Below are 72,089 nucleotides of genomic sequence, written 5' to 3' on the forward strand. Positions count from 1 at the left end.
GAACTGCTGAGGTCATTCCATTGGCTGTGTATTCTTAAATTAACACAGTAGGGCTCTTGCCTCTTCAGCATCTGCTCAGGGCTTTTCAGGAGCAGCCTAATGGCAGAGAAAGAAGAGTGATCATTGATACCAGAGGCCCTGGAGCTAGCAGTAAGGTTTTTTTTCTCCATTGCAGCAGGTATTATTCTTAGCACTTAAAGCCTTTAGAAACATTTGAAGACTCTTTGCCCTTCCCTGCTTCTAACCTCTGTTTATAAAAATGGTAATGGAAAGCAGTTAAATGGTAAAAAAAAAAAAAAAAAAAAAAAGAAGTTGTTTCAGGAATTCTCCCTCTCTCCAAAAAAAACCATGGAGAAATACCTATCTGAGACCTGGAAGATGTAAAACCCGTGGAGATCTAAATCAGGGTTTTGTTCACCTGGAGATCAAGGTAGACAGATGGACTTTCTTCCTCCTCTTTTAATGTGCAGTTATTAGGTACAGAGTGTTTTTCTTTAAATTGTGGCTTTTCAGGGGCAGGGATGTATTTAGGAACTCCAGATGTTCAAAGCACTAGGAGATGACTACCAAAATGTTATTTCAATTCACTTTCCATCTTTTTTTTTTTTTCTTGGGATATTTTAGGGTAGAATTTAGACACTTAGCCATACATGCTTGCTGCTGTTCTTGTCAGCTGATGCCAGCCTGCCTGGCCTCTGGCTTCTACACCAAAACACCATTCACTGTGAGTTCTGTTTCATCTGTACAGCCCAACTTTGTCAAGTGTAAGTGGTGGATCCTGGGTGCCTGGTAGGCAACCTTTGCCACAAAAAATTCCCTGTGAAGAAGCCATGTCTGGGCTGCCACAGCAAGCAGATGTGCCGCTGCAGGGTGGGACTTCAGTTTGTTTAAATGTAATGGAAACAGTTTAAGGGAGAATGAAATGTAGCTCTCCTTCCAATGCTTTCTTCAATATAGATTTATCAATGTGCTGAAGGCAAAGCTGCTGGTTTCACGATGTGACTGTGTTCAGCAGTCTTAAAGGACTCAGCTCTGAAATTGTGAACCTCAACATCCCACCTTCCTAGGGAGGTTTCTTTGAGGCCACCCTTGGCTTCTGTGCCAATTTTTAGCTCTTCTCCTCTGACCTTATTTCTTTCTGCTTTCATAAAAATCAAAACCTTAGGTTTTAAATCTTATTTCTGCTTTGATTTGTTTAGAATGTTGTCATGCAAGCATTGTCATCATTCTTTTTCCTGCCCTGTAGAAGACTGTGCATGGAACATGGACCTTGTTCTGACCTGGAATACCTGCACTTTAAATCTATTGCAAACTTTTTATGGTATACTAACTAGACCCTAACTAAGACAGCTTTTGCTAATATGGCTTCATTGGGTCCAGACTCTGCCTTCTATACCAGGAAATTTTCACAGACAAAAATCCTTTTAGAGCTGAGACCAAAGGTAGTCCAGGCTGAATGCTTTTGCTTTCTGGTTTAACAAATACACCACATACATAAACAAAAAACTCTCTTATGGTAGTATAGCTAAATGAAATTACTTTATTTGTGGGGAAATACTGTTAGGTCTTTCAGTTGTTTTGGAAGCTGGGCTTCCTTTCTATTCCTTCCTGGGCTTCCTTTCTACTCTCTCATCCATAATGTTTCTCTTGTCACTAGTTTCCCAGAGTAGTCTGAGACTGGAGTTTCCAGGTAGTTGTTTTAGCTGCTCTTCACCTCAAAATACTAACATTTCTAGCTATAATAAGAGGATTCACCACTCCAGTTTGATTTCTGGGCAGCAAGATGTTCATGGGGCAGGGTACTGGGAGGTAAATGGCACATCCTGGAAGTCTGGTGATGAACCTCCACTTTGTGCATCAGTTGTACTCAAGACTGCAAAATTTTCAAGCACAATTCAGTGTTACCTCTACTGCTCACCCATTCTGTGTGGAGATTCTGTTCTTTGGAGGAAGAGATTGCTGTGGTGCTGGGGCCAGGGTGCAGTCTGACTATCTCTGTCCACAGGTTCAGCAGGTTGTTCTGATGTGCTCATCTGCCATGGAGTGAGTCATGGCATCATTTTGATTGGAAAAGATCCATTGAGATCATTGAATCCAACCATTATGTACCTCTGGCAGGTTCTCTGACACGTCTGTAGCTATGGCGTAAAGTGTCAGCTGAGGTGGCCTTAAATTCTGTGCCAGGGGATGCTTGAAGGCAAGTGCTTAAAAGTCCAAACCAGACCAACTAAATAAAACTCCTAACCCATAAAGTCAGTTGATTTCCCTGAATTCCCACCAGTGAAGGGGAATCTGGGGTTACTTTAAGGGTGGCTATAACAGTGTCTATTTTCCACTGGCAGGTGTGGATCAAACAGTGAACAGGAGATTTCTGATAAATATCCTGTACCATGACATGATTGATTTCAGCTGTCACCTATGATCAAATGCCTCTTGGGAGGTTTTATGTAACAGATGCTTCAGTCTTAGATGTATGAAAGCCCTTTCTTTAAGGGCTATGGTGTGACTTATTTCTTTTAAATTACCAAAGTTACGTCAGATGCATTGTACATAATTTTCTCACTAAAAATGCAAAAAAATTTAGATGTTTGTAAGAAAACTTCACTTTCTGGTTACACACTTCTTTCAGTCACAGAAAAGTATCAGGAAATAGAAGTTTAAACTTGTAACTGTGGGGTACCCAATGTCCAAGTGAAGTCACCTGGGGCAATTGATACTTCTAAAAAATTCCTCTGCTGTCCATAGATGACAGATGGCATCTGTTGATATGTGGCATGACCATTACACAGAATATCAGCATGGTGAGGGTTGGAATGGACCTCTGGAGATCTAGTCCAACCTTCCCTGATAGACAGGATCGCCTGGAGCAGCAATGTTCAGGCAGGTTTGAAATCTCTCTAGAGAAGGAGGCTCCACGACTTCTCTGGGTAGCCTGCTCCAGGGCTCCAGCACCCTCACAGCAAGTTCTCTCTTATGTTTAGATGGAACCTGAAGGATTCCAGTTTGTACCTTCTCTCCCTTCTCCTTTCACTTGGCACCTCTGAAAAGAGCCTGTCCCCATCCTCTATGCCTTCAGCCTTTAGTTATTGATCAGCATTGAAAAGATCCCCTCTCAGGCTGCTTTTCTCCAGGCTAAACAGCCCCAGGGCTCTCAGTTGTTGTTAAACTACTTTCCAGGCTGAGTTTCATGGTAAGTGCTGGGTGCTCAGTTGTTTAAAACACTTCCACATCACAAAATGTGAATTCAATGTTAAGAATTAGATATCCTACTAATATTTACAAACGAATTAAGGTAGGTTTTAATTTGCTGTTAAAAAGCTTAGTAGGAAAGTAACAGAATTGGGAGGGTGTGCATGTTGCAGCCTCACAGCTGGTGGGGCAGCTCTGGAGATGTGGAGAAACCTGAACCATGCTGCACCACCAGGAAATTCCATGGCTGAATTGGAAGCTGGTACCCAGGAACTTTGGGGTTGGGAAATTAATTTCACATGACTCTGAAAATTGCCTCCTAGATAAATAGTCTGGGTATTCCAACATGAACATGTAATTTAAACACTGTGGGGCATTCAGAGAATTAGAAGCCAAAAAAAAATGGGGTGGGGGTGGAGGGGGGGTGGGGAAAAAAGTAATTTGAAGCTGTGATTTAATGAAGAAAATCAAGGGCCAAAGTGTTAACAGGAAAATTCATGGAGTTATCAAGTCCAAGGGTGTCAATGGAATAATTAAAAGCACACAGTATGAAATGGCTCTGGCTGCTGTGACAGACATGAGTTGTCCGACATACTCTGTGGTACTTTTATATGATAACATCAACATTAGGGTTTGGACTGAGCCAGGACTCACAAGAACTGTGCCCTGGGCCTTCTTTTATTATTTTAGCTAAAGCACTTCATTAGTGAGGCCACTCATTATTGATGACCTGTGAAGGAAAGCAGTCTTTAACTTTCTGCTGCTGTTGTGTCCTAATCAGAGGAGAGAAGCCTTGAAGAAAGGAGATGAAGGTGGTAAAATGTGATGAACTGGAAAAGTGACATGCAGGTAGCTCATGGGGAGGTCTTGCTATCACTGGTCTGTGCTGCTTCATTGGAGAAAGTGACTTTGTTCATTTTTCTTGAGACTTTTCCTTCCCCGAGGCTGGGTTAGCAGCACTGCATATCCCAACTCTACATGAAGTTGATGGCTATTCTTCTTCTTCTTGTTGTTTTCATCACCATATCAAATATTGTCTCATTATAAGCTTGTGAACTCCTTGAAATGGGACCTCAGGTGAGAAGGCTTTTTGCCCTCAATTGCATCTCAATTCTTATGAATATTCTTTGCAGAGGGAGTCAGGACCAATGTGAGGACCATTGCCGGAGTGTGGCAGCTGAGAACGGGTGGAATAGGATAGCTTGGCACTGTTGGTTGGATCTGGGAGATGTTGAGTAGCTCCCAGTAAAGCCCAGCTCTGTGATCCTTGCAACTGCTGTACAAAGAAAGTTATCCCATGTGCTAGGACAAATTGCTTGCTTGATAGATGCTTACTCTCAGCAAAACTTAATTTCTACTTTAACTATGAATTCTAATAAAGCAAATGAATTTGTATTCAAATTTAGAGGTGTTAAGGGAAAAAAAAATGCTTGGAAACATCTGGAAAAGCCTTTCTTCTGAGAGCAAAGTAGAATGCATAGCTTTAACCTTTGCTGTAAATCATCTAACCCTTCTGGAGTTTGAACTTTTATCAATTTCTGAAAATGAGCTTCCAGTCTGTTCTGTATTGATCATCTACCCCCTGTCAATAATAGCTGTTGTGAAGGTGAGCCCTGCTTGAAATTCACGTTAATGGGATTCATGGGAGAAGAAGTCAGGGAATGTGTGTGTGTGTGTGTATGGACAGATAGAGATTTATTTCAAATTCTCAAATTAAAATCTTTAAAGAATAGTAGGTTGAGCCTTATTTATGGTGCTACTGCTCTATGGGCTTTTGATCTTCTAGATATGTTACTTAAAAGTAATTCAAGTTTTTCCTGTAAATCAAGATATCCAACAGAATTATTTCTTGTATCGTATTCATAATTCTTATGTGCATCCTAGAAGGAAAATGACAAAGTCACTGTGAGACTGGTTTATATCCCTTAAAGTAAAATGTAAATCTACCACAGCTTTTCAAGCCCTGCCACAGGGTCTGAAACACCAAGACTGAACTAGTAGGTTTTAAGGAAAAGTGTTTATTTTTTCACCTAAGCCCGGAAAAAAAAATAATCTGGAATTTTCATTGTTGAAAATTAAATACTTGGATTATTTCCCAAACAATTATTTTTCAACCAAAACAAGAAAAAGCTCAGGAAGACAATATCCACAGAATTTCTTTCCTTAATTTCTTCACAGCTTTTAAGGGAAGATGATCTTTGACTAACACTTACAGCAGCTCCCATTAGGAATGTTGCATTTATTCTTATTCTGATCTCCTTTCTTTGCCACCTCAAATACTGACTAATAAAGCAGTTATGAAGCTGTAAATGTAAACTTCACAGAAGGACTCCCTCAGATGAGGGGATAGAATTCAGTAAAGGTGAATCAAACCTCCTCTGCTCAAGGGGGCTGCCACCCTGCATGGAGGCTCTGGTGAGTGCAGGACAAGTGCTAGATGTGTGATATGGGAGGTGTGGTGTTTGATGTGCCTCTGCCACAGAGTGCATAGACAGCAAGACAAATTCTGGTCTGTTTGTGCTGTAGATTATTTTTCTGAACTGAAAGAGAATTGTGCAGTTACATTTTCCTCCTCTGTTTTCTGAAAAGTATGGGTTTTTTTCACTTTTAATTTATATCTCAGTTTATCTTAAAGAGAAGCTATCTCTTTTAGTTATCATTATTTTAATGGAGAGACAAGAGTGCCAGCCACAGAATCTCAACTTTGTGGGGGTTAGAAGGGAACTCTGGGGATCATCTAGTCCTACCTCCCTGCTAAAGGAGGGTCACCCAGAATATTTTGCTCAGTATTATGTTCAGGCAGGTTTGGAATCTCTCCAGAGAAGGGGACTCTACAACCCTTCTGGGCAGCTTGCTCCAGGGCTTCAGTAGCAAAGTTTTTCCTTGTGTTTAGGTGGAACCTCTTGGGTTCTGGTTTGTGTCTGTTGCCCTTTGTCCTGTTACTGGCCACCACTGAAAAGAATCTGGTCCTATCCTCTTGCCCCCTACCCTGTAGCTATTGACCACCATTTAGAAAATTCCCTCTCAGGCTGCTCTTCTCCAGGCTCAACAGCCCCAGGTGTCTCAGCCTTTCCCCTCATAGAGATGCTCCAGGCTCCCCAGTGTCTTTGTAGCCTCTGATGGACAATGTCTCTCTTGGACTGGAAAGCCCAGAACAGAACACAGTCCCCTTTCTGTGCCCAAGAAACCCCATGACAGTGGTGGGTTAGGACAGTGGGGTGCAATGCTTGGTGACATGTACAAGGGTTTGATATAAACTTGTGGTAAGGAATGTGTGGGTGAGCGAGTCAGGGATTGTCCTGAAGTGACAGGAGTTTAAATTCTCCCACGGGAGTGCTGAGCTGATGGCAAAAACCTATGTGAACAGTTAGAGCAGTGGGATTCTATGGCTACAACCATGTGTACACTTGCTATGTTACATATCTTTTCTATGTTATGTATAATGCATGATCTGTTTGCATCTGTAGACATGCCTGCAAATTTGGACTCTACCTTCATATCTGGCTGCTTGTGGATACATATTAATCGATCTGCATTACACTAACAAAACAGACATTATCACCTAGTGGGGCTGAGCCCGAGTCAGCTTTCAAATAATCTGTGAAAGGAGTTAATTAATTGTGAATCGTTTCTCCTGGAAGTCCAAGGTGGAAAGCCCTGTGGTAGCAAACGTCACCCCTGCAAATCAATGTTTCATTAGCATGTCTATGGGAGATGTCTGTTCTGTTTTGCACATAAAATGAAACGAAAGCTTTCATCTCCCTCTCTGCCTCACTCTGCCTTTGAGAAGGGAGTAAGTGGCTTTGTTCATTAACTCCAAACTTTCACTGGTGTACATCCCCTTGTGCTGTTCTTTTTCCCTGTAACTCTAAAGCTCTCAATCAGTTAAAAAGGAGAGAAGCTCCAATAAGTACAACTGCCAAGTAAATGTTTATTTTCATAGTGCATTTATTAAGGTCTGAAATAGAGGGGAGTACTGCTGCAAGGTCTGGAATGTGCTATTTGAGTCCATGAACTTCTGCATCAATGCTTTTGCAGGTAACCCAGACTGCTTGCAACACTCCTTCGTTATCAAGCGGACTACTCAAGGCACAATTATTTGCATCTTTTAGTCTGAAGCCTAAATTTTGACAGTGCTATTTCCTGCACTTTACAAGTTCAGTTGATAATTTTGGGGAGGAGGGCAGGTGGTGGCAGCATTTGTACAGGTCTGGGAATGCATCTAATGAAAAGAAACTTGAAGTATGTCAGATATGTTCCAAACATGAAGAAGACATTGCAAGAAGGGAGCTGTGGTCTGTTACTACTCAGCACCAGCTTCTTTTGAAGCTCTTCCAGGTACAATTTATAACATGCTTGTATCTCCTTAGTTGCTGGGATTTTAACAGTCTGACTCCAACCCCACATAGATTTTGGACACAATGGAACCATAGCAGTCAATAGCATTATTTATAATTATCGTACTGAACAGTTCCACAGTGGCTAGGCTTACAGTCTTAAGACCACATCAGATTTTCCTTAACCACACAAATATTCTGTTTGGACTCCTTTTTGCTTGGTTATGTAGGGGCCAGTCAAGGTGTATCACCAGGCATTTGCCTGCTTTTAAGGTACTACATATGACATTAGTTAGTCCACCATCACTTAAGTAAACAGATTATGATTCTGCCTAACTTGGTATAGTTCTTAGCAGCCATGCTAGAAAAGAAACATTTCTTCTGATCTGGTTTTTTTTTTTTTTTTTTTTTTTTTTTTTTTTTTTTTTTTTTTTTTTTTTTTGTGTGTGTGTGTGTTTTTTGGTTTGGTTTGGTTTTCCCCGTTATTGTTGAGTGCTCCAGCTCGTTAACCAGTAATCATTCTGGGGCCATTAGCTAGATATTGATATTGTATGCACTGTTGCCAGTTGTCATGACTTTATATTTAGTTTTACTTGTGTATTCTCTTTAAAAACCAGTTCCTGGGTTCATGTTATTAATGAGATTCTTAGCTGTGCCTTAAATAAATTCCTAGCCTGCAGGCTCTCAGATGTAGAAATGTAACTCAGAAGCACTCTGGAAGATTAAAAAGTAGAAAGCAAAGAGAAGGAGTCCCAAATCTCATATTTTTCAGGGCATAACTCTATTATTCTTGAATCCATTGGTTTGGCAATATTTTTCTTCTAACTAAACAAACATTGAGTACCTGGGTTTGTATCTTGCATCTGTGCTCTTTGTGCATGTGTTCACTGCGCTGATAAAGGAGGACAAGAGTGCTGAGGAAGGCTAAGAAAGCACTTCTCTTCCCCCTCTCTTCCTGTATTTTGCTTTTGGGAAATAACAAAAAAAAAAAAAAACAAAAACCAAACCCCTCATCCATAGCCAGAAATTTGGCCAATATGCAGATTTTTCATAGCAAGTTTTCTGGTATCATGTGTTTCCATCTACAACTGTAAAAAAAAAAAAAACTTTATTCTTGAAGTGCTTAACTATTTCACCCTTTCCTTACAAGTTCCATTTTAAATTCTCTCAGCTGGGCCCAGGTCAGCCTTAAAGGGAGCACAGAAAGGTGTTTCTCAGGAATGCAGAGGCACATTTGAAAGCAGCTGGTTGAAATGACTTAGCTTTTTAAAGAGTGAGGAACTTTAGACCAGTTCATGTTAGTCTGGCTTGGAATTTTTGCAGCAATGAACAGAGAAATGATTGTGTTACAGTGCCCTCTTCTCCTCTTTAGGCTACATCCATTAAGAGATTGAAGACCAAAAATTAAATCTGATGCCTACCTAGTATTAAATTGAGTAATAAGGATCTCAATTCTCTTGGTGGTTTTTGTCTGCTAATTACATACAGCATTGTCAGAGCCTCCATTCTTGGTTGACTCTTTTCACTGGTTTTGCATCAGCATAAGCACTGTTTTGAAGAGTTGCTCCTGATCTTGCATGAATGAGTTTGGCTTCTTGGACTTCATGAAGAAAAACTGCAAGCTGATCATGTTTGTGATCCAGGAGCAATTCTTCCTGAGGGTTTTCCAGGCTGGGGAATTATAATAGATTTCTTCACGTCTCCAAAAGGCACCAGAGACTTGATGAGATAGAGAATTGAAGATCTTTGCCCAGACTGCTAATCAAAATCTCAGCACCAGGCTCTGCCCTGCCTAACCACAGGAAGGACAGATGCTTATTGACCGAAGTGGTGCCTCAGCTTGATCGTAACAACCTAAGTTCAGAAACAAGTCCTATAATTAGCCATGACTGTATTATTGGATGTGTCCCTGTGTAATTAACAAAGCAGACATTTTTCTGTATGTGGCTGCGCTTCTATGTTTGTGAGAAGTCCCCACCGTTCTCATCAGCATATTAAGGTTAATTAAAATTAATTCTGTTTGTATCGACTGCCTTCTCACATCTGCGGAGTTTGTGCAAATCAAGTGTATGGCCAGGGCCCTCTTCCCTATAAAATCCATAATGTTCTCTTTCAGAGCTGGGGGAAAGAGCAATCAAAATTGCAGGCTGTTTGAAATTTAAATCAGAGCAGTGCTGGTCAATAGTATCAAGGTTACAGTGCCCTGGAAGATTTTGATTGGGTGCTGCCAGGTGCATGCTGGGTGACAATGACATTAAAGGTCAGCTGAATGGAGTTTTAGGATTTTGATTTTGGTTAATGCTGGCATTCCTGGCTGAAAACAAAAAGTCATGGAAAGCTGTGATCTCCTTTCATACAGCAGAACTGTGCAGGTTTGGGGGTGATGTTCAGCCTGTGCAGTGGGTGAGCACAAGGGTCGTGTTTGCACTCTTAGTGTAAGGATTCCCTGGCTCACGTAAGAGCTTCCTTACAGTGAGCCCTGAACAAATACAGAGCAAGACACAAGTGGTTGTGCTGAAGAGGTTGCAGCTTAGTGAATGGGACTGATCTGCTGTGTGAGAAGAGAAGCATAGGGACAGGAATATGGAGTGACCGAGTGAGGGTCATGGTGCAGGCTATGAGCACAGCAGTGGCTCTTCTGAGAGCTGAGAGTGAACACAATATTCCTAACACACCACCACAGCTCTCTGCCTGCACTCCTTTAAGTGTCTTCCTAGCTCTTGTATTTCTACCAGGTTCTTAAATGGGTTACAAGCTAAGCAGACTGAGCTTTGTTAGAACAAAACAGTGAGAACTTTCCCAAAACTTTACCTGCAGTACCCAGCAGTACCAAAGTGTTTGTTCATACCTGTTGCTTGGACAAGACCAAGCAACCAAGGCAATAAAAAGATGCTTTAAACCAGCAGATATTCAGATCAAAAAATTGGAATTGGATTAAGACAGAATAAAAGAAGGACAAAATAAATCCCCTCTCTTTTTCCTCTCATGTGGGTAGATCTCTTTCAGATTTGTTCTAATTTCAGCAGTTCATTGGCTTGCTGTATGACAAGCTCACACATTCCTCTTTAATTACTAGGAAAGTTAATTCTATCCATCCCCATTTGAGGACCCCATTGTGCATCTCCTCCTGCTCCTCTCAGCTTTGTCACTGTTTTTGCTCACGTGAAGGCTGCTGCTTGCTGGCAGATCTCATTCTCTCCATCCAGCCCTCCCTGAACTGCAGGCTCTGGGCATGCTCAGTTGCTAATGGGACTGAAGTAACCTCCATGCTGGTGGAAGGGTTTCTTCTTGCCTGCATGGGACAAGTTGTTTACTGGCTGCCCAGCTGTGTCAGAAGAACATCTCATAGAGCCAGCTGTAACCAAACAAAGCTGATGCTGTCACATCTGCCATTTGTTTGTCCATTTTTAAACCTCATGATCACCACATTGAGAGGATATGGACTGATTGTAGTTCTTGCAGCTATTGGTACAGATTATTTGCAGGCTCAGGGGTATACTTCTAGATGGCCTTGCTCTTGATTTACATTCCCTTGGTTTATTCCCCAGGGAAAGAAATCTCTACAGGGTGTAAATCAGTTTTCACACACCCCCCTTCTTTTTATTTTTTATTTTTTTTTTACAGAGTCTCTGGCTCGTAATTCTTTCAAATGTAAATCTGAACATAATTCTGCAGCAAGAATGGAGACTGTAGCTAATCATGTGGCTTCAGGCTTTATGTCTCTGTAAAGATTTAGGCCATTTCTGTAGCAATATATAGAGCATCTTCCAAAGAATAAAATAGTAATGTCCTATATCATCCAATTGCTTCTCCAAAAGCCCTTGTAAAGGTGAACATATCGTTGACTTGTTTATGTAACAGTCCTATCATCTAAAAAGTGGGAAAGTGAAATCTGGGGAGAATTTTTTCCCATTAAAGCTGGCTTTTTGTCTGCTATCTTGACACATGTACTTGATGCTGATGGTATTTTTCCATTCCTGTCTACTCCCAGTAAGACTGAACGATACAATTCTGTCTCTCTCTCTTGGCTCTGATAATGTTTTGGTACTAACATAACATAATGCCATACAATTAGAAATTCTATGTTAGCTGTTAGTCATAGCCCAGTGAGTTTACATTAGACAAAAGAAATTAAATGGGAACCAGAGGAGACCTAGTAAGAGCAGTTTATGGTTGGTTTTTTTTTTTTTTTTTTTCTATTCAGTGATATCACATTTCTATTGATGAGTATCGTGTATGCCTCTGTGGGGGAAGCTAACTGTGCTACAGGCAACAGAATTCCTGGGCATTTCTTCACATTCAAATCATGCAGAGTTGGATAATGCAAAGTTAGGAGAATTTCTCCTCTGCCTGCAACTGATGGGTTGCTTTGAGATTTTTTTTTTTTTAATGCACTCTCTGAAAGGAAATAGAATTATTTTTAGTCTTGATTTTCTGTAACTCTAAATGATGCTTTTTGTATGATGTTGTTTGAGGGAGAGGGGATTCAGACCATGCTGAAGCATTTGACTCGTTGTCCCAGTTAGAAGCCTCTCTTTAACAGGCTTTACTCAGTCTGACCAGTGGTGTTGCTGGTCTGGCACCTGGTGGTGATGGGTACTTTTTACCTCAGTCTGAGGGAACCTGTCTACTGGAAAGGTTCCCTCTGTCTCATTAGGGACTGTCTTGGGTCCTCACAGCACCAGCTAGGGATGTTTACAGCTCTTCAGGTACCTTTCTGAGTCCTACATTTCAATATTTGCTTCCAAATTCCTACTTCATCTCTCTTGATGCTCTGGGGTGAAAATACTTGTAATCTGCAGAGCTGCTCATGCTGCTGTTTTGCTTCATGATTCAGTAACAGCTCCAGGTTACAGTTATTGATGCTTTCTTGGCAGCATCCTCAGTATTCCAAGCTTGGTCTTTCCTAGGGCTCAGTTAATGCAGCCTCTTTTGCTAGGGGAAATGCTGCCTCGAGGATTTCAGGGTTTGAAACCCTGAAAAAGGATTTCCAGCATGTCTTCTGGTTCTTCTACCTCTCTACTCTGCCCTCCTGAGACCACACCTGGAATACTGTGTCCAATTTTGGGCTCCCCAGTTCAAGAGAGACAGAGGACTGGTGGAGAGAATCCAATGGAGAGTCACAAGAATGATTAGGGGACTTGCGCATCTCCCCTATGAGGAGAGACTGAGAGCCCTGGGGCTGTTTAGTTTGGAGAAGAGAAGACTGAGAGGGGATCTGATCAATGTCTATAAATATCTGAGGGGTGGGTGTCAGGAGGAGGGGGCCAGGCTCTTTTGGGTGGTTCACAGTGATAGGACAAGGAACAATGAGTTCAAACTAGCACATAGAAGATTTTACCTCAACATGAGGAGAAACTTTTTTACAGTGAGGGTGACAGAGCACTGGAGCAGGCTGCCCAGGGGGGTTGTGGAGTCTCCTTCTCTGGAGACTTTCAAAACCCACCTGGATGCACTTCTGAGTGGACGATCCTAAATGATCCTGCTCTGGTAGAGGGATTGGATCTGATGATCTTTTGAGGTCCCTTCTAACCTGTGATATACTGTGATACTGTGAGATTCTTCATTCTGATGGAAGGAAAGGGAGAGTGCAGTAAATAGGACTAAAAGGAGTGAGACATTTTCCTTAAGAGATGACCTAAGAACTTCTTGTGAAGACAAAAATCAGTGGGAGTTCAGAGCTAAGGAATTGCAGCTCTGCTCTGTGGGCTTCAGCTGGCTGTGTATTCATGAACCAACAGGTGATCCCTATGACATCCCGTGAAAAGGTCTGACATGGTAGAAGGTTTCAGAAGCAAATGTTTGATTCCAGCAAGGAATTTAGACCAAAGAGAATGGATCCTCTTGGCCGTACTGGTTCTTGTTGTTCTGAAGTTTCTGGTATTAGATTCATAAACACTTGTTCTCTGTGTCTCAGTCCTCTGAGCTTATAACCCCCAATGAGCAAACACTTTCTACAGGACAGTGAGGACCAATTAGCCACGAAGCAGAATCACAGAGCAGCCATTCGGCAACATCAGACACTACAGTGGTATTACAGAGATGGAGCTCTGAAAACCACTGTCAGAGTATCAAATGTTACTTGTAATAATTTTAATGGGGTGCTAGGCTGCTATTTTTAGGTGTGTGGAACTCCTCTCTTTAAATGCTAGCTTAGTTTTTTCATCATCCTCCTCTACTCTGCTGTGGTGAGGTCTCACCTGGAGTACTGTGTCCAGTCCTGGGCTCCCCAGTTGAAAGACAGGGAACTGCTTGAGAGGGTACAGCAAAGGGCTTTGAAGATTATTAGGGGACTAGAGCATCCTTCTTATGAACAAAGGCAGAGGGACTTGGGACATTTTGGCCTAGAAAAGAGAAGACAGAGTGCATCTTCTCCAAGCTGATCAATAACCAAAGGGTGGGAGCAAAAGGATGGGGTCAGACACTTGCAGTGGTGTCATTTTTAGGACTGTACAGATGAGCCTTTTATCAAAAGGTATGGGTTTATCTCAGCTTGAATGCTTTAATTTGAGAGCTAAGACTGCTGCAGACATGTTCAGTTGTTTCACTGGCTCTGTAAAAGGAAGGCACAGCTACAGCTGAAGGTATGGAAAAGCAGAGGTACAACAAGGCAGACAGATCATAAACAAATGGCTCCCCCCAATGGGAGCTCCATCAGTGCATAGAGTGGCTTCCACCTTCTGATACTGCATGGTGAATGGATTGAGCCCCTTAATTTCTGAACTTCAGACTGCATCAAGGAGTGATTCCAGGTTTGGTTTTGTCTGTGGGTAAAGGTTCAGATTTGTTGTTTTCATTCAGAAATGTGTTGTGGTCATTTTTCAGACTAAAAATTTCCTGTTAAATCTGAGCTCAAACTTGACTCCTGACCTGAAGGAAATCCTTTGGGATCCACCATAACTTTCTAGCTTTTGTTCTCCACTTGTGACAAATCTTCCTTACTTTTTGCATAGATTTCAGTTTGCTAGGGTAGGAACAGGCTGTGCTTTTTCTGAACAGCACATGCTTAGAATGCCAAAAGCCATGTGAATTCTTCTCCTGTGGAGGGACATTTATCTGCAGCATTTCTCCTCTTCTTGATCCAGGAATCTCTCCATGCTCAATGTCCATAGCATTTTGCACCTGTGTCTTGTATAAACTTACAGGCATAACAGCACCAGCCTGTACTGGAATCACTCACGTTTGCTTTGATATAGCAGCAGGTATTACTTTAGAGAGATCTCAGGATTTTAGAGGATACTAAGAGAGGCTCTAAACCTTGAAACTTACCTTGTCTCTGCACCATAATCCTGTCAGAGTTCAGGTGTAATTCTTAGGTACCTTGAACTGGGAATGGGGGTTCTTGTAGCATTCAGAATCTCATTGCTGCACTGTTGTTCGTACACGAGTTCTTGTTCTACTAGATGAAAAAGTTGTGACAAAGTGGTTAAAATGTACCTTCACTGTCCTGTTTTCTTTTAAGTTTAAATCTTGATCTGGACTTCAGCTAAAGACCAGGTCAATGTGATTTTGTGATTAATGTTCAGATGACCCCAGTCCTGGTGGCTTAGAAGTACCACTCTTTATTCAAGCTACAGGGGCTGTTGTTGCAGGTGAGGCTGATGTCCTCTTGCTGTTGCTAGCCAATACATCATCTTTAGTAGTCTTATAGAAACACAGAATTATACAATGGTTTGGGTTGGAAGGGACCTCCAAAGGTCATCTAGTCCAACCCCACTGCAGTCAGCAAGGACATCCTCAACTAGACCAGGTTGCTCATAGCACTGTCAAGCCTGACCTTGAATATCTCCAAGGATGGGGCCTCAGATACCTCCCTGGGTAGCTAGTTCCAGTGTTCCACTACCCTCACTGAAAAAAAAAACTTCATCCTAACATCCAATCTAAATTTCTTCTTCTGAAGAAATTTCTGAAGAAACCATTGTCCCTCATCCTATCACTGCAGGCCTTTGTAAACAGTCCCTCTGCAGCCTTCTTGTAGCCCCCTTGAGGTTCTGGAAGGCTGCTATTAGGTCTCCTAGGAGTCTTCTACAGGCTGAACAACCCCAGCTCCCCCAGCCTGTCCTTGTAAGAGAGGTGTTCCAGCCCCCTGATAATTTTTATGGCCCTTCTCTGGACCCACTGCTCCATGCCTTTCTTGTGTAGAGGGCACCAGAGCTGGAAGCAGTACTCTGGGTGAGGTCTTACCAGAGCAGAGTACAGTGGCAGAATCAAAAGATTTGCACCAGCTTTTGCAAGAGTAGTAGGACATAATCCAGTGATCTGGCTAAGTTGTGATTAGGGCACATGTTCTGTCTCTTCAAGTTCTTTATGAAATATCACATCAGGATTTTTTTTTTCCTTGTTGCTTTGTTTTGTAAAATCCTAGAATCATTTATGTTGGAAAAGACCTTTAAGATCATCGAATCCAGCCACAGTTGTTTGAAGTTCTCCCTTTATAATATTTATCAGTTTTTCCGCTACTTCTAGGATAAGAGAATTAAAGTTTATGTCTAAATGCGTGGCTTCCTTGTTTTGATGGGTTGATGAGATATGAAAAATATCAAGACTGTAGATTTTGCACCTCATCTGCCCATGTACCACCCAAAATTTTAGCACTCAGATTGCCTAATGACAAGCCTGCAGTGGGTAGTGATTGCAAATAGACTCACTTGCCTTCCTTCTGAATGGATTTATTCTTTGACCCAGAGTGATTTCCAGGTCCTGCTGAAGCACAGGGGCATTAGCTGCTGGTCTACAAGTTTTGTGTCATTCAGTGGAACACAAGCTGAATTCCTGGCCTTTTAGCTGGCAAATAAAAGCACAAATAAAACAACCCCTTCCCACATTTTAGGAAGAATGAAAGTCTGCTGTGGATGTGCTTTTAAGAGGAGATAGGAAAACAGGCTCCTGCTCAGTGTGTTTAAACGGGCTTTATGCCTTAAGTGGCAAATGCCACTCTGACAAAGGATTAGTCAAACTTTGAAGGCCAAAGTGGGGTTTGGGAGCAGAGTCTGAGGCTGCTTTTTCCATCTGAAAAAGGGACCTTCAAAGACACATTTCAATACTTGACATGCAGCTTTCCCCTCTATGTTCCAGCCTCACAAACAATGAAACAACCAATGACACCAGAGTGAAGGAAGACAAGAAAAGCATGTAAACCAGCTGGCTATGCTTTTATTCACTGCTGAGCTGCTCCTCAGGGGTGTGGGGGCTTTCTTCTGTTTTATTGCTAATTTATTTCCTTTGCATATTTTTGTTTTGTTTTGTTTTCTGCCGGTTAAATACTTTTGTTTTTCTAGAGAGAGCAGTGTGAAAGTAGGATATCTGGCACAGGAGGCTCAGCAAACCTGTGCATGTTAACAGCAGAGAGCTTGTTTTTTTCAGAAGCTCTCAGCATTCAGCAGGCTGAATTTTCACCCCTGCCTGCCCAGCTGCCACACAAAACCAACTGAACTGGTCTGGTGGAGTTTCTCTTTGAGTAAAGAGGAACATGAGAAGGAACCAGTAACAGGCAGAGTGAAATTGCCAAGTTCTTTAGAAATCTTTTCTGGCTCTGGTCTCTTTGCAGGTTGAATATTTCTAGAGGCACGGCCGGCGCTGTGGCGCTGCTGGCCAAGAACATGTCAGATTTCACTGGCTAAGCAATGTGGGCTCTGATCAGTGCTTGCTTGGGAGGCCTCCAAGGAAAACTCAGGTGCTGTAGGATGTGGTGATTCCTAATTCAGCAAATAGACTTCTCCCAGTGAGTGCAGCATCTGTGTCCGATCTAGGAGGATATTGGAGCACTGCTAGCAAAAAAATCACTGGGTGAATGTTGGCAGGATACGTTATGACCCCATAAACCATTTTGGAATTCTGAAGAAATATCTATTATGTATCCTAATGGCATCAAGATAGTTTAAAACTTGTTATCCACTCACCCCCCACCCCAAAAAAATTTCCCTCTAATCTGAGGTTGCATAGCCTAGAGTGCTCTTCTTGCCTTTGAGAGGTCCGAGTTCATGTTACTCCTCTGGCATTATTCCTTATCCAGATCCATGTTCTGCCTGCCTAAGCACGTGATACTGTGGCAAGGGTCTGTTTCCTTCTCACTTGGACCAGTGATTTTATCTTGAGAGATGAATCAGCATAGGGGGATGGAAACCCAATTTTACTGATGTTTCCAGCCATAGCTGGAGCTGCAGGGCAGAAATTTATTTCTAATAAAGAGAAAATGAGATTGATATTCAGAACCCCGTATTATTTGATCCTGTGACCTTGTCTGTGTTTCAAGTTTTGGACTTCTTTGCCTTTTAGTATGTAAAACCTTGACTTGTAATAAGATAATCCTTTATGCCCTACCTTGTACTGTGTATGGTTTCTCTAAAAATATCTGAGTGTTATCTGGCTCAGGCCTCCTCAGCTCCTTTGGATAGTTGGTGAGTTAGTAATCTACTACTCTGGTGAAGTAGAATCAAAGTTCTGTCTGCTGAATAGTAAACTGCTAATGGTTTTTCTGTGCAGGGGTGTAAAAATTATTTATCCCCTTACATGGGAAAAAATGTTAGTGATGTGTCTGAACACCTGGAATTAAGAAGATATTAATGAGAGATATGTGGAACAAATTTTAAACTCTGGAATAATCAACTTCACACAGGTATTATGATGTAAAGTCAAATGGTTTCAACATCAGGGGGTTTTACTTGAATTAAACTATAGGGAGGCCAGTACTTAATTCACCTTATTCAGGTAAGTGAGGATAAAACCTAACCTTCTGATAGACTTTTTCTTCCCTGAGCCAGGTTATGTGTTTGAAAGTTGCACCTTCTTTTTGCAATGAAGATGCAGACAAAGTGATGGTATGTCCTGAAAAACACTGAGCTTACCTGCTTTAATCCATATGTGGCACTTTCTTACCACTCCCTGAATCAAAGTGAGGGACTGAAGTAGCCCCCTGTTCTGACCAGGCTTTAAAAAGGTTTTCAGCTGCTTTGTGTCTGAAATCAGCAAAGGTTTCCTCACCATGAATAATATATGTTAATTGATTGTGGAAGTGTAAATCCTGACCAAAACACTGCTCTTACAGGAAGAAGGGGAAATAGCTAATATAACTTTTCCTGCTGATTTCCAAAATCATATAGTATTTCTACAACTATTAAGGCTAAGTAGATATGAATTATCTCTCTTGTTGCTATCTTTTTCTTGTGTCAGTGCTCAGGATGTTCTACAAAACGGAAACAGATGACTAGGACGTGCTGAAATTGATTCCTGGCCATGACCGTTTACCTGTGTCAGCCTTGAACTGTGTGCATCCAAGGTTCTTTGTTTTTCTTTTAAACTAAAAGGTTAAAGAAAACAATTTCTGTGGGTATGAAAGTTCAGGTTCAGAATAAAGAGAAGCAATCTCTTCCTTGCTGAAATGTACCTATTGCCAAGTAGGCTGAGAGAACATTGGAGTTTCTGCTCTGTGAGATGGTCTTCAGCAGGCTCTTGTTCTTTCCACAGCAGTGGTTGTCTCACAGCTGCATCAGAATAAAAATCTAAAGCTCTTAAGCCATGAAGTTTCATCAGGGTGTTCCTCCAGACTGTTGTCTTCTGGAGCTGCCTAGCTTTTGAATTCCTAACTTGCCTTCTGCTTTTCTTGCCTCTCTTCTAGAGTAACAAACTCTACCATGCTTGCAGGCTGTGTACTGGCTTTGAGGTGTATGTCCTTCTGCTTAGTCCATGCTGTCTTGCTCCTTTGCAGTTACGTTCTTGCCACCAGTGTTAGTTCTTAAAGAAGAAAATGAACAAAATGATGCTTGTGGACTTGAAAATCCATATTTTCCATATTTATGATTTCAGAGTTCTCTTTGTGAAACTTCACATGCCCTCTGAGAATAACAAAATGCTATGTGTGTCATTTCTAGAACAGGCCTTTCTGGAGAGCTTTGCAGTCTGATACAAACCATAGAAACAGGAGATGGAAAGGGGATTAAGCATCTGGGAAGAAGCCTTCCAGGCTGGACTGCTGCACTCTACCTGCCACATTCTATCCAGAGCATGTGAAAGCATGGAAATGCTCAGTCCATGTTCCCTTTGCAACCCAGAACTGTGCTTTCACATGGGCTTGGGGATGAACCACAGAAAATACTTTGCCAGTTGCCTCCCCATCTGTGTATTTAGACAGTTCCTATCCCCTACATTTGTGCAATGTCTATCTGAGGAAGACTGCAGATGGTGTGGGAGTAAGGTGAGGAACAGCCAGGAGGCTTGAGAAGGAAAGTGAGAGTACAAGTGTTGGAGGCTCTTTAGGAATCTGGATTATTGGGGACTGCGTCTGCATTAACTGCTTGATAGGAGATGAGTGAATGCCAGGGTGATTTTATTTTCAGGCTCCTTCAAGTAATGCCTGTGTCCAACCCAAAGATGGAGTGAGCAGCTATATATGAGTAACTCATCTGATGCCACTCATGCCCATTTGCATGTTCCTAAACAACTGCTGATTTTAATGAAAGCTCTTTGTCCAGATTTTTTAGAATTTCTGCTTTTCCATCCAGTCTCTTGTTTTGTTTTGTTTTTTTCCCCTCAGAATATTCTGTTCTATTGTTTGCCTTTTCATTATACATGGTAAAGCCATGGCTGCATGAGTTGCATGTTATTGTTTCTACTCTGCAGTTAAGATGTTTGAAATGTATATTTTCCTTCCTGTCTTGAACTTCCCCTTCTCTTTTATATAAATATGTGTTAGTTTAGCTTCTGGAAACATTCTGTGGGTGTTGCAGGCTTTGTGCTTTAGGTGGCTGACACAAAGAAGAAAAAAGTATTCTAAATGCTAGCGGAATATTTTTTGGTAAGTAGCTGAAATGAAGCTATGCTGCTAGATAAAAGCCACTTTTGCTTCTTCCAAGGCCTCTTCTTGGAGATCCCTAGTACTAAGATCTAAAGATTTGTAGTAGTGGAACTGAATTGCACAAGGAAGTTTGGAAGTCATTTATATATTTTATCTATTCCACTTGTGAAGTGGGTAAAAAGCCTCAGTCCCTAAAGCCCTGCATTGCAGTCCAGAATTGTGCCTCCATGATGTGTTTCTGCGGTCTTCCCCTACCCCCCTTTATCTTCTGTTCCTGAATAAAATAAATCCCTAATGTATGGGTTGCTTTCTTGGCTCAGACCTCTAGGTCCTCTGACTGGGCTTTCGATCCTCATAGTCACTTTATTGAAACACAGCAGGATCCTTCTGGGATGGCCTCCAAGATGATCCTTTGAAAGATGAAATGTAGCCACTAATAAGCCATTCCATTTCTTTCTCCCCCTTCTCTGCCTTCCACCTTTGGCAGGAAGCTATTTGGCTTTATATTTGCACTCCTATAAAAAGCTGGAGATGTCCTGTCTCTCTCTCTCTCTTTTTATTTTTTGTTTTTATTAGAAATGAATAAAGAAATGAAAACATGTAATGGAAAGAACTTGACCTGTGAAAATTCTTCCTTCTCTTTTCTCTTGTCTCTACTGGGACATGCTCATGTAACTTCAGAATCTAAAAATGGCTACCAAAAAAGGGGAAAAAGAAGGGTGGGGGAAGTTTGGGTGGTTTTTGCCTTTTTTCCCCTGCCTAACACCTGGACCTCCCCAGAGGGATTTCCCGTCAGCTGCAGCCTTTGAGGTTGACCTTAGTTGGCTGATTGTTTTGGTTTTTTTTGTTTTGCTTTGAATCGGAGCCGCTCCATTTGGACATGGATTTCACATGTCCCAGGAGCTCTTTACCTTTCCCCTCCCTCTTCTTAATGTCTTGATGTCTATTAAAAGAAATTTCTGTGCAGCCCAGTTGGGGAGACGTTTGAGGTGGGGAGCCATAAGTCATCTTGCGTGAAGGGATGGGAGTGCCAAGCATTCCTCTCTGGGCTTCCATGTGAGCTCTGAGCTGGCCTTAAGCAAAGCCCACAGACACTCCACACCAACATCTCCGTCTCTAGTTCAATCTTGTCCTTGCATTGCTCCCATCACCAAGTGCATGCTGCTGCCTCTGCTGGGAGCACAACAACAAAGCTCTTAAGAATACCCAGGCAGCCAAAAATAACAGCAATAAAAAATAAAGACATTATTAAAGCCAGATACGACTGATCTGAAGTCACAGCGAGTGTAACATGACTCAGTCAAATCCCCAGGACAGTTGGAGACAGAAAGGGAAGGAGAGACGAAAAATCTCTATCTGTTTAAAGTTCTGGGCCCCAAACTCCTTGCAAGTTGCCTTTGATAATTCATCAGACGACCACAAAAAAGAATGCCTCCCCCGCTCCAGATGCAACCGTGTCTTGTCCCAGCCTCTTTATCCACAGCCTGTGAATCTCACCACATCAAGGGGGAGAGAAAATACATTTAAAAGTTCTCCTTATGTAGGTTGGGTAGGTTTGAAATAGCCTCTGAAGGCAAACGTGTGTGCGTGGCTGAAGGCGTGCATGTGTGAGTATATACACATGTAGGGTTGTGTTTGGGAAAAGGGGAAAAAGCACTGGAAAAAAAGCACCATTTTCAGTTCACACCCAGTGCAATTAGTGAAAGAGGTGGCTAAAAACCTCTTTATTGTGGCATGGTTAAGCTAGCCTGAGAATAAACCCAAAAGACCCTCCACCAAAGAGTAGAGCAGAGCAGCCCAATGTCTGCCTGTGGACTGGGATGGGTAACTGCACACTCGTCCTATTGGATGCAATAGAGGAATAACTCAGAGTAGAGGCAGTGTCTCACAAAAAAGCAAGCTCTCCTAGGTGCTTTAATGTGGCTGTTGGTGGGATACCTGTTGGAAAAGCAGACTGAGGTACCAGGGTGCAGTAGGAGTGGAAGAGAAATGTAGGGTAGAGTGCAGCTTGTTGCTCTTCTCTGCTATCAAAACGAGAGATTCATTTTCCAGGCCTGTTGTTGTATAAGAGATCCCAAGGGGGTGCCATGAAAGATGTGACTCCCCCACGTCATTTGGGGAGGGTGGCTTTGACTAATGGGCTCAAAGCAAGTGGGAGAAAAGGGGCCAACCAAGAAAACTTGGATCTGCTTTCGGTATCACACAGTGTGTGTGTTTTGTTCTCAGATTTTAGCTGAGGCCAACTCTGATATAAACAGATGGACTTCAAAGTAGTTGGTCTGAATAAAAGCTTACATGATATTTTAATGATTCAAGTCTTTTGGGAGTGTAAAACTAGATTGGAAATCTCAGAAGGTGTTTATTTTTGCTTTTTGGGCCAGGCAGAGGTACAAGAAATAGATCCACTTCAGGTTTTGTTTTTGTTTTGTTTGTTTTTCAGCACTCTGTGACTCTGAGATGCTTTTGCACTTCTTGTAAGGGAAAATAACCTGCTCTAGAAATCAAAGTTATTACCTAATGATCTTTTAAATTTCTGATTCCTTCTTTTTTTTGGTCAAAATTTGAAACATTTTGGTCTTTCTGTGCCTGATTCCCCTTTCTTTCCTATTTTTTCTCTCTCTGTCATTTACTACAATGGATTCAGGTCTTGCTCTTGGGTTTTATTCTTGAGAGGTTTTTCTTACCATTTTTTTTTACTTCATTTTCTCCAAAAATAAAGATCTTTAGAAAAGTTCACTTGGAAAAAAATAAAATATAAAGAAAAGAATGTGTGCATTCAGGGGAAAATATTGGTGCCTGCAGTTAATTGGAGAAGGTCTTTTTTTTTTTTTTTTTTTTTTTTACTTTCCCCTACCAGTCTTTGTCTCTAGGAAATGTCTCACTATAGATAGATATAGATATAGATAGGAAAGGTTAATGGGTATTTTCATAGGCCAGTTATCAGTGCAAGAAGTCAACTTGTAGTAACTCTGCAGCTCTGCTCCTTCTTCTAGCTGGAACTAGGCAGTGCCAAATGGGAACGAGGCATGGAGATTTCCTTGCTCTTTTCAAGCCTGAAAAACCTTGAATAATCTTTTGAGGGCTGAGTGGATCTGGTACTGAATAATCAGACCTCAGTTCTGGGTATTTCATTTCATCTTATTTCTCTGGCTTTGCAGAAGACCTGTTCCTAATGTGCAAATCCTAAGGGATTTCAGTGCCAGCGCAGATGGACCAGTTGAACATTGTCCTGGGTTTTCAAGAGTAAACCACAAAGTTAGTATGTGCAATCCTCCTGATAAACAACAAGTTGTGTGACTTGCCCAAGCTCTGTCCTCGAGACATGAGTTGGGGCATAGTCTGAAGGATTTCCTCTGTTTGCAAAGACTTGCCTGCAAGATGCGATGCAATTTGAGCGCTTTATTTGCTAGTGCTTGTTACACAAGCTCCAGACAGGCAGTATGTTACTTGACTAATGCCACAGACAGTATAACCACAGCCTTTCAAAATGTATTTGATGTCCCTAACAGCCCTGTAAGCCTTAGGACTGTATGCCCAGGCTATATACAGCAGTTTTAATTTAGTAAGGCTACTGCTTGCAGTTGTGTCAATATTACTTTAAAACGTGTTTGGGTGGAGGCAGGGGGAGATGTGAGAGCAATTTTGGACCAGATTCCTGGGAACCAATATGTCAATATCTAAAGGCAGATCTTAAGGAATGTACACAAAATGGGAAATGAATGATCTGAGGATTTTTTTTTGTGAAGTATTAGCTAGCACAGGCAAACTCCCCATCTTGTTTTTTTGTGCCCTTGTTGCTGTCAAATCTGAACATTTTCTGATAACTAACATGACTTACATCTGTCACACCTTTCATTTTCTGTTTCCCCACTCAAGCAGTTTGATTTATTTTAAATGCATCTGCTACTGGTGCCTAGGTTAGAAAAAGGCCATATTTGGTCTGCTTGTGGTGTTGAAGGCATCAAGGATGCAATGGTCTGTAGTTGTTGCATTTATTCTGTGGAATAAATAAATAAATAAAAACTCAGCTAAGAAAGCTGAGTCCAGCATGTAATGGGATTTATCCTCTGACATGAGAGAGGAATAGTCACCAGCAACTATCCCCATTTTCTAGGTAATCTGGATTCAGAAGGCTGTGTTTAAAAGGTTCTTATTCTTAAATGCCTTCAGAATCCACTTTTAACTAAAAGGGGTTTTGGTTTGGTTTTTTTTTTGTGTATGTGTTTTGCTGTTTGGTTGGGGGTTTTGTTTGTCTCGGTTTTTGGTTGGTTGTGGGTTTTTTTTCCTTTGGTTTGGTTTGGTTTTGTTTTTGTTTTTGTTTGTTTATTTCTTTTTTTAACTCAGAGCTAGGATTTTCATAGGGAATGAAAGGAGTTACACTTCCAATGTCTAGGTAATGTAGGCATGCATCAATGTGCTGCTGCCTTAGGTAACTCTGTTCAGTCCTACCTATCTGTTAATTAGTGCTGAAAAAAAATATATTGACTAAAACAAAGCATTTCTAAAATGCACCTACTTGTTCCAGCACAGCTAAGCCAAACAGGGTAGTGGAATGTCACAGACTTAGAACGTAGAGAGTGCCTTGTCCTGCTTGTCTTCAGCTGGGATCAGTGGATACAGGGTCTTGGATGAGCCTGAGACTTCAGACTCGCTCCCATGAGGTGTCTCACTTGTATAAAATTGTTATGGCTGTAGATTTAACACTGAGCTGAACTTCTTAATTTCTAAAATATGCTAATGAATCTGATCATAATGAATGTCCAGTCCATGTACTCTGTAATTTAAACACCTATTTGGAGCTGTATCCAAACAGAGCCATGTTTCTGACCTTGGAGCTACTTTTTGTGCTGAAAATACTCCTTTCCCAAAGGCCATCATCCCTTAGCAACAACCAGACATGAATGTTCACAGAATGAAGGACTCTCAGGACATGTTTTGGTGGCTTTCTTAGATACCTGAGCTACTTTGAGAGTTCCTTCTTCTCTGTTTTTCATCAGCAAAATCCTGGCTGTGATCTCCCTTGTATATCAATAGAGACTAGTGCTGAAGACTCTTTTTTGGTTTGGTTTCAGTGCATGCAGGGCATTTTGGAGCACTGAATTTGAGTGTGAGCCCTTAACCCAACAAGAGATAGATATGAGGGCAAAGAGGTAGTGTTTGACTGAACCTACCAAAGTTTAGGATTTAATTGGAAGGATATTGTTGGATTGTTGCAACATATTGCTTTTCCATATTTCCATATGTGATCCTAGCCTGGGGTCATTTGAGAGCAGTCCAAGTGATGACTTCAGCAAGTATCTTAAATAAATTAGGATCAGGCAGTGACGGAAGAATTCTGGTTGTGGTTGGTCTGTCTTTTGGAAACTAGAGCATATTAGCAGAAACCAACAACAAATTTAGTGTCATGAATCTATTGGGAAAGGAGTAAAAACTTCCATATTGCAGCATCTCCTACCTCAAAGACGAGGATGTGAAATATCTCAGTTGGCCACTGCATCGTGAAGGACAATTTACTGCATCTGTTTGAAAACAATTCTGCATTCTCTGGGGGCTCTGTCCTTCACTAGCAGAGCTTCAGACTCAATGATCTAATAGATCTTTTTCCATCTCTAACTTTTGTGGCTTGCCATATGTAGAGATAAACATCTTTTTTTCCGATCAGCATTGATGGACAGACTTTCAGGCATGGAAACATTATTGTGTGTGTGGGACAGGGGGAGGGGAGCTAAGGCCATTTGCTGAGTGTTACTGTCTCCAGGGCATGGGATTATTGGAAAATGATAAATAGCTGGGCAGGCAAAGGAAATATGAAAACCCTGTTGCAGAACAGAGCTGCCCAAGATTTCTGTTCATATTGCAGTGACCAAAAGAAATTTACATTGGAAAAACCCTCTTGCCTTCAGGGCTGAATGTTATGAACCTTCAAAGTGATCCTTGAGAAGAGAAGGGGTTGGGAATGAAAGGAGTGGGAGGGATTGCTGTGCTTCACTCTGCGGAGCAGGGGTCACTGCGGAATAACATTCATCATCTTGTTGGTGCTGTTCTGAGAAAGGAACAAAGTGGGAGAGATAAAGGCAAGGTTGTACTGCAATCTGGCACTTGCTGCTTGTTCTCCAGTCCCATGGGAGCTGTGAATGGACTGTGTCCAAATTTTTTCTTCTGGATTTCATTCAAGGATTGTTCAGCTGGCCTGAGGACTGGGTGCCTTTGCTGTGATAACTTGTTTCTCCCTCAACTTGCTTGGCCTTTGGCGTTCCATTCAAGTGTATTAGTCACAGGCATATGTATAATGGACCAAGCTTCTGCTAGTGGAAGTCAGCATAAATCTATAAGAGCCTGTAGCACTTGAAGATTGAGTCTAAGGACTGAAATACCGGCCACAATCTGTGCCCTAAGAAAGTAAAGATGGGGATCTGGCCATTGATGATCTAATTGTTTCCATTTGGGTTTGCATTCCATTCTCAAAATGCCACCACGTCTGTTCTTATTTCAACTTCTCCTGCCATGCTGTCCACTCAGCCCAAAACCAACTCCCCTGAAAAAGAACTAAATACCTATGACTGAGCAGGCCTAAATGTTCCTGCAGGTAAACTGGAACAGTCTCTATTTCTTTTGAAACCAGGGAAGCGGATGAATTAGACACTGCTAGATGATCCTGTTTGTTCCTTACACATGTCATGAGGAAAAGATGTAAGTAATGGGTGTTTTGTATGCAAAAATAACATCAAAGGAACTTGAAACACATAGTATTTCCTGGTGAGACTTGATTTAAAAGTCAAACACAACAAAACCAAAAATCTTTTGATTGGCAGACTTTCTTTGCAATTGGAAAACAGGAAGCTGCATCTTTGAGTTGTTGGACTGAACTCAAACTAGAATGGTGGAGGGATAGATTATCATTTGAGAGGGTGAGGCTTGCTGGTTTCACTTGGTCATGCTGGGTGATCTCAAGAGCTGGTTTGAATGTCAATATGCTCCTGAGGCCCTATATGCTGCATTCCCATTTTTTTTTCCAGAGATTCAGCCTGGCTTCAGGATGTCTTTAAAGCACAGTCAATACCAACACTGTCTTACAAAAATCCTATGTTATCTACTCAGTGCTGGCTTTGTAGCAATATCTTAAGGACTGTCGAGAGACAAATACTGCTGCAACAGGCAGATACCTCCATAATGGTCCCCATGGACTTGTTCATGTGTGTCTGAGTGTGCTGAAAGTCCAGGTTAAGTTTGGCTGTGGAAAAAGATGTATAGGTTGTCCTAGAACTGGCACAGAGGGAAAGTCTTTCAAGTCAAAGCATGTAGCTGGGCAGCAAACTGGTTTTGGAGCCTGGCTGAAAGGTGGGACAGACACAACAATGCTGACCCATTCAGAACATCCATAAAACCCTGTGATTTAAACTTGAAGTATTATATAAGCTGTAGGCAGGATGTTGATATCTGTAAAATGGTGAAAAGAAGCAGGCTGGTGTCCATAGCTACACATACTTGATAGCCAGATAACTATTCTGAAAATCAGGGTCATGCCATGAGATTTTTTTTGAAGATGGTTTCTTGTTCCTATCATATGGCTCACACTTGAATGGGAAAGGCCTTGCTCCAAGTAGTCTCCGCTGGATGCTCACCAGAGCTGTAGGAATTAGAGTCACCAGATCAGGCCACTAGTTCATTCAGCCCCATGTCTTTGGGCCAGAACCAGCTGCTGCTTCGGTAGGAAGTTTGTGTGTTCTTGGAAAAGACATTTAACAGATAGCTTGGTGCTAAAGGAGCTTCTTTCTTTCTAGTGCAAACCATTTGGCTTATGCTGTGCAGCAATAAAGCCTAATATCAGGATTTGGATGCAATACAAAGCAGTTTTTCTAGGATCTGTAGACAATCTGGTTTAAACCTGATCACATGGAGCCCTCAAGGAGATTGGGGACCTGTGGATTTTGTACTGTGGCACAGAGGACTCTTCTTTTGGGACTATATTCTTTCTCCAGTACTTCTCGACCAACGTTTTCCATTTGACAACTGATCTTTGCACTGGCCACATACTTAAACCAAATAAACAAACAAAACCCACAGTTTCTTCTTCCCCTATAATTTCTGACCTGAGATGACACAAGCTTTGACTGGATCTGGTTACTGCACACTGCTGCACACGATGCCATCATTTTCCCAAAGACACTGTTTAACTCCAGCTCACGTAATGGTGTTTGCAGTGTGCCCTGGCAGACTGACACCTGTGGGATGCATTGCTCTGACCACCCAACCACCAGCACAGCAACCAGAGGTACCTCTCATTGCACCCTACTGTTGGAGGCTTAGCAGGACATGCCTTTTCCTTTTCTCCTTATGTTCCCTGCTTGTTCTTTTCCCATAGCCCTCTGATAATTTCCTATCTCCAGACAGTGTGCTTGAACTTGAGGAAGAGTTTCTGCTCTGCTGGTGAAAATCAGCAAGGTGGGATGGAAGCAGTGGGGTATGTAGAAATGAGAGAGGATGGACCAGTCAGGTCACAGTCTAACTGTTGCCAGATCATCTGCTTCTGATGTTGCATGAACACAAGCCTAACTCCACATGCAACCACAATAGTTTACAATGGTTTGCTTACCTTTATTTTTCCCCCCTTGCCCATAATCCTTTAATACTTTTAGCCCCAGCTGAACTGTCTCTCAGACCCTGAGTCCTGGTTGTCCCAGGACATGGAGCCACGCAAGCATTTTCCTATCAGATTGAAAACTCTCTGACCACAAAAACTTGGAAACTTTACCTCCTGCTTCTCTTTTCTTTATTAGACTATGCAGAAACTTTATCAGTGTTTCAATTATTAAGATATTGTTTTGCTTTTCTCAATATTTAAGGCCTTGCATGACCCTACTAGTAATTTACAAGAATTTTTGCATGTCTGTGTTTTAATTCCTCTGGCTTCTGTGTCAGCTGATGAGCTTTGATTGGATGGGTTTACCTAATATATAACCAAACAGAGACAGTAACTGAATGTGGTTTGCTCAGATATGTAGTTTCTTTCTAGGCATATGATTCATTGTCTGTGAGAGAGACTGCAGCTGGACAGCAAAAACTTTGCAGGAATGGAGATGAAGTGTACTTGCTTTTTTCTTCTAGTATCCTTGATATCTCTCAATGTCTTCCAGCCTTAAAGGTCTTCAAGAAGTTAATAATAGCAAATTTGACAGGATCACAGAAGAAAAACTGTAAAAACATTAAGACCTTTAGAAAGGGGGGGGGGGGAATATCATGTTGAGCATAAGTTGGCTGAAGAGTCTTTTCTCAAGACATCTCACAGCCTGTATCTAAACTTGTCTAGGCATACATTTAATGACTGCAAGCAGTGGCTTCAAGCAGTTACAATGTCAAATATGCAGCCAGAACTGAAGTAGCACACATATGCATTTAATCCTGAGCCTAAAAATGTAGGAGAGAATATTCACCTCTTGCTCCATGTTGGCTGTCAGTTGGCTTTTGTTTAGATGTCTCCAGCCTTAAGCCTGACTTTGGGTATTGAACTGAAATCTTTTGCTGTGTCACTAGGTATCATTTCAGCAGCAGTTCTGAATTAAAACCGAGTTGCCATCCAGTGATGGCACAACCTTGCATGTGGAAAAAGAGCCCTTCTTTAGGAATTAAAATGAGATTATTTCAAACAAATAGGTGCATGGGTGTGCACACAAAACCACAGGCAGATAGACACACATTGTGCAGGAAAATGTTATGAGGCCTTCAGCAAATGTTTCTAAACTGGAAATGAGACGTGACTTCAATAGTAAGGCTAATTAACTAGAGAAGCAGTTTACCAAGGGAAGTGATAAATCCATCATCACTTGGGTTCTAACTTGAGATCAGGTCCTTTTAGGAAAAGGCTGTAGGTCTGCCTCAAGGTACAGCACAAAATTGTGTTTGCTTATGTGGAAGGGAAACACAACTTTCCTCCAGTGGAGGTGGGATCCTGTTCTATGTGGGTGGTTGCAGTGGATGTTCATAGTGCTTGGTTTTGCAATTTATTCCCCCCCCCCCCTCCCCCAATCAATTTTAAAGAGCTTTCTTTGTTAGCAAAATGGAGAAGGTAAAAAAAAAAAAACCAAAAACATAGGAAGAAAGGCTCTGTGAGCATTGATTGGTTGATGTGTACCTACTGCACTGGGCACCTACATGGTTTTGCCTTTGGACTCACCACTCCAGTCAGTTTTGCACATGACTGTTAGCACTGACCAGTACTTGATGGTTCAGAGGAAAGTGAAAGCCTGCTCTAGAGAGGGAATTACTTCAGTGTGATTACCCACAGCAGTAAATGTGGAGGAGAGGGTCCCTCCAGTGATTACTCCACGTATGGTGAAATCCAGCCAGCTTTAACCTCTCTAGATATCTGTTTTTTCACTCTTCACAGCATTAGCTAGCTTTTCTGGCAGTTCAGCTACAATATTTAACTCTGCATTGCAGGACTATGAAGGTGAGAGTTGGCTGCACAATGGTGTGAAGATAGTTGCTCCCTGTGTTTCATTTCCTTGCACTGGCTTTTTGGTCTAGGCCATTGTGTGTCATTTCTGACACTAGCTTACAAGCTGCAGTCAATACTCTGCACAATCTTTTCTCTGCTGGTTGAAGTAAACATGAACTTTGGCATTTGGGGAGAAATAACAACAGGCACCAGGACAAGTTAGGGGCTGCCCTGCTGGAAAGCAGCTCCACAAAGACCTTGGAGTGCTGGTGGACAGCAACTTCTCCATGGAACAACAATGTGCTCTTGTGGACAAGAGAGCCAATGGGATCCTGGGATGTATCAAGAAAGGTGTGTCCAGCAGGTCTAGGGAAGTTCTTCTACCTCTCTACTCTGCCCTCCTGAGACCACACCTGGAATACTGTGTCCAGTTTTGGGCTCCCCAGTTCAAGAGAGACAGAGACCTGCTGGAGAGAATCCAATGGAGAGCCACAAGGATGATCAGGGGACTTGAGCATCTCCCCTGTGAAGAGAGACTGAGAGCCCTGGGGCTGTTTAGTCTAGAGAAGAGAAGACTGAGAGGGGATCTGATCAATGTCTCTCAATAGCTGAGGGGTGGGTGTCAAGTGGAGGGTGCCAGGCTCTTTTGGGTGGTTCACAGTGATAGGACAAGGAGCAATGGGTTCAAACTAGCACATAAAAGATTTCACCTCAACATGAGGAGAAACTTCTTTACCATGAGGGTGACAGAGCCCTGGAACAGGCTGCCCAGGGGGGTTGTGGAGTCTCCTTCTCTGGAGACTTTCAAAACCCACCTGGATGCATTCCTGTGCAGACTATCCTAAGTGATCCTGCTCTGGCAGGGGGGGTTGGACCTGATGATCTCTTGAGGTCTCTTCCAACCTCTGATATTGTGTCGGTGTGAGCTGAAATTCCCCCCCCCACCAACAATAACCAGGCTAGCCCAGTCTGGAAGCAAATGAAAAGCTGTATTTACAAGCAGAGTCTAAAATCTACAATGAAATGCAATGAATATGTACAAATATACAAAATTCACAACATTCACAAATATATACAATCAACAGAAAAAGCACAACCGATCTCCCTTTGCTTCCCCCCAAGGGGACCCTCCCAAAGGGGCCTCTCTCCCAGGAGCTTCCCCCCCAGACCCTCCTGGACAGAGAAGCACAGTTAGTTAGAGTAGAAAGTTGTTAACTTAGCTGCCAAGGTCAGTGTGTTATCTTCAGCCAGAAGAGAAGAAGAAACAGCAGCCAGACAGCCCAGCAACTGCCCCCACTGCCGAACGCAGAATGTGCAGAGTGCCTACTTTGTTTTGGGTAATAGTTCTTAAACATTTCTATCTATCCAATGGAAGTGTTTAGAACAATCGTTATTTTGCTTTCTTACACCCAATAGTGACTTATTTACATTCTTTCACTTTCTCTGTTCTGAACTTTGCAAGGAAAAATTAAAAAGATAGTTTCAAACCATCACAGATATACTGTGAGATTGTGATTTCCTATCAAATTTCAAACATTTTTCCAAAAATCTGTTGCCTTTTCACATTGGGCTGCAAAGCTAACTCCTGAAGTTTTTTAGGTGCCATTGGAGTGAGGGATCATCTTATAGAGATGTTTGAGATTCTTTAGACAAGGCTGAGAGCTGAAATCAACTCTGTGTTTGTAGTTTTGGCAAAACTATTTAAACCTGGTGGCATCTTAGTATCTGTGAGCCTGAATTTGTTAATCTTTGGTGAAGTGGACCTTGTTTGTACAGAGGATGGCCTGGGATGTGGTCCTTCCTTTATCTGGAGTGAGTGGAAAGGTGCTTCACCTCCCTCCCCAGTCTCTCTTTTCTTTGATTCTACCCCACCTCAGGCTCTTATTTGGTGATTTCAAAGTTTAGCTCAGGATTCAGTCAGCTGTACATAGGGTGGGATTATATTGTTTGCTTTCTGGATTTCTCAGAAAGTGTTCTTTCACCCTTGTGAAAGATCTAAGATGTTCTTTGTCATCTTCTTGCTGAAGATTCTCCCCTCTCTGTCTCATTCTTTTGGTAACAATAGATCTTAGCTTTGTTCCTTGCACCCCTTTTAAGGTAAAATGCTGCTAAGAAATGATTGTGCCAAGGACAGCTTTCTCTGGAATGTTTTTGCTAACAAATGCTATTGTATCACAACTGAATAATTTTTGAGAAATCTGTTTCTGCAAATCCTTTTTTTTTCTGTGAGGTGATGGTTTTGCAGCAAAGCATTCGTTTTGTCTCTAGGAATTCAAGACACAAACTTACTGCAGTTGAACCCAGCCTGAAACATGAACAAATTTTTTTCCTTTTTTTTTTTTTGATTCTCTTCACTGAAAATGCATATATTTAAAGAAAGAGAGAAGTTTCAAATTCAGGTATCATATTTTCAAAACATTCTATGATCATTCTAAGATCTCACTGCAAGGGGGTTGCACTAGATGACCTGTAAAGGTTGCTTCCCACCTAAACCATTCTATGATATTCACTGACCATTTGTGTGTGGCTTAATAGTTTTGCATAAGAACTGAGCTCTCAGATGGGAATATGATTCTTTAATTAGAGTGAATACCTTTCAGAACTTTAATAAGGCTAATAAGCATAGATGTCTCAAAAGTGTTTTCCCAATAGTTTGGATGGATGCCTGTAAAAGTACAAGAGATAACAGGAGATAGAAGTGGAATCTTCCTATACAGAAAAAAGTAAAGAGTGTTTTGGAAAAATCAGGTGTTTTCTATTTAAAGATTAACATTGCTTCCAAACATGGACAACTCCTTTACTTAAGCCTGGCTGCACCCTAAGGGCAATTTCAGGAGTCCTGAGAATTTCCAGTTTGAAGTAGACCTTTTAGGGGTTTTGTATTCCCTGTTCTGTGTCTGTTGGGAGGCACTAAACAGCTATTTTTCTTTAAAAAGCATTCTTTTTTTTTTTTTTTTTAATAACACAACAACAAATCCCAAACCAAAATCCCTCACGTTTAGTCAGGAAATTCCTTTCTAGCTCTCCTCGTGTGTGTAGCACATCAGTAACTTGCTTTGTCTTAGTGCTGTGGGCTAACTGCTGTACAGCTCCTTGTTTGGGGAAGAGATGAGCTCTCCACAAATATTTCTCTTGTAACTGGCCCTCTTGAAGAGAGAATAGAAGAAAATCACTCAACATATCGGCACAAATTATGCCTCTATTGCACCACAGGAGTGAAGAACTCCATTTTGCATGGAAAAGTAGGGAGGTGGCCTGTCCTTCTGGCCTGAGACTTTCAGAGAAGTCAGATGTGTAAGCACCTTGGTCTTCAGTTGACAGATTGATGCTTAAAGTAATCTGATTTCCAGAGAGCAGGAGCATGTGATTTCTGAGACCTGATTTCCTCCATGATGTCCCAAGTCAGACTCCCCAAATGATATAGTCTTGATCAAGAGAGAGATGTTTCCTTGATAGTGATGTGTCTCTGTATCGGGTTTTAATTAACAAAAAAAAAATATATTTATTTCATGAGGAAGTCATAAAATGATTTTGGCTTGGGAAGAGACAAATATGGAAGTAATTCTGTTGGCTTCAGTACTTCAGATTTCTATTGAGGCACTTGGTCTCTTTTGCTGTTTTAGTGCATTTTCAGCTTTGCAAGTAATTAGGAATGTGTTGCCCCTCTTAAAAAAGCACCAGGACAAATGTTGGTGTCTTTAAGTCACCCTCTTTCTTGGGTTCACAGTTTCTTGGTGCCTCTGCTTAATACAGCTCAGTTCCTAAGCATGGATTGCTCCTCACTGGGCTTGGGAGCATGCTTTAGGTGTGATTATCTACTGCAAGTCTATAATTTTAGGTCTTGTATATGTTCACATAGATCACAGGCAAGAGGGGCAAGAGATGTCAGCAGTCATCATTTCCATAACCTAAAGATATTTATTTATTTGGTTATACCATAAATTCTTTTCCTTATTCTTTTGTGACTTGGCAGAAATAGCCTTTAAAAGTAGGGCACCGTGTCCTGTCTTCTCCTCTCTTCATTACCAGTGGGCTCCTAGGAAAGCCCCAGATTGCAAGGCCTCTATTTTTTGGTTTCCTTTTTGCAGCATGAGGACAAAGCTTCCTTCAGACACAGCTCTAGCCAGGGAACCCATCTGATGGACTGCAGCATATAATTTGAGTTAAAGAGGGGAAAATAAGATCAGCTGTAATCTGTAGTGCCTCTTCACTGCGTGTATCTCTGAAGGTCCATGTAATAAGAGCAGGCACCAGGAGCAACCACTGTGCAGTTCAGGCTTGAAAACATCTTCTATTATGACACTGTTTTATTCAGTGCTCAGGTTAAAAAAAAACAAAACATGCATTAGGCTGATTTTTTTTGTTTGTTTCTCAGCGTCTGTCAAAAACGATGGTCTCCCCAAAATATGGAGCAAAGTCAATCCAGCAAACTTCAAACCCCCAAAGTGCAGAATGACAAAACCCAAACCAGACACAACCCAGTGCTTTCCAAGTGGCTAGGGAAAGAAAAAAAAAGTTTCTCACAGCTACAGAGTATTTCAAACCTGGACTCTGGAATTCTGCAAAACTCAAGTTCACATTAAGCACTGCAACTTTTGGATGTGAAAAAAGGGCTGGGTGTCTTTATTCTAATTTCCTTTAAGAAATTACTCTATTGATGGTACTTGAGATAAGATCTCTGCTGAAGTTATGCCCCATTTGTGCCCTTAATGATGTCTCATTGTGCAGTTTGTGCTCCTTAGAGGATTATTCCTTCCTAGTCGATGTTGGAAGATTTTTCAAGAAGAGTTGAGATTCACAAACCTGCAATGCCTGTGTTAACTTTGCTATGTTTTTGCATTATCTTCTAAGTATGAAGATTTACTTTTGAAAGGGGAAAAAGTATTTTGTGAGGACAGTTATCAAAACAGAAGCAGATGTGTTTTCACACTGTCAATCCAATTTTGCAAGATGCTGTGTCCAAACTCACAACTGCTTCAGCAAAGTGTGAATTTTATAGTCTGTGGCAATGCAAAGGCTTGCAAAAGTAAGCACAGAAATCTTCCAGAGCTGCTGCTGCTCATAACTCAATAAACATCAAACATTCTTTAATGGTGCAATTCTGAAGAAATTGCTTGTAGCAAACAGGTGCAAACAGGTGAATGGCAAAAATAAACTGCATCATTTCTAAGTGCAAATGCCCAAGCCATGAACTGCTGTTGCAGAGATCCATGAACTTTACACTAGTGCATCAGAACATATGACTTAATGTGAACCACCTCAAAATTTGGGGTGCCAAGCTTGTTTCTGTGTCTTTCTGGAGCAAGTGGCAATGGTGTACTCTGTGCCAAGTAGAACTGCTTTACATACGTTGTACACAAGTTAATGGAAATAGGTTTATTTCTGCAGTCAGGAGGGAAGAAAGGCAGCTAACTAAATATTGTCTAATATATATTGCTTTAATCTGTGTTTTAGTATAATTTTGGAAGCACTGGTGTGGTGTAACATTCATATAGGCAAGGCAGGTATGACTCTAAGAGACCAGCAGCTGGAAGCCAGAGATCTGTGACATAAAAGTTCATCCTGAAAATCTAGAGAGAATCATAACTGAAGAGCAGGAACCTTTAGACTTTTCTTAGTTGCAAGGTGCCCAGCCCCCAGCTTTTTATTCAGGTTTGCTTCCTCCCTGCTGTAACAAAGTGCAATTTAATCATTAAACTAAAATAAAACATCTTGCTCTGGCAAGGAGGTTTAGTTTCAGATTGAGATTTTAGAAACAAACTTAACAAAAGAGATAAACCCCACCATAAAAGTCTGTGAAGAGCAGATTGAAGATCCCTGGTGTTACCTCTCATCCTTGGTCATGCTTCAGGAATCCCTGGGATACTCTCAGACCTGCTTCAGCAGAGGAGGCATTTGAGAGTCATGCCTCAGACAAACAGATATTGAACATAACCTTTTGGGGTTTCTGCCTCATGCTAATTGCACTCTCAGGGCTCCAGTGGCTACAAAGTAGTCTTCAAAAGTGTGGTGACTCTTTTTCCCAATATTTTCCTAATTATTTTTCATGGAACTTAAGACTAAACAGAATTGGTTGCATAAATGGAGACGGAGCTTGGCTTAGGTGAGCCTGGAGCTGCAGTGCACATTGACATCATACCCTGATTCCTCACATCAGGCTCCCTCTGCTTTCTGGAAGATCACTGCATGATGGCTGCATATGGCTTCTGGTGAGGCTTTTCCATGGCTTTGTCACAATTCTAATGTTTTTATACCAGAAAAAGTTGTTATTATAGAGCTTCATTGATAATATCCAAAAGTGAGGTAATAACTGTTTCCATGAAGACCACACATGATGCAGTAATCTGGAAGCTTGATTTAGCTCTGGAATGCTGTTGGTTTCCTCATATTGTCATTGTAGTAACCAGAGCCCTAAATGGAGCAGCTTCTGCTCCCTGTGCTAGAATAGTTAATTCTCTCCTGATCACAAGGAATGAGTATTTTCCTGGTTTCAAATATTTTCACCAGTTTGATGCTTGTTAGTGTCTGGATTGGTAAATGATGAAGCAGGAAAGCTCATTCTGGTGCTAATTTGTTCCTTTTTCCTATGCATTTCTTCAGTACTGCCACTGTAGGTGATTCACTGGTTTCTTGTTGTGCTGCCATCGATGTTTTTGTTTGCACAGTTTAATGTATTTAGGTAACAGGACAAATAAAATTGTATGTTAGACTTATATTTGATGATTCCACTATAACATTCGAATGCTCTGTGTAAATGTCTGTCTCCTGAATTCGCCCAGAAAACAACTGATGTGCAGGATTTTTTTTTTTTAACACACTTCTCAGTCACTTAAAAAGTTGGTCCCAAACCATAGAAGAGAACAAGAATGCTTCTGAAGAAGGGAAGCATCCAGCTGAAGCTATGTGCCTACATGTCGAGCCCTGGGTCATAACACTGAAGTTATATTAACAGAGGTGTAATTAAGTAACTTGCTGTCTGCTAATCAATCCTCACCCTGGCATCTCTCATTGCCTAGTGTTTAGTGACTCTTTTGCATTTGCACTGAACTATTTTTTTTAATAGGTATGTATTTACACTAACCATAAGGAAGGCAAAACCATATAAAGAGAACACAGGAAAAAAATCAGTAGATTGGACAAGCAAGAAAGCTGAGCAGGTTTGGTGTAAACCCAGCTGAATGTTTTGGGGCAAAGCAATCTGAACCTGCCAGGTGTTCATTAGTATGAGTAATCTGGAGAAAACTAATGCAGAAAGGTAGGAGTGATAAAGTCAAACCAGACCTATGTTCTAAAAAGAAATGGTGTTTTGTAACATGGATCCTCACAGATATCTGTGGGTGTGATGTTATAAATGTTATGAGCAGAGTGGGAATGGAAGTGGCTGGTCATTTGCTGGTTATTAAAAAAAAAAAAAAGCAGTGGCTTGGTCTGTTCATGTCTGCATGGAGTGGAGAGAACTCACTGGCCTTCAGCTTCTCTGGGTCATCATTCTCGTGCAGTTCTGATAGCCTTGTAATTCATGGCAGTCGTGTGTGCCTGCAGGAGGTGGCTAGCCTCTAAGGTGCATGCATTTGCTTACAGTTACCTGTTAAAATAATAAAGTCTTTTGCTCCCATCTGAAAGAGCAGAAGCTCTCGGAAGCTGAGCTCAGTCCCTACAACAATCCACCAGACAGTTCATTGCACAGTATCACATAATCAAACAGTGGTGACCTCAGTGTGCCACGTAACACAGATTGTCTTTTTCTGGCATGATGAATAAACAGTGTTGGGGTTAATTAGAATTACTCTGAACTCACTCCAGCTAGGATGTGTGTTTGACAATGGCTTTTAGCTGGCTCACAAGTGCAGAGGAGCAGAAGTGGGGGGGGGGGGGGGGGGGGGGGGGTGTCCCTTCTCTTTCCTGGCATGTTTCTCCTCCCTGTGTCTTGCTGCTTTTATCAGGGCACATGAAGGATCCTGGCCATGAGACCCAGCTCCTTCTGCACGTCAGGGACATTCTGTGGTGAGCCTGGATGCCTCCAGGGTTACTCAGCCAGGGTTGTCCCAGGCAGGATGGCGGCACCGTTTTCTGACAGAGAATAGGCAGTGGGGAGAGAGAGAGGCAGGGAGGGAGAGAGGTATCCTAAGTAGCTGAAAGGAGATCATTGACAAGTGGCTGACCAACAATTCCCTCCAAATGATCTGCCTCTAAACGGCTCAGCAGACAGCAGGGCAGGGATTTGCATGGGTTCTGGCACTGACAGGGGCTCTATAAATTAATACAGGTTATAAGCAGGGCCAGCTTGTTTGTAGAGAAGCAGGAGCCAACCCACAGAAGGGCTGCTTTTGAATTTTGGACACTGAACAAAGTTCCAAACTCCAGCAGGACCCATATTTTTTTCTTTTTCCCAGCCCTCTCCTAAACACCTTCCTTTATTTATTTATTTTTTTCTTTTCATTTGCTTCTGTCTCCCTTTACATTCTTAGATCTCTAATAGCTCAAACATGCCTGGGCTTCAGTCCAGACTCCTGGCATGCGATGCCAGCCTGCGCTGGCCTTGATCTGACTACAGCAGGCCCTGGCTGCTTTTCTGAGCAGCCAATAGTGAGGAGAATTTAGTCTTGTTCCAAATTGGAGGGTAGTGTGTCCCCATACACGAGCTGCACATAAAAGACCAGTTTGAGTTTAAAAAGACCTCCAAGAAAAAAAAAAAAATAGTGTTTTCTTTTTCCACTGAGAAGTAGTCTGGAAACTTAACATACTTATCCATACATAATAAAGCAATGAATAAGGATGTTAATAAATTAATAAGGATGTTAATAAATTAATGAATAAGGATGTTAATAAATCAATTAATAAGGATGTAATGAATTAATAAAGATGTTAATAAACCAGATTTTAATAATAATAAATGGAGAGAATTAGTTGTGATTGACCAAAAAATAGAAGAGGAAAAATTTGGTTTTTTTTGGACAATGATGCAAGGATGGGGAAAGAAGAGTTACTGCTTAAGAGTTAACGCTTGAAACACTGATGGACAAATTAAGTAACTGCTCTGGTATCATCTGTGAGTTCTGTAGCAAATTGAAAATAGAAAACAAACATCCTGATTCCCTGTGAAGTCCTTCAGCTATTGAACCATCCTTCTGTCTTCTACCTTATATATCCCTCATTAGTGTAATTGTTAGCATCTTACCTTTGTGCCTTGAGCGATATGACTAATGTGTCATGGGTTTAGTAATCTCATCCTTTGTGTGGAAGGGCCTGCTGTCTGGTTGCATTCTCAGCTGCTCAGAAAGCCTATTTGGAGGCTTTTTGTTTTAAAAGTTTCTGCCACTTTGTGCTTTCACTTGAGAAGGAAGGTGGAAAGGTGGTGTGAATGCAGTATTGAAGGCAGTAGGGATTAGTTGCTCCAGCAAAGGTTTAGGCTGGGCACAATTTTATTCCCCAAAGGCTTGTCAAGTTCTGGAACAGGCTGCACAGGGCAGTGGTGGAGTCCTTGTCCTTGGAGGGGTTTAAAAGCTGTGGAGATGTGGTGCTGAGGGACATGGTTTAGTGGTGACATGGCAGCGCTGGGTTAACAGTTGAACTTGATCTCAAAGGTCTTAGCCTAAACAATTCTATGACTCTGCTGGTCCTTAATTCCTGGTGGGGTTTGTTATCCATCTCAGCCTTCCTTTCAAATGTCTGGTTTTTTTTTTTTTTTTTTTTTTTTTTTTGAGCACTTGTAAAATGAGAACAGAGGTGAGATTGATTAGATCATCTACAAAAAGTCACTGAAGATACAGGGGATATGTTTGATGTGCTTGCAGTAGTCTGTGTTTCTAATGAGGTACCCTGCAAAACTGTGTTGTGCATTTGAGGAAAGAAACTTTATTGTTATGAAATCCCTGCCAGTATCAGTGTTCCAGCTCAGATTTGGAAATTCTCACTTTCTAATCTACTGCAACAAGGATTTAACAACTCACTTAGTACCTATGGTTCAAAGAAACTATTTGCTTTCTGTGATCTGAGTTTGTACTCACAAAAAAGGTTTACTTCCATTTTTACCTTTGCAGCCTGTTTTCAGAAATAACAGTAACACAGCTCGTGATTGAAAGGGGTGGGTGGATAGGGTAAGCCAAGGAGTAGCAGGTCTCACTGAGGAAATTGCAAATGTAAAATAGCATCCACAAAAATGTTGGCTACATATGAAAATAAGATTTAATGATTTAGTGGGTATATACCACCTTAAATTTAGTCTGCATTCGTCCAGTAAAGAAAAGAAATGTCACAATGTCCCTCTCTTCTGTTTTTAATTCACCCTTGTTAACAATGGTGGAAGTTCATCTTTTGCTTTAGCTTCCTCAAATGATGTTTGAGGTTTACTTTATACAAGTTTGTTTGACAGCACATGCAACTTAGTATACCTGTGAATCAGATCCAAAGCCTCTGTCTTCATTCTTGAAAGACATCCCTTTAGGTCATGCTAAACATTAAGCATAACTGTTAACTTCAGGATACCATAAGCAGCAGCAAATGGGTCAGACTCAGGAGGGATCTTCACTCTTAAATGCATTAATGAGATATCCAGACCTATTATTACTATGGTTGCAAATTGCTGTAGAATGACCATGAAATTTAAAGACAATGTGTAGCCCAAAAGTGTCTAGAAGGTATTTTTGCAGAGGGCACTGGAGCACAGCTGTTGGATCCCTCCTTGTTTGCAGGCTTCTATGATCAGGTACAGCCTAGGGCAGGTTGCTCTGAATGTTGCCAGTGTGCTCATGCTCTGCCTTGTCTTGTATGGGCACTGTAGCTCTAACAACCACCCTACATTTCATACAGTGCTAGTTGTGAGTACTTATGCCCTAACTGTGATGCCAGATGGCATCACCAGCCCAGGGACTGACAACTTCATGTTTTCTTTGCATAAAGGAGGTTCTCCTCCCACTTCACTCTGCCCTAGCGAGACCATGGTTGGAGAACTGAGTTCACTTCTGGGTTCCCCAGTTCAAGAGAGACAGGGAGATACTAGAGAGAGTCCAAAAGAATCATTAAGGGACCAGAACTTCTGTCTGATCGGGCAAGGCTGAGAGAGCTGAGGCTGTTTAGCTTGGAGAAGAGAATGCTGAGAGTGGATCAGTGCCAAGAAGGGGACAGGCTCTTATCAATGGTGCCCTGTGAGAGGACAAGGGGCAACAAGTAGAGATTGGAACCCAGGAAATTCCACCTTAACACAACGAAAAGCTTCCTTTGCTGTGAGGGTGCTGGAGCCCTGGAGCAGACTGTCCAAAGAGGTCATGAATTCTCCTTCTCTGGAGACTTCCAAACCCGCCTGGATGCATTCCTGTGTGACCTTGCCCAGGTGATTCTGTTTTGGCAGGTGGGTTGGACTCACCGATCTTCAGAGGTCCACTTCCAACCTCTACCACTCCATAACTCTGTGATTTGCTTTCTCATCTCTCTGTCTTTCCTTCTCCCCAGCAGTTGTGCAGGAAGATGTGAGGGTTCAGAGGAAAGGCACCGTGTGTGTGTGTAACTATCGCCGTGCAGTGGGGAGCCTGGCATGATTTAGCGTTGGGAAGGGAGCCAGCTGGCCTGCTTAAAACACTGATTTTGATGCAACATGGAGATTATATTCTATTCAACAGGCTTGCACTGCACACTGAAACTTTATGAAGCTTGTGAAGGCAGCATGAATTCACAGAGTAAGTGCTGGATGGGGAGCAAGGAACTCCTTAGTTATAATCTCCTTCCTGTCAGAAAAAATTTACCAGAGGGCTTTGAATAAAAGATTTATTCTCTGTCTGATTCTCCTCAAGAACAAAGTGGAGACATTGTATTTTCTTTAGCTCGAGTTTGTGGCTAATTAAATTTTATGGAATGTTTGTTCTGTGCTCTAAAGATGTGTTTTATAAACTGAAAATTTACTTTTTTTTGGGGGGTGGTGGTTTAGAAAAGAATAACCCCTTAGTTATAAAAAAAAAAAATGCCATGGAGTTATGCTAATGAGAAATCCCTAATTAGAACAATAATTCTTATTTGATAATAGCAAGTAAATTTTATTTGCCATTAAATACTTATAAAATACTTCAGCATGTTCAAACCAGAAGTTCCTAAGTCCCTTTTCATAAACAGCTCCTTCTGTAGGCACTCGGCAGAGAGAGCTGATTTGAAACAGATCTATGGTGGAGCTGCAGTCCATCCGTGGAGACTTTCAAGTCCATATGGTGAGACTGCCTTAAGGAGTCAAATACTTTGTGGAAGGATCATGCAATTAATCAAAAGAAGGAGTAGTGTTTTCAGTTGATGTAAATTTATTTAGTGGGGGGTTTTAGGTGAAAAAAAAAAAATAGTGTCACCACTTCAAAGACCAGGGGGGGAGAAAAACTTCATGATTTCCTGTTTACTAAATGTTTTTTTTTTTTGGTGGCTGTCACAATCCATTTATTTTTAACTCTTTTGTTCAATAAAATCTGTTGTTTCTTAGTGACAGAGAAAATTGCATGACTTAAAAATTACAGCATGCTGTATCTTTAATAAGGTTCCCTTTTATCAGAGATACAGCACCCAAAGAGGCACACTGAGGAATTCAGCTTTCATTATCCTTACTAAGTGGAGAAGTTTATTTCTCCTGTAAGACTTAAAAAAAAAAAAAAAACAAAAAACAAAAAAACCCAAAAAACCCACTCTTCTGCATGGCTGGATTAAAATCTGTATTTCTGTAGGTATCTTGATGTTAGCTGGCTTTGAATTAATTAAATATTATTTATTTTCCAGTCTATATTTGGGGCTTATTTAAATGCAAAGGTTTTGTTGGCATAATTGGTTAAGAAGGTGGATGAAGTAGGAGTTGGATGTCAAATCAACAGATTTGTGCTTGTAGAAGTGCCCCTGCAGATGCAATTACACAGTCAAAGTTGTGTTCAGCAGATTGGGGTAGAAGGAAGAAGAAATGGCAGATATGAACCATCCTGGTTTAAATCTTTGGTGCAGGAGTGGTGCTGGCTGCTGTGAAGGCAGCTGTGCGAGGCAGGTTTGTGCTTCTGTGGGAATAGCGTAGAGGATTTCAGGATGGCCTCTGAAAAATGAAGCCTAATAAGTGAAAAGCAAACAAAAAAATGTTACAGAGTCTTACCCAGAAGGAGGTGGCTTGCTCTGTGATGGGAGAAAAGATCTGGGAACTGTCTCTCTGCTAGGCTGCTGAGGGTGTCTGTGGTGTGGCCCAGTGAGCAAACAAAGGATGCTCTTTGACTTGTTACCTGTGTGATTTTTAAATGTGCACCAATGAACAATCATAGAAGTATTTTGCCTTGCTTTTTCATGGGCTTTTCAGTAGAAATGGTTTCCTCAGCCGTCAATATTCTTTTTTTTTTTTTATGTTTGTGCATGCTGGAAAAATGTATTTGGTGTTTGCAAAACACTGGGCACATTGACCAAACTCCCTCTTCTTTAAGTGAAAAATGGATTTGAGAATGATGATGATTATTTTTTTGCCTGTTACTATAGTATTTAGAAATCCCAGTGAAAGAAAAATACCTGATATGAAGAAACTAAGACTCAGAGATTTGACACTACTTTCTGGCTCTTCTCTCATGACCTTCATTAATTAAATTGCTCAATCTGTCCGAGGCTGAGCTCCCTGCCTTTAGTGAAGGCATGCTTTTGTTTTCTTGCCTTGAAGATTAGCAGGGAGAAAGTGTCTTGTTATGTTTGCATAGATCCATTGATGCCTTTAGCTGCTACTGTGATATGGATATGAAGAGCTGACACTAAGTATTGCAGGGTGGCTGAGATTACACGTTGGATTCCTCCCTGTGATCCTGCCCGGGCTGAGAACAAGTTAGTGATCTCCATGCAAAAGAAGAGGCAGGGTTAACACCCTAGAAAGACAGACTCTCTACTGATACAGCTTTGTGTACTTTCTAAAGCAGGGCACCCTCCACTGCAGCCAATTCACCTTCTGTGTGACATCTTATACAATCAGGACTTAGGCAGGGCAATTAAATGGGATTTCTTAAGTGGCAGCAAAAGAATGTTAATTGATGTGTGAAATATAATTATCCTCCTGGGCTCCTTGGCTTTCTTTTGTTCATGACTGGTTTTGATTAAACAGCTCTACTCGCTGGGTCTATTGTATCCATTCACCCACACTTTTCTTCCTAGAAGCAGGCAATGTCTAAAAAAGGTTGTCTACTTGTGCATCCCAAATATTTCCCAAGGCAGGAAAAAAAGGGGAGGGGACGTATAGGCAAAAATCAGTCATCCTTCTTGGTATGTGGGTCCTTTGGTGAATGCTGTTTTTGGGTTGGAGCCCTGCATCTGGACTCCAGCTCATGCCAGCTGAAAAGGAAACTTCTATTTTGTTTGCTTAAAAGGCAACAAGTCAACGTTTTTAAAAGGCAACCTGAGGGGATTTTTCAGAGACTTGACCTGCTTGATCTGGAAAATAAGTTAAATGAGGTGTGGCCAAGAACTTCTTAAAGCAATCAAGCAAATACTTTCTTACCAAGATGGTCAGGAAGCAAGAGGGTGGGATACTCTATGTTCTGCAAAGTATTGCCTCTAAATGGTTTTCCTTATTTTTGTCCTGGTGGGCCATCGTAATGCCCTCCATATGGGTGGTTATAGCAATCAGGAGATGCAATAAATTGGATATTTGTAGAGAATGTTTCTCCTGTGTGAACAAATGGCACCAAGAGTGTGGGAAGAAACCAGAACTAAACCTCTGTGATGGTTTTCTCTATACTGGGTCTTTGGATTATTGGTTGGGATTTCTTAACTTTACAGGGTATTAAGATAACAATGGAATGCTTTTTCCTCTCCCAGCATCAACAAAATTGGGTTGGTATCAGAGTCAAGGTAGACATTTTAAAGATTAATGATATTTTATTTCTTTTATTCCTGAAACTGCAAATTCTGAGATAGATATCTATGTATTAAAAAAGCTCATGTTAAAAGTCTGCCAGGGTAGTGTTGTTGGTTAGCAGTTTGCCTTTCTAGACATGGTGTCATATGTGTCCAACGAGCATACAGCTCCAGAAGGTCTTTGTGCTGAGCAAGGGAAAGTCCTGACATTCTCAGATGAAGGGAGAAGTGCAGGAGGTTACAGGCTGAACCTACCTACTGTGTCTCACAGCTGACTGACTTTCCCCTGCACATCTGAGGGTGCCTATCCATGTTTAGAAAGGCAGACAGGGAGTTTCTGGTGTATTTGGTTACTTTGATCCTGCATTTACACCAAGCTTGGCTGTAAAAGCCTGTGACACCGAGATAGGTGCTCCCTTTCCAGCAACATGGCCATGATTGCAGGTACTGATGTACCCCAGGATCCCAGAAAATACTTGTTATTGTCCTTGTGAGCCAATCTGCCCTCATGAAACACTTGATCAGAATCAATTTCCTGACTGTTCTCACATGATTGGTGGTCTTGTAGTTGTTACTGGTCTTTGGTTTTGCAGACCTTTATTGTAGTCCATCTTAGTGCTCCCTCTTTTCTACAAGTCTATTTAGTCTGCTTTGTCCTTCCTGTATTTCTCTGCTCACCCCTGTTGCTTTTTCTGCTGTACACTTTGTGATTCTGCTGTTGCGTGTCTCTAAGACAGCTAGAACTGCAGGTGATATTCAAGATCTTGGAGACAGTGGTGGCAAAACGAAGGGTTTGGGGATTTTTTTTTTTTTTTTGTTCTCTAAGGTGCTAACTTCCTATTTGCTCTTTACCTGTAGCTACACACTAGTTAGATTTTGACATCTCTGAGCTGTGGTAGTTCATATTAAGCTGGTCATCCTGTAGGTCAGATTCAGATTGTGCTTTCTTGGTATGTTTTCATCTGTGTCCAGTTCTGGGCATCTCAGTTTAAGAAAGATGTTGAATTGCTTGAATGTGTCCAGAGAGGGCAACAAAGCTGGTAAGCGGTCTGGAGCACAAGCCCTATGAAGGGCAGCTGAGGGAGCTGGGGTTCATTAGCCTTGGAGAAGAGGAGGCTCAGGGGAGACCTTATTGCTGTCTACAACTACCTGAAGGGAGGTTGTAGCCAGGAGGGGGTTGGGCTCTTCTCCCAGGCAACCAGCACCAGAACAAGAGGACACAGTCTCAAGCTGCGCCAGGGGAGGTTTAGGCTGGAGGTGAGGAGAAAGTTCTTCACAGAGAGAGTGGTTGGCCATTGGAATGGGCTGCCCAGGGAGGTGGTGGAGTCACCATCCCTGGAGGTGTTCAAGAGGGGATTGGATGTGGCACTTGGTGCCATGGTTTAGATAGTCATGAGGTTTGGGGTGACAGGTTGGACTCGATGATCTTTGAGGTCTCTTCCAGCCTTCTTGATTCTATGATTCTATGATCTCCAAGGTCTTTTCCAGCCTGGTTAATTCTGTGATTCATCAGTGCAGACATCTGTTCGCTAATGCAAACAACTGTGATTGTTAAAGTGATGTTTTCCTACTATTGGTCAGCATTGAGCAGCTCTCAGGCAGATTAGAGCCTCATAATGCAGTGCTCTGGAAACCAAAGGCTGAAGCTACATCTTTAGCTTCCAGAAGGAACTTGAATCCATGTTCAGAATGTTAAAAATGCACAGGGTGCTGATTTACTCTAACAGCTCATCTCATTTCTTTTTACAGTTAAAATGCCTTGATTTTTTTTTTTTTTAACCTCAATGTGACATGAAAACATATTTTGAAGTGTTCTGAATGTCTGGCAAGTGATTTAGGTTTGAATTTTTGCCCACCTATACCCCTGCATGGCCTATGTGCTTGTGCAGAACTTGCTCTTTTAAGGCATGAGAATCTTGCAGTGGTGGCCTGAACTGTGGCTGTTAATAACAAGTGAAAATGAATCGATTTAAAATGCTGGAAGGTCAAGAGGCAGCAGAAGGATAGTGAGGGAGAGAGAGGATGAAAGCTGATTCCAGAAGGGGCTGAGAATGCCAGAGGGCAGCAGCAGCCCTGAGTGTCACACTCCAACCCCTGGGTTTAAGTTGTGTTTGCATGTGTTGCTGCTTTCCAAGGAATTCTGCCATGTGCCTTGCGATTTGGTAGGAAATTGCTTCTCTGTAAAGAAGAGGCTAAGAAATTAGTCACAAAACTCCATTTTACTGACAGCTGAGATAAATGACGCCTTTCCCAAAACCTGGAATGCAGAAAACAGAACCAGAAACTTAGGATGTGCATAAATTACTTGAAGGGGTTGGGGTGGGTGGATGTTTGACTCCTGGTTTGGCCTAATCCAAAGCAATGAAGAGGGAAGTGAAGAAACTGTCATTTAATGGAGCAGCTTGGTGGAGACAGTCACTAGATCCCCTGATACTGCAGCTCTTGTTCTAGCTCATTTAGCACCACAACCCTCCAGAAGCCAAAGGGAGTACAACATGCCTAATGTAGCATGAGGAGCAAGGAGGGGGTGCACCCAACCTTGGAGATTTACTGCTACCTGCTGGGACCCAGCGAGCAGTATCCTCCTCCCCCTGGAGAACCATCGCTGCCTTCCCTCCCTCTTCCCCACACGCTCACGTGCACATGCACAACAGCTCTTGAGGATGCACTTTGAGTCTTTTGTTTTCCCTCATTAAAAGTGCCAAGATGCATGTCAAATGCCTGGAGCTCTCTCCTGCTTTATAGTTTTATTATAGTACTGTTATGACTTCTCTAATTTATTTTTTCCTCTTTGTGTGTGTGTGTCACTACTTACACTGCAAGTGTTTATGTCAAGCAGAGATAATCTCTTTTGTGTCTGTTTTTGTCTACATACCTAGCTTGATTTTTTGAAGAGGCTCTTAAAGGGCTATAAGTATTTGCCTTCCCGCCCCGCCTCCTCTTTTCAGGTATGTAAAAGAATTATTCAAGGGATGGAACCAGCCTCTGTCCTTATGGTACTGTGCAGCAGCCTTGGTGATTTCAGTTCTGTTGGATCACAGCAGCAGCTCTGTCTGCTCTCAGACTTTTCACTACTGTATGCTGCAGGTATAAATTTTTCGAACACATACTGAGGTATGGATAATGCCAGGGAAGTTGGCACCACCCTTTAAAAAGGAATATTTATTGATTTACACTATTAAGGTAGAGATGATAATTTTTTTAAAATCATGCCCAATAATATTTTTCTGTTTTTTTCCATATTTGGGCTAGAATTACAAATCCTCTGCATCACTGTGTATAGTCTGGGTTGCAGTTGGAGAATTGAATCATCTTCAAGTGTTTTAGGAAACTATTATCATCATCATCAAGGATCCACTGGACTGAACTCATCCAGTTGGAATGTCACATTCCAGTCACCTCTATGCCAGGCTTGAGCATCAAATATGAGCACAGACATGTGAGCAAACAGGCTGATTTTGCTCCTCTGAGCCTGCCTCATCCTCCCCTATATGAGAATGAACCATTCTAGGACCCCAGTCTTCCTCAGAAAGCTCACCTCTGTGTCACTGCCATGACATATGCTGCTGGTTTCCTCTGTCTCCTTGGTCACATCTGATTGCTGTCAGGGTGAGCCACCACCTTGGCAGCTTTGCCAAGCAGCATCCCCTTAGCTTTCTGAACTGCAATTTTTTCCAGTCAACCTCTGCACATCCCAAGATTCCTGATGTCCCATAAGAATCCTTACATCTGGTAACTCTTCTGTTGCCACACTGACATTTTGCATTTCACTCTGAAAGGCATCTTGGGCTACTGTTTGTGGGAAAATGGCTCTGCACAGTAATCACATTGTCCTGTATTTCCTCCTGAACAGCAAAGCCAAACTGGTCTGGGACCTTGTATTTCCTTTCAAGCACCTCTAACTGCTTTGGCACTAATTGTCAGCATTGGAAAGAAAACTACAGCAAGGAAATCTAGACTGAACATTGCTGTGGGGCCAGGACCTTGGTATTGTGACTCATCCATTTGGAGAAACACCCACCTAAAAAGACTAATTCTAAGATGGCCCCATGTAAATGACAAGAGGGAAACTCTCAGCCAAAATACAAATCCTGTTTCCACTTGTGGTAGGAACAGGGGAAGTGGATCTGCTCCCAAGCAGACTGTGAAACTGGGGCAGGACATTGCAGTATCCTTTTTCCTCTACGTTTGCCGTTGCTCCTACGCTTGCCCTTCCTTTAGGACCCTGCTAACCTTTCAAATGGGAAAGCCAAGCAGCTTCCTGTCCTGTATGTTTATGGAGTGAACTGGTGCAGGCTGGGTTTGAAGGAGGCTATAGATTTCCTGGCACTTGCTCAGCCCTTGGTGTCCCAGCCTTCTGTGCAAACAATTCTCCCAACCCCACCTCTCCAAGCCTTTGCTGTGTTGTGCAAGAGGTGCTCTGGAAGCCTTTTATAACCCACCAAACAGTGCCCATTTACCATAGGGTGGGTTAATATATTTTATTGAAAACATAGAGAAATGAGGTTGCTTGGTTGGTTGTTTCAGTTTTTTCGTTCAAAAGTGGCTAATTTCTTAGATGCTGAAACATAAAGCAGGGTATACCTGACCAGAGGGTATATGCTGTCACAAAGAATAAATTGGGACCCTCTTACCATCTCAGCTGCTGGTGGTGTGGTAAGTTTATGGCCTCACTTCGTTTGCTCCAGACAAGTCCAAATACTTTGCAGTGGAAACAAAGGGACGGAGACATGCCTTCCCAACGCTGCTATTAACCTGACAGCCTGCTGGTTGGTTATGGGGTTGAAGTCTCGTGGGAACAACCTCCCTGTCTTGCAGCAGAACTGACACACAATCAGAGGCAGCTGATTTGCCATGGACAGTCTTCAAATGTGGAAATCTGGGCGTTTCTAAGTAGAGGGCTGCTATGCATGGGCACACTTCCTGCTAATCTGGAGGCATAAACACTCGGCGGCTCCAGACGCTTGAAGAAATAAACACACTGCCTCGGTATTAATATTTCATCACAACACACTAAAGTTAAACCTCACTGATCCACAGTGACCTGCAACCACTCAAGAAAATGTTTCTTTTCTTTTTTTTTTTTTTCTTTTTCTTTCTTTCTTTCATTATTTTTTTTTAATAATTTAACTTTTTATGGGGGGGAAAAATAAGAGGAAATGGTCTCCTGCATGGCAGGCTTAATGTTGATATGCAGAGTTGTTTTGCTGGAGCAAAGCTGCTCATGTGCAGAGATGCTGCTTTAGAAAGCTTTGTAAGTTCAAGGAGGACAATTTAACAGCTTTGCTTGCTGTCTGTACCACAGTAACATGAACTGGAGACACGCAGTGCTCTGGAGTAACAGAGCACACAATCCGTGCACACTTACAACAGCAGCTCCTGTAAATATTATCTGATAGTTGCTGCTGGAATGCAATGCAGCAATGGAAAGCCAAATGCCTTCCCATCACTGCCATCAGAACACCTGGCAGTCTAGTCCATGGTGGACAACCTTGTCACTGAAGTCTCCTGTGAGCTAGGGGGGGTTATGACCATTAGAAGGCCTTCTGCAACTGATGCCCAAAGAGCTTCTGAGCAGCATTATTTAGAGCGGATGTTAATGATGTGATTTTAAACATGCTGCATGTGGCAGGTGCTTTTCTATTGAACACAGATAACAATCAAGTCAGAACTTGCCATGAGGAAATCTCTCCTGAACTCTTTCTGCAGAAGCCATCAGCTCGCAGCATGTGCAAGTGGCTGGGTGGTGGAAGTACAATGAGCTGAGTACATAGTAAGCCAGGTAGGGTTAGGAGGTTAGTAGCTGATTTTAGACACTCACTTCAGAGTTTCTCTGTTGTTAACATGGTTCCTAAAGCTTGGAACTCAAGATTGTCATATTTTCCATGAATTAAGCTGGCTGTATGTGACCTGTGAGTAGTCAAGGTGAGTTAGTGCATTAGTTATATACCACCTAGATAGTGGGGCCTTCACCCCCATTTTTTTGTTTTTCTTTGTTTGAATTGATTGAGTGGTGGATTCTTCACCCTGGTTTTGAGTTGTTGAGTGTGTTTAAACCAAGTCTTAATGAATTATTTTATTTGCCTTGCTTTGCAATTTACATTCTCTTATTTCATCTGATTTTAAGGAGTGCTAAGCACTCTGGGATATGCACATGAAAGGTGTTGGATGTGTCAGTCTGTAATCCATTGAAACAGGGAATGAACCAAATAAAGGATTCCGAGTGGAGTTAGAGACAGCCAACCCCAGTGACCACACGAGGCACCAGAGAGCATCACGAAAAAAAAAATCTGAAGGGGAACATTAGGAACACTCAGAAGCTATCGCTTCTCCAGCATTTTATCAGATTGCCAAGGACCCCCATAAAATACACCAGGGGAAAATGTAAAAGCTGAAGTGCGATTTTAAACAGCAGCATTCTGATAAACTGGGGATCAGCTGGCAGCGTGGTTTGGTGCAGGAGCACCACTTGTGTGTTGTGAGTGAGGATCGGAGGAAGCTTCAAGCAGCTGTGCTGCTATATTTGCTCGCTCTCTGTATTCAGACCTTGGCTTGAGAGCTCAAAGGAAATGAGATGTGTTTTGCATAACCCAGTTGCAATCAGTGGAAGCTCCTAATAATCTGCTGGTACTGCCTCTGACCTTTTCAGGATCTGATTCCTTATCAGAAAGTGAAAACCTTTTTAGAGGAGGAATGGGCTTCGTTCTTTTGGGGGGGAGAATGGAAATTCAAAAGGCATTAGTAAAAAGACAGACTTCCACAAACATTCCTATGAGAGTTTTATTCTCCTGGCCCGAAAAGCCTGAGGCTATCCATAGATGTGTCTTTGTACAAGCTGATCTCTGAGATTATTTTCTAAACTTCTTCACTTTTGCTATTTTTGGGAATGCCTGTAGTGCATATCCTCATGGCATTTAAAAGAAAAGGCATTCCCCTATATCAGTAGTGATAGATTTGTCAAAGCTTTTCTCTAAGAGTTGAAATGTAAAATGAAGCCAATGGTCCTGAGTAACAGGGGATGGGGAAGAGATTGAAATGTGAGGCTTTGGTGTTGAGAACTTGGAATAAATCAGAGTCATTCACAGAAATTACCTCTAAATCCCAAACCAGCCTGACTCTTCTGATCTGAATGTTTGTTTAAAAAGGCTGCAGCACAAGAAATAAATCCTGAAATTGTGTGCCCCCACCTCCATCCCCATTTTAGCATCCATCTGGGAATCAGATCTTCATTTTCTCTCTCATTCTCTGCTGTCTTATTTCAGATCTTAAACAATCAGGCGGATCTGCAGAAACCAAAGAATTCAGTCTATGCAGATTAATAATTGGATGTGAAAAACGGATGTCAAATGTTGAGGGGACAAAAAAAATCTGCAGGGGATTTGGAAGCCTGTTCTGTGTTAACAAAGCAGGTGCTGAATGCTTCCTGAGTTATCCTGGAAGAGCCTTCTCCTTTCCCACACCGTTGCAGAGCACAGAGGTATTTCACCTTCTTCAGTCTGCCAGAATGGGGAGCGTTGCTTTGTGCTCTGTAGTTGAATGCATCCACAAAAGGCACAAAATCAGGCCAGTTAATCACCTCCCAAGGCATGTGGGTCTGGGTTCTAGTGTAGTTTCCAGTAATAAAATGCTCTAGCTAAGTATGTGCAAGAGCTGCAAAGCTGCTGGTCTGTAGAGGATTGTGACTATGCCGGGACATGGTTGCCAGCCTTTATGTAGAGGGACCTCTCTTAAAGCTCCAGTGGTTGTGAGGAGAGCTTTCTTTCCTCATTCTGGGCCACTCTCACCCTCCTTCAGTCAGGGCTAAATAGCAGGTTTGCTCATATATTCTCCTCTCTCCTTTGTAAACACAAAATCCCTTAAACAAATAGTGGACAGATCTTTTTTTCTGCTCTTCTGTTTATTAGAAGGACTTAGCTAATCCCTGTGTTTACGAGTGGTAGGGTGTGTCAACCTACAAGCCAAGGGAGTTAATGAAATTCATCTGTTCTCTGTTTTCCAACAAGATTGAAGGGAGGGGGAAGGCCCAACCAACCTTCAGCATAAGGCAGAACTATGACTAACGTGAGGTTTGCAGGCAGAGACTCAAAAGGGAGTAGTGGGTGGGAAGAGGTGAAGCAGCTGAATGGGAGAAATGAAGGGAAATATTCCCCCTTCAATTAGAGTAATTAAAAAGTAGTAAAAATAAACCACCCAAATGAGAGTCTGGCCAAAACAAAGTCTTAATGTACACTTATGGTTTAAAGAGTCTGCCGGAGGCCACCACCATGTGTTGCCACAGCCCTCTTGTGTCTGTCTCTGACACGAAGCAAATCCCAGCCCAGGGCTGAGGATGGGGACAGCTCTGGGAGCCTGCTCCAGCATGCCAGCAAGCTGAGCAGCTAGGGCATGCCATTACTTGGAGCAGGGCTGCCAGGCTGTGTGGCTTCCATGAGACCAACCTTCAACGTGCAGCTGCAGCTCAGCCCATTACCTGCTGTAATGTTGAGCTGATCCATGGAGGGAGTTAAAAGCCCCTTGAGAAAGTGGTGATGTCCGATTTTCTTGTTTATGAAGGTTTCTGCCACTGTCTATTTACCACCCCATGGCTTGTTTTCTCTGGTCTCATTATCAGTTCTGTTCTTGTTTGAGTTTTTCACTCTATTTTTTTCTGTTTATCTCCTTGGTCATTAATTCCTTGGAGTAATTGGCAGGGTGAAATGACTCTCCCATTGGTGCCTTCTTCCTAATAATTTGTCAGTATAGATCTATTTTGTCATGTGAGCTTTGCTGAAGCTCAGGAGCAGCTCACCATGGTGAGCTCTTTGTTGTGGTACATTTTCTAGAAGCCTTGGTCCTGACTTCAAATGCATCTTCATTAAATGTGGACTTCTGTTAGATTGTGTTTTTATGATGTGGAAAGAGACAGAGGCTAAAGAATGAGTTAGATTCTTCAAATATGTAGCTGGAGATTTAAAATTATGTAAAAAAAAAAAAAAAGGGGACAACTTTAAACTTCTGGAAGTTGTATCAATCTTTGAAGTCCAGAGACTATGACTAAGGCTCAGTTGCTGGAATTTTTGGCATTCCCAGTGCTAGGGTTGGTAGATGATAGTTCTTGGTTGTAATCCCCAAACACTCTGTAATCATGATTATGTCCTTTCTAAGGTTGCCATATAGGAGGACAAAACTGTGGTGTTTGATCTTTGCCATTTTAAAGGCTTAAGAGCTAGAATTCTAAAGATATTGAAAGTTGATGGGTTTTTTTTTGTTTTTTTTTTAATTATAAACCATGATGAACTCTAATGAGATGAGTCAGTCAAATCATTAGTAGTACCAAGACAAGGGAGAAGTGTTGATCTCAGTGTGTGGAGGGGTGTAGTGCTGGGTCTGTGTCTGATAACATCCCTTTCCTTTGATTCTTGGTGATTATCTCTGAATTTTTAGTCATCTGTAACAGGAAAAATGAGCTGTGGAGGGAAGAGTTGCCTTGAGAAGTAGAGAATTTGCAGTAGGTCTGTTGACAGTGAATGTTACACAGATGTTTAGAGTTAGGTTACAGTATGCCTGAGAGGTAGTTTTGCTCTGCGTATTCAGGGGTGGTAACTCCAAGATCAGTACTAAATAAAGTAATAAATAAACTCCCAAGAATTGTCAGATTACTATTTCCCTCATTTTTCTTTTTCCCCTCCTCAAACTCCCCCCCCCCCCCCCCCGCCCCCATTTTCTGTTCATCATCCTGCTTAATTTGTGAATTCATAGGGGCAGGAGCTGCTTGTATGAAACCCCCTGTACACAATTCATTTTTAATGTGGCTGCATCTGCAGCCTCACAAATTCATGACAGCTGCAGTTTTGATAGCTAAACCAAAATACAACTGAGTAATGAGAAATAAATTTATTGTAGGCTGGCTGTGTTTGAGAATGGCTGCTTTAGACGTGTGTGTTTTACAAATAATTAATAAGAATGAGCATGCACATAGTCCCCATTGGGCCAACTACTCTTTCCTACCAAGTGAAGGGGTAGCAGTGTGGCAGGAAATGAAATATCTGTACACAGCACTGTTTTCAGAAAGACCATTCAATGTGGGCCTTGAATCTGTCCTTCCCTGGCTGGGGTTAGACAGAAAAGTAGTGTAAGAAGTCCTGATCTTCACCAGGCTCTGCTGCATCATCCCTTACTAAGCTGAGCAGTGCAAGGTTTTGGTTAAACCCAAATCAGTCCCAGTTTTTGTTACTGGTTGCTGGAGGAGCCCATGTTGTCTTCTACTGCAACCTTGAGAAGTCTTGAGAAGAGAAGACTGAGAGGGGATCTGATCAATGTTTGTCAATATCTGAGGGGTTGGGTGTCAAGTGGAGGGGGCCAGGCTCTTTTGGGTGATTCACAGTGATAAGACAAGGAACAACAGGTTCAAACTTGAACATAGAGAATTTCACCTCAACATGAGGAAAAAATTCTTTATAGTGAGGGTGACAGAGCACTGGAGCAGGCTGCCCAGGGGGGTTGTGGAGTCTCCTTCTCTGGAGACTTTCAAAACCCACCTGGATGCATCCCTGTGTGGACTACCCTAAGTGATGCTGCTCTGGCAGGGGGCTTGGACCTGATGATCTCTTGAGGTCCCTTCCAATCTCTGATATACTGTGATGCTGTGAGGCTGTGAACCAGAGCTTGAAAACAGCAACTCTAATTTCTGTGTGTGCAAGTGCAAACAGAAAAAATTTCTGTGGGACTTCACAGAAGCTCCAGGTAAGCAGCAATATAATTACACAAAGTGGCTTTTGTTGCTGTAGCTGACAGCTGTTGCAGCAGGAAAGGCCAGCACTAGCCTCTGGCAACCCATGAGGGGTGGGCTTGAAGCCCTTGGGTTTATGTTCTGAGAAAATAGGTGACATTTAATGTTGTGGGCTGAACTGAGAAGGCACGATGCTACATTCTGAGTCCATTGCAAAGGACAAAACCCAAGCACCAGATCCATCTTAATTCAGAAAAATGCAGATCCAGGCTCTCTAGGAAAATTTTTCCAAAGTGTGTCACTTCAGTACAGTGGCAGTGATGCCTTAATTGCAGGTCACTTAGGGAGTAATGCAAGTCCCTGCAAGACACAGTATTAGTTTGGTGAATTTAGGTATACTGGTGGAATCCACAGAATAAATAAACTTCTGCTGGTCTTTGCTTTTTGTACAGAGCTGACCTCTTGCGACACTGATGAAGCTTTGTTCAGCTTATAACATTGGTGTTAGATCTTCTGAGCCATCTTTCAAGTATGGTAGGTTCCTTGGCATAGAAGAGAGGCGAGGGAGAGAGAATGGTACCAGTGCAGATGATAAGGAATCTAAATTAAACCATAAGAGAAGAGAGAAGACGATGCTATAATATTTAAAAATGGCAAACTAAATAATATATAATTTACAGAAAATGACAGGGTAATGCTGGGACTATTTTTAAATCAACAGCAAATTAGAATTCAAACCTCTGATAGGTTTAACAGATGGTCTGGATTCTAGAATCCCAAACCCACACACTTCATTTCCCAGTATGTTAAGGACAAAATAATGCTCTGCAGCCTTTGTGGAATGTTTCTTGCTATTAAGCTGTGTTGAAGATAACTTTTGACCAAGGAGGACTGAACTGGGAGTGGAAAAATAGAATAAACCAGTTTGGTAAGAAAAAAACCAACACAACTCTGTACCAGGGTGACTGTGGACACAGAATCATAGAATCATTTTGGTTGGAAGAGACCTCTAAGGTCATCAAGGCCAATTATTAACCTAGCAGTACTAAGTCCACCACTAAACCATACCCCTCAGCACCACATCTGCAGGTCTTTTAAATCCCTCCAGGGATGGGGATTCCACCACAGCCCTAGGCAGCCTGTTCCAGGGCTTAACGTGTTTTAGGGGAGAAATAGTTTCTTGCATCCAACCTAAACCTCCCCTGGCGTAATTTGAGGCTGTTTCATCTTGTTCTGTCTTTTGTTGCAGGTTCTAGGCAAGGTAGAAAAGAGAATCTGGGAAGCTGAGGGACTGTGATTTCTGACTGGCCCCATGTAGTCTAGTTCACTGGTGTAGAGTGAAAGCAATTGGATGTGTTCCCTTGCCTTGACTCCTACAGATGTTGGAAAGTGTTCTCTCATGCTGACAGTGAAGTGTTCTGATGCCAATGCCTTCATCCTGGAAGCATTCATAAAGACATCCTCACAGTTTTTTGTAGGGAAGGGGAGAAGGCAGGTTGGGGGTTCCTGAGGAATGGTTCTAGTGAAGCAGTAACCCCACATACACTCACTTGGAAAAACAGCACTTTTTTACCTTGTGTTACTAAACTTACTCCATTGCTGCTGCTCATGGAGCCAGTGCACCTTGTGTCCTGGGTACTAACAAGAATCTCAAGTGATGGCAAATAATGGGGATGTAGGCAAAAATCATGCTTTTTTCATTCAAAACAATACTGCTTTGATAAGACACGAAACAGCAGCTTATTTCTTGGAAGAGATAAATTTGTGGCAGAAGAGGCTTTCTGAACAATAGATCCATGTTTGTTTTCTTCCTCTGCTTCAGGGAAAGTGATGATACCTCCTGGGAGAGCACTTGAACTATTGCTTGGTTAAAGATGCTGTTTCTCTCCCCTACTGATGCTGTTGTGGGTTTTTTTGTTTGTTTGTTTGTGGTTTTTTTGTGTTTTTTTTTTTTCTTGGTTATTTTTGGGTTTTTTTTGTTGTTTTTTTTTTTTTTTTTTTTTTATAGGAGGTGCAAAACTCTTTCCCTAACCTAAGCTTGGGAGCTTCGTCTAGCAAGTGGGACACCTGGGTTGCAATTCTTGGTACAGAGGAGGTAAGATCTTACAAGAAAGACTGAGAGATTTCCATGCTAACCACCCAGCAATGTAGGAGACAAGGTACTGACGTGGGTGATTAAAGGTGAAAGCTCATGCTCTTTCAGGTCTCCCATGTTCCTGAAAAGCACCTCAGCCTAACAGGAGGCTTCTTGAATGGGAACTAATGTCACCAGCTACAATTCTTCCTCTGCATCTCTGAATGTAGCCTTAAAAATTATTCTGTGTGAAAGTCAAGGTTTTATTAAGTAGCTTTTTCTCTATTTTATTCTACCAAAGTGCCAAACATAACAAAAAGGTTTGTCTGTGATGCAACTGGGAAGAAGAAAAAGCAGGAAGAACAAAAAGAACTTTTCTATTATTCATTTACTAATGGTGAAAGTGGCACTAGGGGGGAAGAGCTGGTGTGTGTTCATCTCAACACTGTCTCTTCAGCTGGCATATTCTGTGCTACAAAACCAAAACCATTTCTCTAAACTGCTAATAAAAATGTGGGAGTGCTTCTTATGCCAAGGTTTTCACATCATCTGGGACTAGGTGGCAGTAGCATCGCTGAGCACACTTCAGCTTTATGGATGACCCTCAGTGGCTGAACACACAATATGAATGTTTAAAGCAGAAGTTATCACAAACTCTTTTCATCCAGAGCATGATCACTCTCATAATGAGTCCACGATTGCTTCAGGAAGGCTCAAAAATTGAACTGCTATCTAGCAAAGTTTGATCAAGAAGGTGATTCTGGTACACTGAGTTGCTTTTACCCTACTCTGAGGTTGCCCTGTAACGAGAAAGCCAGAACAGACTCGTGTCATGTCATAGGTACAAATCTCGCCATCATTTCCCTAAGGGCTTTTTTTTTTGTGGTGTTTTCACTGGCTAGGTTAACTTTGTTGCTGTTGGTCATGGCCCATAGTATTTTGGAGAGAACACCAGTAAAGATGGTCAAACTGTGAAGCTAAATCAAAGCTGTCACATTGAACAGTTAGGATGTTGCCAGCAGATCTAGAGAGGTGATTCTGCCTCTTTGCTCTGCGATGGTGAGACCTCATCTGGAGTACTGTGTACAGGTCTGCAGCCCTCAATAGAGGAAGGACATGGACCTGATGAAGCAGGTCCAGACGAGGGCCACAAAAGTGATCAGGGAGTTAGAGCACCTCTGTGAGGATAGTCAGAGGGAGCTGGGGTGGTTCAGCCTGGAGAGGAGGCGGCCCTGGGGAGACCTAATAGCAGCCTCTAGTACCTGAAGGGGGCTACAAGAAGGCTGGAGAGAGACTGTTTGCAAAGGCCTGCAGTGACAGGACAGGGGCAATGGCTTCAAACTAGAGATGAGCACATTAAAATTGGATGTTAGGAACAAGTTCTTCACTATGAGGGTGGTGGAACACTGGAACAGGTTGCCCAGGGAGGTGGTTGAGGTCCCTTCCCTGGAGATATTCGAGGTGAGGCTCAATGAGGTTCTAGGCACCCTGATCTAGTTGGGGATGTCCTTGCTGACTGTAGGGAAGTCAGACTAGATGATCTTTGGAGGTCCCTTCTGGCCTGGACCATTCTATGATTGTGGTGTGTCTGGATTTGGTGCAGAAAGAAGAGCAAAATGAGTGGTGAGAGCTTTTGTCCTTGTTAAAGCTAGTTGCTCTCTGCTTGGAGGAAAACCTTGTTACTGAAGTCAAATTCTACACTGAATTTCAAACTTTTTTCCAAGGTCTTAAGACTTTAGTTGTCATTTTTGTCATAAAGAGATATCTTAGGGTAGGTGGGCTGTTGGAACTGAAATGAGAAGCCTAGCTGATCAAATATTGAATTAGGCAGAACAAGGACATGACTGAGGTTCTCTGCTGTGGAAAATATTCTGAGCAGCAGGCTATGCACTGCTATTGCTTGCAACTCTCAAGGAAATAATTTACCACACAACTAGCTTGATTTATTTTGATTCATCCTATTTTTTTTTAATTTTATTTATTTTAGTTTTTCTTTTATTCTGAATTTTCTGTAAGATGTTAAAGCTTTGCAGCCCATCTTTACTTTATCCTTTTTTTTTTTTTTTTTTTTTTTTTTTTGGCAGACTGACACCGTTTTTCTGGGTATGAACTTGAGAGCCAGATACATATTTTTTTGCTGTGGAGGAGAAGGAGGGGGGTGTGTATAGATGAGTAGGCTTTATATGCTCACTAGTTGAACAGCTACAAATTCTCATTTAATTTTAACACACACAAAAGGTGCCAGGAGCTAGAAATCTTGTGTGTGTCTGCGTGCTGGACGCAGTTTGAGCAGAAAGAACACAGCACACACGCATTTTCCTCACCTTCCTCTATTACATTACTCTCCTATTCATCAAAACAAACAAGCAAACAAAGTTTTATTCTTAGCTATCTAACATTGATTCACTGGGGTCTTTGCTCAGAACGCTTTCAGTACCCATTTCAGTGACCCCCTGACTGGCACCATCACTGTACCTCACCTATTGCCCTCAGAATATCTAAGAAATTATGAATTGCCTCAGCAAATGGGCAATATCCTGCTTCCAGCAGTAGGCAGCCAGGACACTTCAGAAGAAACCCTACATGATACTCCATAACTGTGGAACTGCATTTTGCACAGCAGGTATTTTTATCTCAGGCAGTTATTAGCTGGCATGTGCCCAACCATATTTTTTTTTTCTTTTTGTTGTAACTTATTGTCTTGATTATCAATGCCAACGACCAATCCTCTTTGGATCTTTATAAATACTGAAATCAGGGATATTTTATATGAAGGAATCCGCTCCAGAACTCAGTGGTGGATTACATAGGAAAGGGAATTTCTTTTTTGACTTTGTATCCGTTCATCTTTACCTGATGGTCTTTTGTTTCTGCATTATAAGGGTAAAAAGGAACACATGGGCTGTGCTCTCTGCTGCTCTCTCTTCCTGATCTTCTCACTAAATCAAGGCTTTTCACCAGTATCATATGGAAGTCTTTCCCTGAATCTAAAACTTTTCCTTGTCCATTCTTGGGCTGCTTATTTCCTCTACATCTGGTCTTCAAATGGAGTGAGGAGCGAACAGAGCCATCCAAGGAAGGGCGTGCCATCAATTTAGTGAATGTTATTAATATTACTATTTGCAGATTCTTCCAGAAATTGACTTATTTTCAAAATTCTACTGGAGCGGGTGTGTGAGGAGCAGAATGCTAATTTCTACTATTATGAAATTAATTAGAGACATTTTTCAGTGTTATATTAATAACCTCTGTTTTGATTGGCGCCTTGGCTTGGTGTCACCAGAGAAATCATCTACTTTTCTCCAGGGGTGTGCTGGATGCAAAGAGGTATAATAGCAGAAATTAGTCAGAAACAATTGCAGAGACAAAATAATTCCATCTCTGCCTATCAACATGCAAGAAACCATGGACTGGATCCTTAGCTGGTATGTCATGGTTGGCATGGTGCCACTTTACACCAGTGAGAGAGCTGGCCCATTACCTCAGTAATCCTCATCCTGGAGATGGCCAGTCACACAAATGCTGGTGGCTTTGGTTAGTGACAGAAACCTGGCTGCTCTTCCAGCTGAAGGGAATGTGGGATTCGTGAAACTTAAGGAGGGTTGTGGCAAGAAGTTGCCCTGAGATTGCTGATTCCGTTCCTGCTTTTTGTTTTGTTTTAGTTGGCTTGCTGGGATTGTTTTCACTCTTTGCCAGGTGCAGAGTTGAATGGCAGGCCACACTCAAAAGCTCTTCTTTCACAAATCCACCCACGCTACAGATTTCTGTGTTCATCACGTTCTGTGACATGTAGCTCTTGGAAATCTGCAACTTGGAAATAATATCTTTGAATCGGAGTGTGCTTGGACCCGTTTAAGATAGATTTTTAAACTGTCCGGAGAGGGCAGGAAGAAAAAACTATAGAAAAACATCAGGGAACCTTAGACTCCCTTAGAGTGGGACTGAACTGGATCATTTGACCCAAACTCTATGAATTTTGAAGATTGAGACTCAAATATGAGACACCACATTCATGTTTAAAATAAAAATGAGCCATGGTGCCAAGGAAAGATATATTTTGGGATTTCAATCAGCTTTTTAATTCCCCACAACTATGTGTCTTGGTCCTGGCATCCAGTTGTGTGTGCTTGTTCTTGTCTTGCTGCCTGACCCTCTAACCTTTAAGATTTGTTATGCATCCACTTCCAGTGATGCCTTTTTCTCTTCAGTCAGCAATCAAACCCTGTGCACTATGCCCAGTGCAGGGAGAAGTTCCCATCTGAGTTCATCAAAAATGTACACAGTGAGGTGAAATGTGAACAGTCTACTTTCTACCAAGAAATAAGAGGAAACAAAAGAAGAGTTGGATTAATACAAATCTGATTTAACTGCCCAAATTTGGGATCATCTCTGGGCTCCTGCAGGACCTAGTCTTCTCCTTTGTATGTATTTTACTCCAGATTGAGTTCACTGCATTTGCAGTAACTTGCCTAGAGTTTGCATGTTAGAGAAGAGAAAGAGCACTGATTTTCAAGCTAATGCAAAGAAACAAAGAAATTAAAGGCAAAATCCAGAAAATTATAGGGGTAAAAGGAAGACTGATAATTTGGGGGAATCTCATGATGTTTGGAACAAAATTCAGGACTGCAGTGATCATAAATTGCTACTACTTAGTTGCTACTGTCATTACCACTCAAGAAGAGAAAAATCAGCAGACATATACTGGAAACTGGATTGAATCCAGGGTGACCTTATCAAAAAAAAAAAAAAAAAAAAAGAAAGAAAGAAACCACAATTTAAATGAGGTTTGATTCTCTGTAGATTGCTATTTTGGCTCAGATGCTGATGCTGCCTTTACTTCTATTTTATCTTCATGGTGACCGTCTCCAAATAAGAGAAGGAGGGAGACAGACTGGGGAGGTTGCACTTTATTCAGCAGCATTTATTTATAGCATTAACTACATGTCTTAAACTGTTTGGGATTGTCTTGGTTCAGCCTTTCTTCTTATAATCTACTAGAAAACAGTCTAGTGGGAGGCTTTTAATATTAGCCTTTTGCCTGTAGCTCTCTGATTTTGATTATGCATTGCAGTAGTACGGGTGAAATTTGGGTTAAAGATAATTGTAAATATGGTATTGATATTAAATGATGTTTTCCCAGCATTGCAATAATGCTTGTTTTGTTTGCTGGAGAGTTTATTACTTTTTGATCAATAGCATGTGAGATTTGTGAGGGAAATTAGCATAGTGAATAACAATTAGGAGAAAAATCAATGGCATTCAGACAAATAAGTGACTTGAAAAAGTCCCATAGGCACACACACACTCCCACAGATTCTTTAAAGTGTAATACGTCTCATTTTGAATTCTAGAAGAGCAGAGAGCTATTTGGGCCAGAACTGAAACTGATGCCAGTATAATTGAACTACTATGAGGCTATTTGTTGCTCTTTAGTGTTTCTAATCGCTTGAATGTATGACTGCTTCATTCACTGACTCTTCCAGCTTCCTTTTGACTTCTCTCATGTTTTTTTCTGTTGTCTGTACTGGTCTTACTTACTTGAGGTTACCCACACCATGTATTTTCTGTGTCACTTAATATACTTGCCTTTCCCTCCCCGTAGTAACTTCTAGCTGCCTGACAAGAACCAGGAAGGCTTCAAATGAGATAAGCCACTGAAAAAAATTCCAAACAAACAGATAGAGATTACTTCTGAAAGCAGATTTAAACCATGCAACTCTGTCACAGATTCTAAAATTTTAAGTGGGCTTAAAAAATGTCCAGAATATTTAATGGTAGAAAAATCTTGTCTAGGATTATAAACCACAATAAAATCCTTCTGGCACAAAAGCAAACCAAAAAAAAGAAACAACAAAACCATGTTCTGGACATAGTCAGGGTCTTAGTGAGTATTTTGGCTCTTCAAACCAGCATCACTCTGTGTCTCCCCCCACTGTTGAAGTTTTTCCCTGGAGCACTCCCTGACAGTGCCACAGCCCAATGAGTGTTTTCTGTGTCTTTGGTATGAACCTACATCTAGATTTCTTCCTCTTCTATTCTGATAACAGCAAGAGTGATGTCAGAAGGGAAACCTGATTAGTTTGGTGCCATGAGTTAGTGCCTCTTGTTCTTCTGGCTTCTTCTACCTTATGACAACCACTAGCTGCAGGAAGGGTTGAGTGTTCTCTTTGAAAGAGTTCGTTGTATTACTGTGGGAGAGAGACTTTACAAAAGATATGTCCTGTAAAAAGTGAGGTTTCTCCTGCTTCTCAGAGCTTTAGGACCTTTCAGAGTGAAATTTCTTGCTGTATCTTGATGAGGCATTACTAGAGAGGCCAATGAGTGGTGATTACATCCCAGTCTGAGCATACTCTTTCCTGGAAAACTGGGGGATGAGTGGCACTTCTCAGGGTTGTGCTTCACCTCTGAGAAGGAAAGGTTGCTTTTATCCTGTCTATAAAGAGAAGGATGCTTGAGGCCAGAAAGAAGCCTGATGGCAGGAGAATCAAGGCAGCAGAAGTGCTTGTATATGCTGATATGGTTTTTTCATACTTAGTGAAGTGATGGGGTGGAAGACTCCAAGAAAAGTGACTGTGAGTTTCCTCACAGTGGTGCCAAGCAGGTGAAATAATGATGTTGAAAGATTGAGAGAAAGGTCTTCAGAGAAATCTTCAGGCTTTGATTATAATCTGTACAAGACAGGCATTTTATCTTTGGACCTTGAATACTACAGAAGAATCCAGGCTTCTTGACTTGAAGAGCCAACAATGAAATGGAGAATTCAGTCCACAGACATTCACATCGTGGTGATGTGTGGCATGAAATCCTGCAGAATGCAGCTGAGAAAGGAAGCTGAAAGCAGCAGGAGGGATCTAAAAAGAGATTTTGGACCACAAGCAAAGCTGGAGGAAAGGGTGCAAAAGAAGAGAGGGCAAGTCTGTGAATAGTAAGCTTGGTGTTTAATTAGGTGTTTTCAGAGGCTAAGTGTCTTTGTGTTTGGACGATCATGTGCTGAAATGAACTGATGGAGGCTCAGAAAGATGAAGCTGTGCCAGCTGTGTCCATTCTTACCAGAGTCAGCCATGAAAAAATAGGTGAAGCTCTCCAGTCTGGTTAGCCTCAGGGCCCAAACAGCCACTGCCAGGGTGAAATGAATTTCAGTCTGTGCTGTTTTAAACCTAATTCATAATTGTGACAACTTTAGCACATCTTTTATCACTCAACATGTTTTTTTTTTTCTAGGGGAATCTGGTTCTGTGCAGACAGCTGGGACTGGGAGCCTCTTCTTTTTCTTGTTTTGGACTGAGAGTTTTTGCATGCACACTACATATATCTGAACACACTCCTCTCCTGCAGTCCTGTTGAGGAATCAATGTTTAGAATAATGGCTCTGCTTTCCTCTGAATTGAGCTGGTTAATAACTATTGCTGGGGAAATCAATCAGCTCTATGATATCTTATTACTTACGCTAATTTAATCACAAGGAATGGGTCATTGCTTTGGTCCAGAGGGCAAAATGAGTGTGTGGGGATCTGAGAGTGTTTAGGGAAAGCAGAAAAAGGAAGACTTCACCAACTGGTACATAATAGGCAGAAATGGCATGGACTCGCCCAAGGCTGCAGAATGGATGACAGAGAGAGAATTTGTATCCGCTCTCAATAGTTTCTGGTAGGAACTATAGCTCTATAGGGTATAGATTCATTATTAATGTTGCTTAATGTTCTAAAGAATCTGATAGGTGAGATAAATGAGAGCTTTTCCTCTTTTTTCCCCTCTCCCTTCTCTCTGTGTCCAGGATAAAAGAGGAGGCTCATGAAGAGAGACTAACAGGAAAGATGTGTCAAGGACCTCTGAGCCCATTTCAGATTCTTACACACCCAAGAAAAAGGTAAATGCAAAAGAATTGTCCATATGTTATGTGTGCAAAGATGAAAAAGAAGGAAACAGCATGTAAATAGAGTGTCTGAAGAAATGAGCTTAATGTACAAAATGTGCATATTCAGCCTGTCATACCCTTTTCGAGTTCTTGACCAAACTCTCTTTCCTGTCCTGTATACCCAATTATGCTGTATAAGACCTTTCTTATATCATCTTGTTCCTGCTGGAGAGCACTACTTTTGTCCATTGCTGCAAAAAGTAGATAAAAATCAATTTCTGCACAGTAAGCTGTATCTCTGCTGTAAAAAACCTTTCTCCAATTTTTCATTTGGGGAAAAAAGGGAAGTATCTACTTTCTGGTATAAGCAAGTGCGCAGTTCTAGAAGTTAACAAAAGTCAAAATATATTGCAAGGAGCTGTGTAGAAAGTCATGCAGCTCCCATGACTTTTGTGTAGGAACTTCTTTTAAACAGTCCAAGTTCTTGCAACTGCAGATTTTACCAGATCCTGTTGGTTGTCTGTTATTTCCCTCCCAGTGTGAGGGTGTAGTTAGGACTGATGAAAAACTCTAAGAAAGAGAACACCTTGGGTGTTAGGGTAGTGAGGCACTGGAACAGGCTGCCTAGAGAATTGGGGCATGAGCTCAAGAATGAGTTCTGTTTGAGTTCAAAGCCAGGCTGGACTGGGCTTTGAGTAACCTGGTCTAGGGGAAGGTGTCCCTGCCCATGGCAGGGATTTGGAAGTGATCTTTAAGATCTTTTGCAGCCCAAACCATTCTGTGATTCTGTTCTAGGACATAACTTTCTGTTCCAGTACACTGTAAAAAGCAGTCCATGTTGGAGGAAAGGAAGTGAGTACCATTTAGCACAGTCTTCAACAAAGTGTTGGTTTGTGGTGACAAACCCAGATGTGTTCTAAAAAGCACTGCCTGGTGATCCCTAATCCTTAAGGAATTATTTTTTCTGAAGCAGGGGAATTGCTTTTACTGTTGGTCATTTCCTAAAGGGAAGAAAAGAATCAAAACCTGACCCATCACATTATAAACACATCAGATTGTTTCTGAAACTCTGTGCCCACAGCATCTCTTTCTTGACAAACAGATCTTGGGGACTGCTAGACAAATAGAGAGCAGTAGTGCTAACTGCTGCACTAAGGCTAGCTAATTCACTTTATTAACTAGGTAATGAACTAAAGCCATCATGGTCTCATTGAAATAAATAAATACATTAAAACTGTGAATTAAAGTAACTGCTTTTTGATGGGTTTGGGTTATTCATATTGCTTCAAAATGTTATTTTTAATCTAAATTCTGCTGGACACATCTCCTTGTGCCCCAGGGATTGTGGAAAGTATGTTATTGGCCTTTCTTTTTGTACCCCATTTATTTCACATTCACACAGCTTCCAGATGACTCTTTCCTAGCAAGATCTGAGAGCTTAACAAGAAAAAACAATAAAAGAACAAGGGAAATGTCCAATAAAGTAAGTACCAAAATTTAGGTTTCGAATGATTCTATCTCTAAAGTGCTTTTGAATGCCAAAAGATTTTCAGAAGTGTTCACATTTTAGCCAAACTCAGCCTCTAATGAATTTGATGGGGATTCTACTCGTTGCAGACCTCTATTGAAATGTCTGCCTGAAGCTTCTTTTTCATCAACTGCAGCATTTGACTCAATAATCCTAAATGCATTTTAATGAAGGTTTGGTCTGATCATGCAGTTTTGTTCATACAGCACACTGGTGGTCCTTCAGTGCTGTGGGTCTGCTGCATTCTCTTGCTTGAGGATGTTAACTTTAGGCTTGTTTTAGTTGTTGTATTGTGTTAGAAAGCTATAAAGCCTATTGACTTCATCTTTCAGAGGGTCAGTGTCTATAGTTGCTACAGAAATGCTTTTTCATCAGCAAGAGGGAGGTTATAAGTGGAAGAAGAGTATTTTCAAGACTCTCTTTGTGAAGCTGTATTCTGAACCATGGCTTGGAACTTTCACTCTGAGGACTTTTTTTCCCTCTCCTGACAAGATTATGTGGCTTTATTTTATCCCCTTCTTATTCAGTGGGTGATCACCTGGGCTGGTAGCAGTAATATCCCCTCTGCTTTCACACTCTTTTTCATCCAAACATGCCATTCTACTTACTGCAAGATGTGCAAGCACTCAGAGTCTGGAGTTGTTTTCACTGGCAAAGCCAGAAAGCTGGAGAAACTTTAACTGTTCTAGGTTTACACCCATTTAAACAGGGATATAACTTATACCTCTTCATAGTTATGTCTACAAAGGTAAATGTCTGCTAGCTTCAGCCCATGACTATTTTCTGTTAGCCTCCTGCTTCTGTGGAAAGAGCTGCTTCAGGGCACAAGTCAAGGTTTTGGCAGCCCCAATGACACCTGAGCTGTAAGGTCAGGGTCTACATTTTCACACTATGCAAGTTAATTAATCCTGGGCTTAATTTGTCTTTCTCTCTTTTGGATGGTAAAGTGGGCAGCCTTATGTTTATCAGTTTGCAAATGTCACTAAAGGACCATAACTGGCATAACAAAAAAAACAAACACCCAAGAAAGAAAAAGACCCTGAAATAAATACATTACTTTTGTGAGAAGCAAGAGCATAAAATTACACCCCCTTACCCCTTTAGTCTGTAAACTACTACACTTCTGAAATACTCCAGTGCCTTTATTAAGTTTATTAATGGTGGTGGTGAGATCTGAACAGGAATGCTGACACTGCCATCCCTCCTCTGTTGCTTTACAATTTGGGGAAAAGGTAAATAATAGAGATGATTAGTTATAAGGGTGGGGGTGCATGGATGTTAGGGGGCAGAGAGAGAGGTCTCTTTTAATTTATTCTATTAATTCTGGTTATTTCTGTATCACCTGTTCTATAACAGACTCCCAGTATCAGCAGTGTCAGAACTCAGGGCCTGATCCTACTTCCCTCTGAAATCGATGGGAGTTTTGTCATCAATGGAACAGCTGGAGCAAGTAACTTGCAAGAATTCATTTATGCAACAAATCTGGCTGCTTCTGCTTATCTCTATTGATTGTACTCATGTCCAATCAGGTTTGCAGCATTAGTTGCATTACCTTACAATAACAGGGTAATTCACCTGGGGCATGTTCTTACCAAGTCCTAGAATTCACACAATAATGTAAAGATGCTTTCATTTCTTTTTTTCAGGGGCAGCTGTCTCTTTTGTTATTTGTGTATCTCAAGGAACTGTATTCCCTTTTCATAGAATCATAGACTGGTTTGAATTGGAAAGGACCTTTAAATCTCATCTACTTCAACCTCCATGCAGTTAGCAGGGACACCTTCAGCTAGAGCGAGCTGCTCAGAGCCCCATACAGCCTGACCTGGAATGATTCCAGGGATGAGGCATCTGCCACCTCTCTGGGCAGCCTGGGCCAGGGTTTTCCCACCACTATTTTTGGAGTTGCCAGAAAGATGAAGTGACTTGAAGGATTTTAGCTAGTATGATGTAAAGATGATACAGCACTAGGTATCAGGCTTGGGAAATTTTCAGACCTGCCACAAACTTCTCTGTCACCTACTGAGTGTAAGTCTATGACCTGTGTAATGGTTCTCAGGTAGCCTTTCCTTATAGGATGTAATGTGGGAGCACAGACTCACCATAGGCAGCTAAGGGATCTTGGTGCTATGGAAGAGACATGGCCAGAGGTGAGCCCTCCTGCCTTGCTGTGCTGCTATTGCTCTGCCTTTGACTGCAATGGATGTTTGTCATCAGCCAAGGGGAGAACCAGGAGTAGGATGGAGGGTTCTGTGGGCAGTCCTGCCCCCTGTGTCTGACAGCTGAGTAGCATGTGCACTTGGCAAGGGGGGGAAAGAATGTTATTTTCTAAGCAGATGCCATAAACCACAAAGACTTAAAAAAGCAAATATTTAAACATCTTTGATGAAATCTTTTCACAAACATGGAAACATATCAGAGATCTGACCTGGATCTGTGAGTAGTTGAGTGTACTCAGAGGAGAGCCAAGAACCTCTGTGTTCTTGTGAGACCAGGCTTTGTGCCCCCCTCTCCCACACCCAGCAGGAGCAGAGGAGCAGGTTTTGACAAGGTAGAACATCTAAGACTATAATTCTGGTTTGTAAATAAACCATCAAAGGGAATCTTTTGCAGGAGCAATTCTGCCAAGCTTTGCACAGTACATCTTTCTGCTTCTGACTCTTGCCTGGACCGTGTGCCTGAAATCCTCAGTTACTATTGCTTGTTTTTCTATTTCCCTTCCCATTTTGCTGACACTCTGAAGCTTTTGTTTTCTGAATTCCTCCTTCACTTTCTATGACTTATGATCACAGAAGAGAGAGCAGCTTAGTTGTTAACCACTTGTACTTCTTACACTTCAAATGCAGTGTAAATATTTATCTCCTGGCCACTTCTTTTTTTTACAATGTCAGTCAAGTTTTCCTCTATTTAGGGTTAATCTGATGTCCAGCTGAGTTATATGCTAGGTTGTAGGGGTCGTCTCTCTGGACTTCAGTGGAGAAGTGGTGATGGTGGAGCAGGTTGATGACTTGCCTAAAGAAACCTGAAGTTCCTTCCAGGTTTAGTATCATAATGGTAACTGATCTGGAGAACTAAAAGAGCCACCCTGGGGGACCTGGGGCTTTTTAGTCTGGAGAAGGGAAGATTGAGAGGGAATTTTATAAATGTTTATAAACATCTGAGGGCTGGGGGTCAAGAAAGAGGGTTCTTCTCAGTTGCACCCTGTGATAGGACAAGGGACAATGGATATAAACTACAGCACAGGAGGTTCCATCTCAACATGAGGAGGAACTTCTTCATTGGGAGGGTCACAGAGCACTGGAACAGGCTGCCCAGAGAGGCTGTGGAGTCTCCTTCTCTGGAGACTTTCAAGACCCATCTGGAAGCATTCCTGTGCGACCTGTGCTGGATTCTATGTCCCTGCTCTGGCAGAGGGGTTGGACTCTGTGATCTTTGGAGGTCCCTTCCAACCCCTAACATCCTGTGATCAAATGTATGAGGCTCATGATATAAATCTGTATGAAGTGGCAAGCAAGTGGTGTGAACATGCAGTACATCCCCTGACAACATCAGGTAGATATTAAGTTTTGGCTGTTTGGTTGTCAGTACAGTACAAGCAATTGTTCAATGGCTTTTAGAAACATGATTTATCACTTTTGCAAGTGTTTCTCCCAGAATTGAATCAAATTTATTGTTTTGCCTTAAAAAGTGTTCCAGGAGCTCCAGGTACTTCTTGGCTGATTTAGTCTCCCAAACAGATGCCGTAGGACATAGCCTTTGCTGTGTTACACCAACCCTGCCTAACTTAGCACTCCCCAAAGTCTTCTTCTAGTAACAAGGCTGATTAGGAGGTTATCCAAGTGATTGTTGCCACTCTGTGTGTTTGCAGGCAGAATAATTAGCAGGTTTGTCTCATTTTATACAGTCTTTGCTCATAGGAAATCCTGCTTCTGAAAAATCTGGTCCACTGAATTCCAGTTTCAAAAGATTTTGGACTCTTAATGAAGCCAGGAATTGAATGTTAAAATGGAATTTGGATAAAAAGGTTAAGCCAAGTATGTTTGCATGTCAGCTGGTTCTTTGAGTGACTTCTCTGTTATCAGCAGAATACTGTATGAAAAGACATCCTGTAACTGGGAGCTGCTTATTTCCAGTGGGGATTGCTGCATGGCACTGCTGTGTCAACCTTCCAGATGTCACTGGCTTCACAAAGTAACACAGATGGAAACAAATGACAGCTCCCCTTTCTGCCTTGTGCTCTTGCAGAAGTTTGTTAGACAAGCAGTAGGTGACCGGAACACATTAGTGAGCAGGGAATAATCATTAATTACAGATTAATTGCACTCCCCAAGAGCAGCCAGTCGC

The sequence above is a fragment of the Indicator indicator genome, chromosome 24 (genome assembly GCF_027791375.1).
Source record: "Indicator indicator isolate 239-I01 chromosome 24, UM_Iind_1.1, whole genome shotgun sequence".
In the NCBI taxonomy this organism is placed as follows: Eukaryota; Metazoa; Chordata; class Aves; order Piciformes; family Indicatoridae; genus Indicator; species Indicator indicator.